Source organism: Corylus avellana, chromosome 5, assembly GCF_965113065.1.
Source record: "Corylus avellana chromosome 5, dhCorAvel1.hap1.2, whole genome shotgun sequence".
Classification (NCBI taxonomy): Eukaryota; Viridiplantae; Streptophyta; class Magnoliopsida; order Fagales; family Betulaceae; genus Corylus; species Corylus avellana.
Window position 1 is genome coordinate 9,080,878 of NC_142494.1, and position 72,089 is coordinate 9,152,966.

Below are 72,089 nucleotides of genomic sequence, written 5' to 3' on the forward strand. Positions count from 1 at the left end.
ATATATATATATATATATATTTGAAGCTTTTCCATTTTAAATGCTCTTGCTATATTAGGCAAAATTAAATTTATAGTTCATGGAATCAGCATGAAGGGTTCAGAAGTAGAAACAACGATAGATTTTGAAATCTTAAATATAAAAATAAAAAATAAAAAATAAAAAGTTATTATTTTTTTTTCAGGGAACCCCACTTCAACCCCACTTCAACCATTGTGATAACAGGCCACGTGAAATACCATTAACATTAAGACTATTATATGTGTATTATTGGGCTTTATCTTCCCCACCGTTGAATATATATATATTTCTTTTGGGACAGTACTATGGATACAGGCATGTGATGGTATCATTAAGATTATATATGTGTACCTCTCCTCGCTTTTCGTTTTTGGTACATGGTGGGCAAAACTACTCGCAAACCTATATTCAAATTTTCATATTTTAATACACAGATCAATCATTAAAAGAAATTAGCAGTAGTAGCGGACCTAATTAACTACCGGAGGGGCTCTATTCAAATTTTTATAGATCAATTGACAGAGAAATCATTCAAGGAAATTAGAGGTTATTGGAGGGCCTAACTACTGACAGGTCTTTATTCAAATTTTTATGGATTAATTGGCAAACCAATCAACTAAAAAAATTGAATGGTTACTGGAGGATCTAGTTACCGACGGCCCCAAAGAAACATCCACCAAAGAGCCTAGCTAGCAGATCTCCAAGAACATTAGGAAAGAATTCTTTCCCTTCCCAACAGTTTTGGGAAAGAATTTTCATGTCAATAACAACTTATTGGTGGGAATTCTTACAACCCTAGAAGAGTAAGGCAGAGACGATGACGGATATAAAGGAGGCAAGGGCACTCACCCAAGTGTGCAATTCTCACCCTAGCCAAACTCTGCCCAAATTCCCTTTCATCTTACTCTCACTTACTTGAGCGTCAAAGTGACTTCACCCTATTTCACCCGTGAGCCCCCTCTTACCCCCATTTTCTCTCTTGCAAATTTTCTCGGGCGGCAATATGTCATTGTGAGTCATCTCACCAACCGTCCCATTTTGAGCGGAATAGATCTACTAATTCTTTAATTCAAGTATGGAAATAAAAAGTGAAAATATGTAAATTATATGATAAGGCTGAATCTCTTAATTAATGCATACAAATATACACCAGGTGGAAATAGTGTAAAATAGAATTAATTACCTTCAATAAAATTGCATCCGCCGGAGGAACTGCCTCAAACATGTCCCCTCCAAGATATTTCAAGTTCTTTCTACCATGCAAGTCAGCAACTACATGTGGGAGATCAAGGACAGTGCAGTCTATATTAGGGAAAGCATCGCCAATGGCCTTGGCCACAGTTCCTGTGCCTCCCCCAACATCAACCAGTGACTCCAATCCCTCGAACACCCACCTGCACTTATCAATCACCACGCTCATCACTAACCGGGCATCACTAGCCATGGCATCATTGAAAAAATGGGAACTGTTCGGCTCATGCCCCCCATAATTCCAAAATGTCATTCCATGCGCCGTGTAAAACGGCGTAGGATCATCATTTTGGAACCAAGTGGTCAAATAATTCCATGGCTTTGTCAGAGTTGGAGCAAGCATGGAAAGCAAGAAAGGGGTGACACTCAAGGGGTTATCCTTCAGGAGGAGCCTGGATGCATCTGTCAGCACAAACCCTTCTTCTTCTCCGTCATTTTCACTGATTTTTTCTCGAGCAAAGAAGCCCGAGTGGACCAGAATGCGCATGAGGCGGTCGATGTTGCAAGCTTTTGTCGGGCGGGTTGGCAGTGCAGCAACTAGGTCGGAGAAAGTCATAGGTTTGCCATGGCTGTGGATGGCATCTGGTATGCCAAGTTCAATGGCACATTTTAGGGACATGGAATTTATGAAGTTAAAAACGTGGTTCCATATGTGAGCTTGAGCATGAAGGAGCTCAGTAGCTTGTGCTCCGGGAACCAATTTGAAACTAAGCTGTTTGATGAACCCACTCATTTTTTTTTTTGCTTACCAACTTTTCGTAGGATTGAGGATCTATATATAGACTTTTGGGATGAGGGAAATTGTGCATGTGTTAGAGCACTCACAATGAAATAGCTAAATGGTACTTTTATCTAAAATGGCTAATCAGATTTATAAAAAAACCCCACATTTGATTACCAAAAAAAATGCAAAACGGATATTTTATTGGATTAGCCAAAAAGAAATGCTACATGTAGCGGCACTATTGAGGGAAGCCATTTTATTTTCTCTTACTATTTCTCTCTCCACGTCTCTTTTTTCCAAAAAGTTGAAAAATAAGGTATTTAGGAAAACTACAATCCTTATAAAAAAATAAAAATAAATAAAATTTAAATGATATAAATAAAAAAATAGATAATCAGATGTATGGTGTCTTTCAAAACTCATTAGCTTAACTAGATAAAGTTGGTTTTGATTAGTCATTCTGCATAAAAATATACATAAACCACTGTGAATGCTCTTAAATGCTAGAGAATTGAGATAGCTAATGGGAGTAAAGAAAAGACAAAGGATAAAATTATTCTTTTGTGACTCAACCAAAAACAGAAATGAGAAGATAAGGATCGATCATGGGGATAAAATCATTTCACCTTAAATTATATGTCACCTTGGTTCACGTTGATAAAATGATTTTGGGAGATAACCCTTTTTTTTTTTTTTTTTTGGCACTGCACATTTTTTACATGCTAATTAAGCCTTGTCAACCAGATTTTGTAAATCTTCTTTCGTCACGAAATCAATCTGGCAGCATGCCACAAAGTCCTATTTTAAAATTTTTAAAGGTGTTCTAGTTTAGATATGTATGACTAATGATTCTTTCGCAAGAGAATATGCTGGAGGTGCAGATCGAGGATGGTTACCTGGGGAACTTTTGCGACTAAGGTGAGTGAAAATCACGTGGGAACTTTTAATTATCAAAGCTTTATAGCATGTCTACTTTTATTATCAAACGTGTATGCTTTATACTTATATGCAATATTTTGTATAATGATATGAAATCTATTTTGTGTACGTGCATGAGTGTTTGGAAAATGAATTATGCATTGTGTGAATTTTATAAATACATACATGTAAAATGAAATGATTAATTGCATTATATGACATAGTTTTCATGGAAAAAATGTGTGAAGTATCTAAAGCATGTTTGTACCAGTAGGGGGATCTTTCTGTTTGGGCTATTGCCAGGGTGTATGACCCGAATTTATACAGGGATAAAAGACTCCTTTGGGAGGAGTTGGCTGGCATTATGAGTTGGTGGGACATGCCATGTTGTATTGGGGGTGATTTTAATGTCACTCGATTCCCTAGCGAAAGATCAGGGGGCGCTCATCTAGATGCGGCTATGATGGAGCTTTTTGATTTTATCCTTGAACAAGGGCTGATGGATCTTCCCCTGGTTGGGGGCTCGTCTACTTGGTCGTTATCCAACGATCCCCCGATGTGGTCAAGGATTGATCGGTTTTTTTTTTCCCCAGCTTGGGAGGCTTGTTTTCCATGGGTTAGGCACAAGAGGCTTACTCGCCTTTGTTCCGATCATTTCCCAATCATCCTTGAGATAGGGGAAGTGCCCAAGGGGAAAAGGCCGTTTAGATTCAAAAATATGTGGCTGAAAGCGGAAGGGTTTGTAGCCCAAGTGCAACAATGGTGGGACTCTTATGTGTTCCACGGTTCGCCGAGCTTTGTTCTCGCCTGTAAGCTTAAGACCTTGAAGATGAATTTGAAGACTTGGAACGAGGAGGTGTTTGGCAACATTGAGAGGAATAAGAGGTTGCTTCTTGAGGAGCTCCAAGTGTTAGATGCAAATGAAGAAAATAGGGCCCTGGTAGAGGAGGAGGTAAGGAGGAAGACGAAGGTGGTTCGTGAGTTAGAGAATTGTTTGCTTATGGAGGAGGTGAGTTGGAGGCAGAAATCCAAGGTGATAAGTGTACTAAATTATTTCACTCCATAGCCAACTCCAATAGAAGGCACAACACTATTGATACTCTTATGATTGGATATAACCCCTATTCAAACCCAACCAAGATTAATGAGCACATATTCGAGTTCTATAAAAAAACTCTTTACGGAGCAATGCTGTTGGAGGCCTCTGGTTGATGGTATTTCTTTTGACTCCATTTCGGAGGAGGAGGTCAATTGGTTGGAAAGAGACTTTGAAGAGGAAGAGGTCAGGAAGGTAGTGTTCAAGATGAATGGCTTTAAGGCCCCGGGGCCTGACGGGTTCTCTATGGCTTTCTTCCAAACTTGTTGGGAGGTAGTGAAAGGGGATATTATGAAGGTGTTTAGAGACTTTCATGCAGGAAGTCTGTTCGAAAAGAGCCTCAATGCATCTTTTATTTCGCTTATTCCGAAGGTTCCCGACGCTATCAATCTTAAGGACTTCTGGCCGATTAGTCTTGTGGGAGGTATCTATAAAATCATTGCCAAGGTATTAGCAAATAGATTGAAGGTTGTTTTGGATAAGATTATTTCTCAGTCACAAAGTGCTTTTGTTAAGGGTAGGCAAATTCTAGATCCTATTCTGATTTCCAATGAATGCTTCGATAGTCGGTTGAGATCGAGGGAGCCAGGGATCATTTGCAAAATGGATTTGGAAAAAGCTTGTGACCACGTGAATTGGGATTTCTTGTTATATATGCTGAGGAGGAGTGGTTTGGGGGGATTTGGTGCTCTTGGATTGAACATTGCATTTCTTCGATGCGATTCTCAATCCTAGTCAATGGATCTCCTAATGGATTTTTTAGCAGTTCTAGGGGTTTGAGACAAGGGGACCCCATATCTCCTCTGTTATTTGTTTTTGTGATGGAAGCCTTGAGCAGGATGATTTCGGCGGCAGTTAATGGGGGGCTGCTAGATGGTTTCAAGGTTGGTAACACTGTGGTTTCTCACCTTCTGTTTGCTGATAATACCTTGCTTTTTTGCAATGCTATGCCCTCCCAAGTCCGTTATTTGCGGAGTCTATTTCTATTATTTGAAGCTGCTTTCGGTCTGAAGTTCAACTTGGCTAAGTCAGTGTTAATTCCAGTGGGGAATGAGGAACAAGTGGGCATGTTAGCAGGCATTCTAGGGTGTGGGATTGCAACTCTGCCTATCAAATACCTTGGTATGCTGTTGGGGGCTCCTCATAAGGCGAAGCATATTCGCGATGAAGTAATCGAAAAGATAGAACGTCGGTTGGCCGGTTGGAAAAAGTTGTACTTGTCGAAGGGTGGCAGGGTCACGCTTATCAAGAGCACTCTTGTTAACTTGCCTACTTATTATCTGTCTCTCTTCCCTATTCCGGTTAGCGTTGCCAAGCGCATAGAGAAGCTACAACGTAATTACTTATGGGGTGGGCTAGGCGAAGAGTTCAAATTCCATCTGGTGAAGTGGTCGAAGGTGTGCACTCCAATTAAGGAAAGCGGGTTGGGGATTAGAAACCTAGTGGTCTTCAATCGCTCATTGCTAGGAAAATGGTTGTGGCGTTACGGTTCGGAGATGCTTGGTGGAGGGTTGTGGTGGATGTGAAGTTTGGAAGCTTATGGGGAGGGTGGTGCTCTTTGGAGTCTGGAGGTACTTTTGGGGTAGGGTTATGGAAGAATATTAGGAAGGAATGGGATACTTTCCAAGGCTTCACGCGTTTTGAGATGGGAGAAGGGACTAGGGTTCGATTCTGGCATGATGTGTGGTGTGGAGATATGGCTCTTAAGACAGCTTTCCCAGGTCTTTTCAGTATTGCATGTGCAAATGATGCTTCAGTTGCAGCTCTTTTGGAGGTGAGGGGTGGCTATAATCAGTGGAATGTTAGTTTTTCTAGAGAGGCTCATAATTGGGAGGTAGATGTTTTTGCCTCTTTTTTCTAGTTGCTGCATTCGGCTCGAGTGAGACGAGGGTGTGAAGATAGGTTGTGGTGGATCCCTTCCAAAAGAGGCCAGTTCAAGGTCAGACTACTTTGTGCGTCCTTGGCTGGTTCTGAAAGGAGGCGTTTCCCTTGGAAGAGTGTGTGGCGTACACATGCTCCCCCGAGGGCTAGTTTCTTTGTGTGGTCGGCAGCTTTGGGTAAAATTCTGACCCTAGACAATCTAAGGAAGCAGCATGCGATTGTGATAAATAGGTGTTGGATGTGCAAGAGGGATGAGGAGACGGTGGACCACCTTCTTCATTGTGAGGTGGCCTATGCTTTGTGATGCGCTTTTTTTGGGCGGTTTGGGTTGTCTTGGGTGATGCCGAGACGGGTTTCTGATTTGCTCACCTGTTGGTGGACTTCGGGAAGGAGGGGGAGTGCTGCGGTTTAGAAGATGGTGCCTACTTGTTTCTTTTGGTGCCTTCGGAGGGAGAGAAATAATAAGTGTTTTGAGGATGTGGAAGGATCTTTCGAAGACTTATTATCTTATTGTTTCTACACTTTGTATCTTTGGACTGTAGCGTATGTCTTCCCGGTGTCAATTAGCTATGATGACTTTCTTGTTCGCTTTTTACTATCTAGTTAGGTGATCCTATTGTATACTTCCAGTGTACTTTGGGGCGCCTTTACGCTTTCAATAAAACTGGCTATTACTTATCAAAAAAAAAAAAATAAGCAAGTTCATAAATCAATTAACCATGTAGGTTTTTTTATCAAACACTTGAACAATCAAAGAAATGGAACCCAGCTTAGAAATTTAGGATTTATTTTTTTTTACCTCCTTTGCAATAGTAGACATAAACAACAAATTTTTGCTAGATCACTTAATCTCTTAATTTTTTTTTTCTTTTTTTTTTTTAAGAAAAATAAATAAATAAAGAATTCAATCATTCTTCTTGTTTTCTCTCTTTCTCCATTTCTCTCTTATTCCAGCAACTGTAACTTATAGTAGACTTAGGGCCACAATGATTCGATGTTTTATTTTGTAACGAAACGAACAAAGTCTGCCGTATGGGGGTGTAAATCAACCCCCATTGAGTCAGAAGAGGTGTTCTCCTACTTCCGATGGCAGAAGTTAAAATTCTAAGCCGAACTAACTATGGAGGTGGTTCATACTGAATTTCACTGACATTGCGAGATGTCGGTCAGTGATCAGTCAGGTTGTTGGTTGGGACTAAGAATTTTATTTTTTCTATCTAAGGTCACCAAAGGTTCACAAGCTCACCGGAGACGATGGACAAGGGGGACAAATGTGGCATCATATTGTTGTGATGTTACAAACATTGGTCATTATTTCATTTTGATAATTTTTCTCTTGACCATTTGACATCAGTATTCTTATATGAATTTTATGAAAAAATATTTCATCTTACACTTTTCTAGCCGTTGGTAATTAAGTCACCATTATGAGTTTTAATTTTCACCATTTGTCATTTATTGATGGGCTTTAAGAAAAAATTATTCTTGCATTGTATTTTTTACCGTTGGCTTTAAAAGAAAATAAAAACTCCTCTTGCATTGCTTTTTAACCGTTGGATTTAAGAGGAAAAATTCTTATTGCATTGCTTTTGACCGTTGGTTATTAATGGTATTAGTAAAAGCAAGGAGCTCAATTGTTCTTATAAATTGAGCCCACCTACTAGCTCTAGGACATACTTCTTTTGGTTCCAAAGAAAAGCATCGTACAACATCTTTCTTCTTCCAACAAATTTTATTTTCATAAGCCATTGAGCTATATTTTGGTTTTTGTTTTCTTGTGTGCGTTTGTCCCTCATCTTCTTTGATCAAAGGGTTGTTCATTTGATCTTCGTTACTTGGAAGTGCGTCCTTAACGAAGGTAGACGCTATAGTCTAATCCTGGGAGGTTGCGTGTCAAGAGATCCAATCGCACCGAGTTATACACTCCGGGAGGCACGAAATCAACCTTTAAGGACAACGCTCTTGCGTGATTCTATAGCTTTGTGAGATTTTTCCTTACTCTATTTTTATTTATTGTATTCTATTTATCTAATTGTTAATTGTTTGGATTAATATTATTTAACATCAATAAGAATTTTTGCACCATCCATTTAATTTTATAACAATCTTAAAGGTTGATTTTGGATGCACAAATTCTTGCTGCTGCTAAAGTTCTTCCCGATGCTACAAAAATTGAATCTTTTGATGGAAATAATTTTAAACGTTGGCAACAAAAGGTTCTTGCAGTTTTAGATTTTACAAAAATCTCTAGTGCTCTAACTGAGCCTAGACCGGATGAGGAATCTGAAGAACAATCCAAAGAATTAAGAGATTGGGAAATGGCTAATACATTATGTTTGAATACTATATTGAATTCTTTATCTAATGAATTGTTTGATGTTTATTGCCATTTTACTATTGCTAGAGATTTATGGGATGAATTAATTGGTAGATATGTGATTGAGGATGAGGGTATTAAGAAATTTGCTGCAAGCAATTTCTTACATTTTCAAATGACTGATGAAAAGAGTATTACTTCTCAAATTCATGAGTTTCATAACATAGTTACTGAATTAACCAAAGAGGGTAATGGTCTACCTGAAAGTTTTATGACCCAATGTCTGGTTGAAAAATTACCCGACTCTTGGAATGAGTATAAACTCCATTTCAAACAAAAGAAGACTTTCATGAGTCTTCAACAAACCATAGTACATATTAAAATAGAAGAGAGGAATAGGTCTTTGGAAAAGGTTAACAAAGCTAAAGAAATTATTTCCAAAGCTAATTTAGTAGAAGAGAGATCTAGTAGGCCTCCACAACACTACAAGAAATTTGACCTTAAGCCCAAAGGAAAACCTTGGAATAATAAGAAAAAACTCAACACATCTCATTCTCTAATACAAAAGAAAAGGGTCAATTGTTTTGTTTGTGGCAAAGCAGGTCATTATGCAGCGGCATGTAAGCAAAGGACTACCAACAACTACAGAGGATCAATATCAAAAAACAAGGCAAATGTGACGGAAGTGGAAGAGATCATTGTAGCTGTCGTATCCGAAGCTAACATGACTACAGAAGTAAAAGGATGGGTGATTGATTCCGCATCCACTAGGCACATTTGTGGAAATAAAGAAGATTTATCCTCCTACACACCAATAAAGGAGAATACTGAGCGGGTAATTGTTGGAGACAATAGATCTGTGCCTGTGGTAGGCAAAGGGAAAGCTCTCTTAAAGCTAACTTCGGGTAAAACCCTTTCACTCTCCGATGTTCTACATGTTCCTCATTTCCGACACAATCTTGTTTCAGTACACCTGCTTGGTAAGGCAGGACTTAAGGTTTTATTTGATGGTGGCATTGTTACCTTAACTAAGCATGATATGTTTGTTGGTAAAGGCTATGAAGATCAAGGTCTTTTTGTATTCAATGTTGCTAATACTATTAAAGAAAATTTATCTTCTTGTGCTTACTTGGTTGATTCTATTAATACTTGGCATGGTAGACTTGGACATGTAATTCTTGGGTACATCAAGAAAATGAAAGAAACCGGAATTATTAATTCACTAAGTGAAACCAATATGGATAAATGTGAAGTATGTGCTGAAACTAAAATCACTAAAAAACCTTGAAAATCTATTACAAGAGAAATTGAACTTCTTGGCTTAATACATAGTGATTTGGGTGATTTAAAGCACACAATGACTAGAGGTGGTAAAAAATATTATGTGACATTTATTGATGATTACTCTAGATTTACTAAACTTTACTTATTAAGATCCAAAGATGAAGCCTTAGAAATGTTCATGAAATACAAAATTGAAATTGAAAATCAAAAGAATAAAAGGATTAAAAGACTAAGGACCGATAGGGGTGGTGAATATGAGTCTAATCCTTTTAAGGAATTTTGTGAACAAAATGGCATAATACATGAAGTGACACCTCCTTATTCACCGGAATCTAATGGAGTAGCCGAAAGAAATAATAGAACTTTGAAAGAAATGATGAATGCTATGCTTGTTAGTTCTAGGCTACCTACTAACATGTGGGGGGAAGCCATTCTTTCGGCTTGTCACATTCAGAATAAAGTGCCTCATAAGAAAACCGGTAAAACTCCTTATGAACTTTGGGAAGGTCGTAAGCCTAGTCTGAAATACCTCAAAGTGTGGGGGTGTTTGGCAAAGGTTATGCTACCCGAGCCTAAAAAGAGGAAACTTGGCTCTAGAACTTGTGATTGTGTTTTTATTGGTTATGCTTGCAATAGTTCATGTTATAGATTTCTTGTTATTAAGAGTGATGTTTCAGATTACAATACTATTATTGAATCTGAAAATGCTATTTTCTTTGAGAATGTGTTTCCTTTGAAAAATAAGGAAAAATTATTGCATGAACCTTCTTTTACTTCTAATGAAATTGTTGATGATGTGCAAGAATTGAGGAGGAGCAAGCGAGCTAGAACGGAAAAGAATTTCGGTAATGATTTTATTACTTATATTGTTGATGATGATCCGATATGTTATAATGAAGCAATCAAATCTATTGATGCACCTTTTTGGTTAGAAGCTATTAATAATGAATTAGATTCAATTATGTCTAACCATACATGGAAACTTGTTGAGTTACCTCCTAAGACCAAACCAATTGGTTGTAAGTGGGTGTTCAAGAAGAAACTCAAACCGGATGGTACAATAGATAAATACAAGGCACGCTTGGTGGCTAAAGGCTACAAACAAAAGCAAAATATTGATTATTTTGACACTTATTCTCCAGTTACTAGAATTGCATCTATTAGAATATTGTTTGCTATTGCTTCTATTTATAAACTTGTGGTACATCAAATGGATGTCAAGACTGCCTTCTTAAATGGTGATTTAGAAGAAGAAATTTATATGGAGCAACCTGAGGGACTTGTAATCCCCGGTCAAGAACACAAAGTTTGTAAATGGGTGAAATCTTTGTATGGATTAAAACAAGCTCCTAAACAATGGCATGAAAAATTTGACAAAGTGATGTTGTCTAATGCTTATTCTATTAATGGTGTAGATAAATGCATTTATAGCAAGTTTAGTAATAATAAAGGTGTCATTATTTGTTTATATGTTGATGATTTGCTTATTTTTGGAACCAACATGAATGTTGTGCATGAAGCTAAAAGATTTCTTTCATCTAATTTTGATATGAAAGACATGGGTGAAGCTAATGTTATATTGGGCATTAAAGTTCTTAAAGATAATAATTGTATTACTTTATCTCAGTCACATTATGTTGAAAAGATGCTAAAAAGATTTGAGCACTTTGATTATTCACCCATGTCTACACCATATGATTCTAAAATACATTTAGTTAAGAATCACGGTGATAGTGTTTCACAAGAGAAATATGCACAAATCATAGGTAGTTTAATGTTCTTGACAAACTGTACACGCCCTGATATTGTATCTGCTGTCGGTAGATTGAGTAGATATACTCATAATCCTAGTATTGAGCATTGGGATGCAATTTCTAGATTGTTGAGATATTTAAAGGGTACAATTAATTATGGTTTGTCATATTATGGTTTTCCTGCTATATTAGAAGGATATTGTGATGCTAACTGGATTTCTGATTTAGATGAACTAAAGCCTACCAATGGCTATGTGTTCACATTAGCAGGAGGAGCTATATCTTGGAAGTCCTCCAAACAAACTTGCATAGCAAGATCCACAATGGAGGCAGAGTTAGTTGCCTTGGAGAAGGCTGGAACTGAAGCTGAATGGCTAAGGAGCCTTTTGATTGATTTGCCTTTATATGCTAACCCAGTTCCACCTGTTTGTATTCATTGTGATTGTCAGGCTGCCATAGCTCGAGCCAAGAGCAAGATCTATAATGGGAAAAGTCGACATATCCGATTAAGGCACAATATTGTGAGGCAGCTTATTGAGACCGGTGTAATATCCATGGATTTTGTGAGGTCAGAAAGGAATTTGGCAGATCCTTTGACCAAGCCACTAGCAAGAAGGCTGGTAAGTGAAACATCGAGGGGGATAGGACTGATACCCAAATGATGACACTGTGATGAATACCCAACCTCTGTGATTGGAGATCCCATGAATGAGGTTTAATGGGAAACGAAGTCACAAGTGATCATGGTGTGGTACTGTCATTCTATGTTATTTCACTATCTTGTTGATAAGATTGTTGATGAGTCCATCCCTATGGTGTAAGACAGTACAAAGATGCATGGTGATTAAGGATGAGTTTAAAACTCTTAATGGTTCCCTAGTCCCTACCTGTTGGGATGGAGTGTTTCCTGCACACACTCTTGATGGATACCACCTATGTGAGTGTGGAGGTGGTGCCGCTTCCTATGAGACTTGGGTAGGTCTCTAGAGCACTCATGAAACCCAGGGGCGCATGGCCTGTATAAGGCGCCAACCCGCAGAACAACCCAATTTTTATTTCAATTTTTTTTATTCATTATTTTTGAGAAAGTTATGTGGGTGATAAGTTTGTTCAACTTATGGATTTGGTTAAAAGAGTCTAACTCTACCACAATTCATTAAGTTTCTACTTATTTATTCTAGGTGTGGTTAAAACTTTCGGGTACCACATCGATGCATGCTTTCAATCTCCTTTTACTCTAGTGTTTGTAACATGTGGGAGATTGTTGTGATGTTACAAACATTGGTCATTATTTCATTTTGATAATTTTTCTCTTGACCATTTGACATTAGTATTCTTATATGAATTTTATGAAAAAATATTTCATCTTACACTTTTCTAGCCGTTGGTAATTAAGTCACCATCATGAGTTTTAATTTTCACCATTTGTCATTTATTGATGGGCTTTAAGAAAAAATTATTCTTGCATTGTATTTTTTACCGTTGGCTTTAAAAGAAAATAAAAACTCCTCTTGCATTGCTTTTTAACCGTTGGATTTAAGAGGAAAAATTCTTATTGCATTGCTTTTGACCGTTGGTTATTAATGGTATTAGTAAAAGCAAGGAGCTCAATTGTTCTTATAAATTGAGCCCACCTACTAGCTCTAGGACATACTTCTTTTGGTTTCAAAGAAAAGCATCGTACAACATCTTTCTTCTTCCAACAAATTTTATTTTCATAAGCCATTGAGCTATATTTTGGTTTTTGTTTTCTTGTGTGGGTTTGTCCCTCATCTTCTTTGATCAAAGGGTTGTTCATTTGATCTTCGTTAATTAGAAGTGCGTCCTTAACGAAGGTAGACGCTATAGTCTAATCCTGGGAGGTTGCGTGTCAAGAGATCCAATCGCACTGAGTTATACACTCCGGGAGGCACGAAATCAACCTTTAAGGACAACGCTCTTGCGTGATTCTATAGCTTTGTGAGATTTTTCCTTACTCTATTTTTATTTATTGTATTCTATTTATCTAATTGTTAATTGTTTAGATTAATATTATTTAGCATCAATAAGAATTTTTGCACCATCTATTTAATTTTATAACACATGGCAGAGAGGGTGGATTCATGGGAGATGCCCTCTTAGCTTTTTGTAGGAGTCTCTCTCTCTCTCTCTCTCATGGGGATGGCGGTTGGGCTTTCCTAAGAGGTGAAGAAATATTCTTGTTTCTCAGAAGCAGATGAAGTATTTTTGTTTTGGATTTTATTCTTTTATTGTAGAAATGGTGTGGGCCATGTGTTGGGGTAAAGCTTTGGACTTTAGTAGTTTCCTAGCTTTGTTCTTTTTGTGGATAAAAGAAGTAGAAGAAGAACAAAGAACAAAGCTTTGTTCTTGGTGAGCTGTGTTCTTGTTCTAAAGGTAGGCTTTTGACTGCAATGATGGCTAAAAATGTTTTGTTCGTAGAGACTAGAGAGGCTCTTGGGCTTTCTCAAGAGGCGTTAATTTTTGCTTGGACGAAGTAAACTGATGTGATGATACAAGCTGTCAAGTCGTGCTATTTGGTTTTTGTGGGCATGCTTCCGAAGGTATGATGTATTGCTGTTCACTTAACATTTTTCCGATCAGGATCCTCTCCGTTTCACTTGAAATGGAGAGGAACAATTTCATGGTACAAATTCAATTTCACAAATTTAATGGTGTATATGTTACTACATTGTGAATATGTTACCACATAGTGAATCTTAAAATTGTTCCTCTTCATTTCTCTTCAACCCCCTTCATTGGCTAAAGTGCACTGAGCCACTGCTTGTTAGTGTGTTTAAATTAAGGGGCGGTCAGATGGAAAACCAGCCCTCTTAATCTGGCCTCCAGCTCAACCCTCAGTTGGAACTGCAAATCTCCTCTAATTACCGAACCACCTTGGACCAAAACTGGCCCATTTTGGTCGGTTTCGAGGGTTTCTGTGAGGCCATTTGGGTTTTTGGCTTTTTTTGAACAACCATACCACCATGACAGAAGAAAAAAACAATTTGCTTTTTCTTTATTTTATTTTTTTGTTTTCAACATCGTAGTTTTCCTTTCTACTTAATCTGCCCGTGAATTTCTAAGATTGCAAGGAGCCTCAATTTGTTTTTGAGAAGCTATCATCATTGAACCCACAAAATTTTTCGGTGCGTGCAATTGCACTAAATTTTCAAATATCTCGAATATTTGAAATAGAGCTTAAAAATTTTACAAATTTCAGCAAGGGTAACTGCTCACACTCAGCATAGTGAGGCTCTGCCACTGCATGCAATTGCCTCGTTCCGTAGTAATGAACTTCAATGGGGTCACTAGAGGGTGTTGTTGTGGTGTCTATTGAAGGATTTATGCTGGTTCTGCTCATTTATGGCTTGTGTTCTCCTTAGAGTTTCTATGTTCAATTTTTTCCCCTTCCCTATCGTGATAATAGAACTCCTTTATTGTATGTTTATCAATTTTTGAAGGATTGTCTAGTGCCTGTTATTGCTAGGAAATGCTTATATATAGATGACCGAAGTAATGCAGTACTGGCTGGCATATAAGTCTTGAAATAAATCAATTTCAAATCAGGGAAGCCAACATGAGACACTGATTAACTATAAGTCTGATTTAATGAAATATTGCCCCTTTTTCTATCATAAAAAAAATAATAAGGCAATTCCAAAAGATGTCCGGGGCTTGTATGATTAAGCTTCCTAAGTTATATTCTAGTCAGTGAGTATATATTTGACCTGCAACAAATTCATTTTGCATGTACCGCAAAGTTTAGGTAGAATAGCCTCCAAATACACTGTGTATCTCATTCTTCTTTCATGATGCTTTAAGTTGATGTTTATGCTAGACTCACTGATGTAATCTCTATTTTCTCTATATAGGTTGCTGGAGCTGCAGTTCTTTTTGAGGTGCAAAGAAGTTCTAGATCAGAAGCAAGAAAGGAGGAACTGCGCAAGCAAGAGTTACAGGTATAATTTTCTTCTGGTAGCTAGGATACTCCATACTGGACCTAAAAAATTCTTTGTTTTATTGCTATTCATTTATCCTTCTGATGATGCTCAGTTTAGTCATTATTTCTCATTTTTTAATTCAATTATTTTCTCGGTAAGGTATTAATTTATCTTCAGAAAAATGATGGTGGTATTTTGAAGGATTAAGTTTTGAAGGCAGCACTCTGCTAGGTCTCCTTGTAACGGTTTATCTTCTGATCAATCTAGAGATCATTTCGATTCAATTAGTAATGAGGATTCGGAATATCACACATTGATCAATCAACGAGAGATTCAACAACTAAAAGAAAGATCGATTCTTTAGGATCATTCCTTTCTTCAAACGGAACGAACAGAGATAGAATCGGACTAGCACCCAATTGGTGTAAAGTATTGGGTGGCCTCAGTTCTATTTTTACGACAATTTGGACACGTATAGAATATATTCAGATGTGCAAGAATATGTGGCAGTGCAGGAACACTATTTTATGTACATATCATACCCATTCACATAAACTAATACAATTTGCTCACATGGGTTACCAGCATCGAAGTATTTAAAAGATTTTAACTTGAATCTTGCCTGACTTGTTACCAGTGGTTATATAGAGTAAGAATAATTGGCAGAACATCACAAGAGAAATTTACAAGATGCCTCCTGAAAACATTAACTTAATTCTTTGTATTGGAATCAAAGGTAGTTTAGAGACTGGAAATCTGGACTTGTAGTCACCATGTAATTTCTTTTCAATTTTACTGGTGTAAATTATGTCTTTTTGCTGGTTACTCTGTACTTATAGGTTACAAATAAATCTCATTTGATGGGTGTTTGGTGATCAAAAGTTTCTTTTTCCCTGAAGATATGAAGTCTTGGTTTTTTAATTATAGTATCAGGTTAAGGGTCATGGGTCCATGCTTGTCCTCATCAACTTGAAAAAGATGTGTCCAAGCTGCTGGTTAATTCATCCTTTGCTCATCTTTGATCCACTGTTTTAGGCAATGAAGCAAAGAGATGATGATTTGGCTAAAGAAATTGAGCTTCTTAGACACAAGATTGAAGAGGTGGAACAACTTGCCAAAGGGCGAGGACTCGCTGGTATCTTTAACTTCAAGCATGCTCACGTCATTGTAAAAAGGAAAACCAAAATGTACATGATAAATGCAAAAATCAAGTACAGAGTTGAGCATTCTCTTCTCTTGTCTTCAACCCTCTAAAGAAAAGATCAAGCTCGTCGAATCAAAGATCGGATTGTAAGCATCAACTTGCCTAAGTATGTTTCTACAGTTTGTTCATGGCTCAGGAACTTTATTATTACTGTTTTTTCTTTGATTTCTACTGGCTGCTTCAAAGAGCATGATCCTGAGCTATTGAATAAACTAATTTTTTTCTCTTCTGGTTTTTTTTTTTTTTTTTTTTTCTTCAAAACAACACTTTGTCAGAATGTTTTGAATTTTTACAGAACCCCTTCAAACTGCAAGAAAACATTTTGAATAACTAATCTTGTACTCTACTGATTTACCTGAGGTTATTACAAGAACTAGAAGGTTCTAATGTTGCATTCCTATGTAAATCATTTCTGATGGATTATATTTTCCCTTACCCTATGGAATTAGAGAATACACCCCCCCCCCCCGAGTGAGTACAAGAAGTTTGAGTTTAGTTAGGCAAGAAAAATCAGCTTTTTAGGATTGCGTTAGGAAGCTTAAAAGTACTTTTTAGTATTTAAAAAATTATACCAAACAAAAAGCTGACATGTTTGATAAAAAATATCAAAAGTAATTCTTTGAATTGTTTACTCTTAGAGCACTAGTAGTAGCTTCCCTTTGATTTTTCCTAAGTTTATGACTCAAAACTATTTTTTGTTTTTCTATGAAAATATATTTTATAATAGCTACCCTTACCTTTCCCTATATTATTTAAATATATATTTTTTTTTTACAAAATACAAGTTCTCTACCTACTCACTTTGTTTTTACAAAATCTCAACACAATCTCCAATTAAAGACAAAAAAAAATAAAAGATGAGAGAGGAAATAGAAATTTTTATATTAAAATAATGTATAAAGAATCACTTTTGGCTCCCTACACATTGGAAGACACTGTAGCAACCCTTGATGGTTGGTTAAATGTAGATTCACATTATAACAACCCCTAAGGGTTGGTTAAATATAGGGAATCTAATATGAATAAGTTTTTGTGGTTTTTTTGAAATTTTTCCTAAACATAAGGGAATGACATATAAGGCATCTGCTGTTAGTGTTCCAAAAATTGTCAAAACGCACTTCCCAACATAATCTTAAACATGTTCTAAAAATGGTCAAAATGACTTTTAAAAAAAGTTTAAAAATAAAGTTTTTATGTTTAAAGAAGTCTTTTTTACTTTAAAAACTCTATTTTTCAACGCAATCTTACACACATGCTCTAAATTGCTTTATCTTATTTCAAGATATTTAGAAAGAATCTTGAAATCTCCTAGTAAATGGTTAAAAATGAAGGGCATCATGCCCAATACTTATCATAAAATTGTGATTTGATATCAAAGAGTGGACTTATCGATCTATTAATATAGGTCTATATATAGTACAAATTGTGAATTTCGTACCTATTGTAAAATGTATGTCCAAATTTCATGGACGAAATTTTGCAACAGGATAGCCACAAGAGTCAATGGGCAAACACTTAGGGCACTATGGTTGATACAATGAAATGATGATTACTTAAGAATATGAATAGATATTATTAGCTATAAGAAGATAGAATGGAATGATTATTTTTATTCATTTGTTTGGTGACAATATAAGAATGACATTTTTCTCACTGGATTTGAATCAAATTTTCTAAAATACCCTAGCTTTAAGAATCATTTTCTTAAAAGAAACATTTTTTTTTTTTTTGTTGGGAAAATGCTATTATATTCTTGGAAAAATAGTTATTTCTTACTCATTTACAAGAATAATTATTCCTTATTTTGAGGGCATTTATGATAAATTAACCAAATAATGGAATGATTATTCCTGAGACTAGGGTTTAAACGAACTAAGCTATTCAACAGCCTGTTTGAATAAACTTGACATAACTTGGTTTGTGAAGGCACAAACTCTCTCAATTATTAAATGAGATCTATTCATATAAATTTGGCTCGACTTGATTAACATTTATGAACACCCGCTTGTATGAGCTTCACTCGACTCATTAGGTAATTCATGTATCATTGGAGAGATATGCTTGTGTATTAATGTTAGTATTAATATGCTAATAAGCTAACATATTAACAGGTTAGAAAATATATACAAAGTTACTAAGTATAGTTAACAACAACATTTTTTCATATTAAACTATTTACCATATTAACTATTATAATATGTTAATACTAGTACAATAAATACTTAATATACTCTTTACTTATTAACTAGTATAGTAATATTATTATATACTAACACAATTAGTTATCATACATATTATATTTTATAATGTAATATATTGACATTGTAATATATAAACTATAAAGTTCATATAATATATTATAAAGGGAAAAATATAAAAAAGTCCCTTAAACTATTAGTCGTTTGCAATATAGCTCCCCAATGTTCAAAAACATCTTATCTTTTATCGTCTTCCCCCCGCTTCTCCTAATCTAGCTTTCCGGGTATTAAAGTAGTCCTCCAAACTACCAAAATGTTTAAAAAGACCACTTATTTTTGTATATTCCTATAATACCCTATTCTTTCGACAAATAAAATAATAAAATAATTGTAAAAAAAACTAAACAATTTTTTAAAAATACAAAAAATCCAATGGGCAAATAAAAAAAAGACATTTTTTTGAAATAAATAAATAATTTAGGCAAACTACAGTGACTAATTCATGCCAACTACAGTGTCTATTCATGTCGTATTAAAGTAAAATCAAAGATACGGTTTTTGAGATATTCTAAAAAAAAAAAACAATTTAGTTCTTGGAGTCAAATTCTGTTAATTTTTTTTTATTCGCCTGTTGATTTTACTTTAATACGACATGAAGCAATTTGTAATTTAGACAGTGACTAATAATTTATTTATTCCAAGAAATATTTTTTATTTATTTATTCGTTCATTGGTTTTTTTGTATTTTTCACTAATTTTTTGATTTTTTTTATAATTATTTTATTATTTTATTTGTTAAAGGAATAGTGGTATTATAAGAATATAAAAAAATAAGTGACATTTTTGATACATTTTGATAATTTTGAAGCTACTTTAATACCTTTTAAACGTTATGAAACTATATTCCAAACAGGTAGAATCTCAGTCTAACCAGATAGCCCACGCCCATTTGGGCTTTGTCCGGATACTATGATTTTATCACTTCACTGTCCTAACCCACCGAAATAAAAATATTAATTAGATTGAAAAAACGACAAAAAAACAAAAACAAAAACAAAAACAAAAGCAAAAGCAAAAACAAAAAACAAAAAAACAACGGAAAGCAACAATATTAAAATCAAAATATTCAAAACGCGGAACTCGTTCTTTCCTTGGAACGCTGTCGCTCCTCAAAACCTCTTTCTGATTTTGGCTGCAAAAATTTGTGCAATACTTTGAGGTAAAAAATTAATGCTGTATTCTGTGTTTTTTTGTTGTTTTGTTGCTGAAATTTGGGCAGAGTTGCTTCTGGGTTTTAGGGTTGAGAATCGAATCCTTTATAACTAACTGTACAGAAACCATAACGAAATTTCACTGTTTTTGGATTTCTTTTTCGGCTCTTTCTTCCCCTCTATTCCTTGAAATCAATTGAAAAAAATTGTTGACTTGAGTAAATCAAATGGTTGAGTTAGGCCTTTTTTTTTTAATAAAAAAAATATGATTATTATTTTTATTGGAAGTTCGTCATTTTGCTTAGTCCCAAACGTTTGGTATTTTCTTTTCTTTTCCCGCAATTTCTCAGGAACCAAACAATGAATCTTGACTTGGTTGTATTTGCTTCGGTTTGTTGTTAATTTGGGGAAAGTGAAATCTGGTCATCTTGGGGTTTTGGGTAGGATTGGAAAAACCTAATTAGTCTTATTAGGGTCAAGTAATAGTACTATAAGTTTCAACCCTAAAATAACTTGCTTATGCTACATTGTCTCTGTGGCCAAACATAGCCTTGTTTGATATTTTTATTGGCTTGGTTTTTTTTTTTTTTTTTGGCTGCAAGTTGGGTGATTTTGATTTTGGAACATTCGCATTGAAAAAATTCATTTGCATTTGTTAGGGTTTTTTTAGGAGGGAATCAAATCAATGCCGAAGGGTTTGAAGAGCAAGTGCGGGTCTGAGTCACACCAGTACTTGAAGGAGAATGCCAAGAACCGGGTAAATGACCTTGAAGGCGCATTCAGTGACCTACAATCGGCAAGGAAGGAGAGTCGAGCTAATGACATTGCACTTTTGGAGCAGCAAGTACATCAGATGTTGCGAGAGTGGAAATCCGAGCTCAATGAATCGTCCCCAGCTTCTTCTTTAGTTGTATGTAGTTTGGTTCATTGATAGGAATGGGTTTTCTCTTTATAATATATATATATATATATATATATATATATATATATATATATATATATATTATTGGAATGAAGTAAGTTTTGATTGATCGATAAGATTTTGTTTGGGTATTGTCTAGGGTGGTAGTCTTGGATCGTTTTCAGAGGAATTAGCACGTTTTTTGCAAAACTGTGATGAAGAAGATGATGCAACTAGTCCTTTAAAGGAACTGACACCATTGAAGAGTGAAGCTGATAATCAAAACCTTCATGCCAGAAATTTAACTGCAATTCAGGAGGTTGGTCCTTATTGTTTGGTATGAATTTGGAACAGGGATAGTTAAGTGATTGTGCTATATTAGCAAATTCTTCATTTGACTCCCTTTCAATTTACAGGACAACTTGCACCCTTTTGTTGAGGAAATTGCAGAAAATAAAAGAAAGTTGCATTTTGGATATCATATTTTTGTCTTTCTGATGTTCAAAATAAGATCGCCACTTACTAAAGTTCAATTTCTTTTCATATGCATTTTTCCAACAACCTAGGGAAGCATCAATGGTTTTCTGTGTACATTTTCTTATGTATACATTGCTTCATCATGATCATTGGTCTTTGTATTTTGCCCTGCGAACTATTTGGGTTTTGTTGGGCCATAACCACGCAACTGAGACTCTTGAAGGATTCTACAGTTTACAAGTGTTTTGAAGCTAATGACTATTACAACCTCTCTGGTGCTGAGTCATATAGCTTATTCAAGCACAGCCCTTTTGGTTGGGATTCCATGAACATCAGCCCAAGCTGGATTAATGAAAGCTCTGTCAAGCCTTGTCCTTAACTTTAAGGCTATGCAAACCGCAGGTGCTGCTAAATGGTTTATATTATCAACATCCATGAATGATAAATCATAGATCAAACTGCTGAATCTGAAAAATTGGGTGCTATCACTACTCTCTTTGTTTGGAGACAACTCTTGAAGAGGTTTTCCTTACCTATGTTTAGCTTCCTTGTCTCTTAGCCAATCATGTCTTACTTTCCCAGTTCCTTTGTTTCCTGTGGTCTATCTCCACGGGTAATCCTTCAATCCCTTGAATTCCAATACCAGTCCAAGCTGTAGACGTTCAAGAATAGGTCCTCCCCCTTTACGCAGCTGCTTGCCAAATGTTGAGGAATCTGTGCTGCCCGGTCTGAATTTGCTATTCACATTAACGGCATACATACACTAATGACAAATACCATTTGCTGATAGAAAAATTTAAGGTGGCTAGGACATAAAAGAGGAAAATCTTAATCCACAATTTGAACCATAAGCAAAAGGTTTGCAATGCTTCAATTTTTTTTTATTATTTGTGTTTGAGAGCTTTTGGGTTTCCTTTTTATCTATTTCTTAGTCGTTTAGGCCCTAAATTATGATGGATGACTGATAAGCCCAACATTTGGTCTTTTCCAGGATATTTTTGTTAACAAACAGCCCCAGGAACATGGTTTTCATGGATTTGATCAATGCAGAGGCTCTGTTTCAAGTGTGCAGAACAAGGTGGTTAATAGTTCAGGTTTTACTAATTCTCATCATCTTGATATACGACAGGACGTCAAGCAGAACACAGCTGCTAACAACTCAGATTCAAGTACAAAACGGGATTTTCATCAGTTAGATTTACATGAAGACTTAGACTATGGGCTGCTCATTGGAGCTAATGGCACCAAACAGTGTGAACAGGATGCTATGCCCAACGTTCTGCCAAATATCTGCCCTCCACCTTCTGCTTTTTTGGGGCCAAAATGTGCTCTATGGGATTGTTTCAGGCCTGCTCAAGGATCTAAATGGTGCGAGGACTATTGCAGTACTGTTCATGCTGTTCTAGCATTAAATGAGGGTCTCCCTGGCATGACTCCAATTTTACGACCTGGGGGCATTAGTTTGAAGGATGGTCCATTATTTGCTGCTCTTAATGCTAAGACACAGGGAAAGGAAGTGGGCATCCCTCAAAGTGAAGGTGCTGCTAGTAGAAAATCTCCATGGAATAATCCTGGTAGGCCTACATTGTGTCCTTTTTCTTTCATTCTTTTTTTGTCTTCCTCTTCTTTTATCTTATTTGCATGTCAGATGCCCGTTATCTAGCATATCCATTTTTCAGTATGCTTGCTTAGATCTAGATATAGTAGAGATACTGTGATGTGGTTCTGATTCATTTTAGGAAGTTGGTCTTTGCGTGCGTAATTATAGATCAATTAGTGATTTAGTATCACATACTAAGTTTGAATTCTTTTGGCTTCAACTAATTTACTCTCTTCAATAATGCAGAGCTATTTGATCTTGCTTTCCTTGAGGGTGAAACAATTAGGGAGTGGCTCTTTTTTGACAAGCCTAGAAGGGCATTTGATAGTGGAAACAGAAAGCAAAGGTCATTGCCTGACTACAATGGACGTGGTTGGCATGAATCAAGGAAGCTGGTGATGAAGGAATATGGGGGGCGGAAGAGGTCCTATTACATGGACCCACAACCTCTTAAGTGTCTCGAGTGGCATTTGTATGAATATGAGATCAGCAACTGTGATGCATGCGCATTATATCGGTTGGAACTCAAGCTTGTTGATGAAAAGAAGAGTCCTAAAGGAAAATTGACAAATGATTCGCTTGCTGATTTACAGAAGAAGATGGGAAGGCTCACTGCTGAGGTTTCTGCAGATAATGGACACCTCAGTAAGGACAGGACGAGGGCTAATAAAAAGGCGGATGCTGGAAATACCAATTCTGATCAAAATCAGATCACCTCTACGTCTGAATCCCCGAGTTATGGGTTAAGTGCTCCATACGGTTATCATGCTAGTACTTGACTGAAGGAGTCTTGCCTGCATATGGAAAAGAGTACATAACATGGAAAAGGTTTACAGCAGCTTTTAACTGTAGCAACTGGTCGAGTTGCTGAAGTATGCTAACATATAATCAATATATTGTTTCTGGTCATCAAGGGCGTGAACCCCACTTTTGTGAATATATGGAGGTCTAGAGAAGGCAGGGCCGGAACCGGGGCCAGACCGGCCATATCAAAATTAGGGTTTGGCCCCTCATTCAAGCTTTGGCCCTTCCAATAAGATATCCTGGTAGCTCAAATGGTAGTTTCATCGTTTGTAGTAAGATGGAGAATGGGGTAGTGGGTTCACGCGCTACTGGGTGTGTTAATTGCCAATAATAATGAAAAAAGATACAGAAATTTTGATTCCACCGCTATCAGGGTATGCCTAAATTCCTGTTTGACAGTACATACATTACTATAGGCTTCATATACTATCTGGAGCTTTTGAACAATGAATTAGCGTGCAACACTGATTGGTAGAAGAATAATGCTATATATATATTGCATTTTTATCTTATAAATATTTCATAATACAGACATGGTAGTCTCAACTAATTGTTGGTATTGCTACGTCAGCATATTGGAACACTTGTGAGATAAAAATATAGTATCTAGCATTATTCTTAGCAGAATTGTTTCGAGCAAGGCAATTTGTTTATGTTGTTGTTTCCTCCCGGCCTCTTGCTGGTTCATTTTGTAGGTGATGGGGCACAACCTATTTAAGGTCTTGTCCGGATGATTTATTGCTGGTTGTACAGTCTGCTTAACCAGAGTTCATCTGTGTGGGGGTAATACATGTATGCCATCTTGTTGAACGATATCTTGAATCCAACATATTTGTATCCGATCTTATCTGATTGTATGTGCATCTCTTTTACATTACTGATATTGTTTTGTTAGGGTATAAATTGTATGTTTGAGTTGTGCTACACATTTCTCACTCTCTTGATTACATTAATTACTTTTAGGACATATTGAGAGTTCCACTGGTATGCCTTTGGTCCTGTTTAAATGTACTTCTAGGAGTTAGATAAGGAGAAACTTCTATAAGGATCTGACCTAATTCAAGTTTTTTGTGTCCTCTAATGAGTGAATGACAAATCAGTGTGGAACGCCAATAAAGACGAATACCCTATTTTTCACTATCTTGTCAACTCATCGACAAAATCCCTATTCTTCATTGAAGACAATCAAAAGCCATTGCCCTCTTTGTTGTCGTATGCCATTGCCCTGTTTCTCCTTTGGAAGCCATTGTGAACAACCAACCCTTTAATCTGCTGTTGCAATTTTGTCGGAAAATAGTTTTGGGATTTCTTCTTCACCCTCTTGCATTTCGAATACAAAGAGTGAGGGAGAGAAAAAACATAAAAAATGAGACGAGAGGAGTGGGGGTTGATGAGGGAAACTGAGAAGAAAAATGCGTGGGCTTGCTTGAAGAAAACTGAGAAAAGAGAAAAAGCACTCTCAACCACCCTCTTGTCTTGTCTTTTTTCGGTCCTCACATTTTGCTCTCTTTTTTTTTTTTTTTTTTTTGTTTCCTCAGAATGGAAGGAGAGGGTGAAGAAGAATTTCCAAAACTATTTTCTGGCAAAATTGCAGCAACGGAGGAAAGGGGTGGTTGTTTGCAATAGTGTTCGGCGGAGGAACGGGATTGTGGCGCATGATTTTGCGGGGATGGATAAATCCTGCAATCCATCGCCATTGAATGTTGAATAATGTTTTGTCTTTCTTTAAACAACATAATGGAAAGATGACAAATGTGAAGAAAACGTAATTTTACTACCATAATTCGTCCCTCTTAATGCAAGAACTTGAGAATAAAATACACGCATCTTCAAACAAGAATCAAATTCCATCATCCGCTCTAATACCACAATGTAAAATCCATATTTATGAACGGATTGAAGATAGCGTACTTACCTTGACAAATGGAATACAAAACTCTTAATGGAAAGAATTGCAGCAGAAAAACTTAAGCAAAGAGAAAAAGAGAATTTTTAAAGCATGAATAAGAGATGTAATCTCGTAGTATATATATATATATAATTTTTTTAGATGAGAAAACAACTAGTTAGGAGATTTGACAAGTCTTTGTGTTATTTCAGACCCTCATGAATTTTCTCCTCATATTCAAGGATCAGGATTCACGGCAGTACTGCCAAAATTGCCCATCAGTTTTTTCTCAAATCTTGGCCAACCAATGTCGTCCAACAGTCACCAATTCGCCACGTGTTCCACTAAAGATAAATAATAAAATATTATTTTTTTAAAAAATAAAATATTAAAATATTAAAATTTAAAATTTAAAAAACTGGGGTGGCGGAAGCCACCCGCAAGGGCCGGTTGGGGGTGGCCATTAATTTTTAGGGTTTTGGCCATGGGGGGTGGCCGAACCACCCCCTATGGCCACGGGGTGATTTCGGCCACCCCCAGGGGCCGTTTGGGGGTGTCGGAAGTCACCCCCCATGGCCATAGGGGGTGGTTCGGCCATCCCCAGGGCCAAAACCCGAAGCCACCCCCAACCGGTGCTTGGCGGTGGCTTTCGCCACCCCCATGGCTCAGTTGGGATGGCCAGCCACCCCAGTGTTTTTATTTTATTTTTTTTTTATTTTAAACTTTTAATTTTAATATTTTGTTTTTAAAAAATAAATAAACATATGGCGAATTGGTGGTTGTTAAATGACATTAGATGGCCAAGATTTGAGAAAAAATTGATGGGTAATTTTGATAGTATTGCCGTGGATCTGATCCCATATTCAACACTTCAAAATCAGCTCCAGATAATTATCTTATGAGAGAGCAATGAGTGTAGATTTTTTTTGTTCTTTCGGTTGATGGTTCGTGTGATCCGGTGTTTTCCTCTTAAATTGTTTTGGTGTTTCAAGCTAATGTGACTTACTACTATTGAATGAAATAAATAACTTGATTTATGTCATGTCATTATAAAAATCATTATCTTCATTAATACCATTTCAATTATCACACCCATTTAGCTAGGCCCACTTAATTTTTTACTTCAAAGATGATGACTCTTTAGCTCAAATCCAAGTGTGTTCTTGTCAAATGTGGTTCACATGTCTCGATCAAGCTTCAATAGATGACATTTTTTTTTTTTTTGTTTTCTATTCAATAGATGACATTGTTTACATTGAAATAATGGTTATGTGAAATATTGAGCGGAAGCAAGAGAGAAAATGAACACAAAGAACTTACGGATTGTTTTGGTGTTTCAAGCTAATGTGACTTACTACTATTGAATGAAATAAATAACTTGATTTATGTCATGTCATTATAAAAATCATTATCTTCATTAATACCATTTCAATTATCACACCCATTTAGCTAGGCCCACTTAATTTTTTACTTCAAAGATGATGACTCTTTAGCTCAAATCCAAGTGTGTTCTTGTCAAATGTGGTTCACATGTCTCGATCAAGCTTCAATAGATGACATTTTTTTTTTTTTTTCTCTATTCAATAGATGACATTGTTTACATTGAAATAATGGTTATGTGAAATATTGAGCGAAAGCAAGAGAGAAAATGAACACAAAGAACTTACGGATTGTTTTGGTGTTTCAAGCTAATGTGACTTACTACTATTGAATGAAATAAATAACTTGAGTTATGTCATGTCATTATAAAAATCATTATCTTCATTAATACCATTTCAATTATCACACCCATTTAGCTAGGCCCACTTAATTTTTTACTTCAAAGATGATGACTCTTTAGCTCGAATCCAAGTGTGTTCTTGTCAAATGTGGTTCACATGTCTCGATCAAGCTTCAATAGATGACATTTTTTTTTTTTTTTTTTTTTTTTTTTTTTTTTTTTTTTCTATTCAATAGATGACATTGTTTACATTGAAATAATGGTTATGTGAAATATTGAGCGGAAGCAAGAGAGAAAATGAACACAAAGAACTTACGGGTAGTTCGGTGTTAGACACTTACGTCTACTACTCGAAATACTCCTAAGGACTACATTGTGCTCATCCCCTTGATTAATTTGATTACAATTCCAATATTTAATTACAATCAATCCATAAATAACAAATATTTGATATCAGCATAATTATGAAATATATGAAAAATATAATATATTTTTCGTATATTCTAACAGTTTAGTTTGATGTGCTATCTTATCTTCTTTTGCTGTCAATTCTTAATCAGAAAAAGATGATACATTAACAAATGAGTGGTGATATATAGCATACCAGCGTGAGTGAACAGTGCTCACGCTGGTGTACTTTTTGATACTATTTGATAAAAAATAATATTAAAAAAAATAATATTATAAAGTGTACCAACGTGAACATTGTTCACTCACGCTGGGGTACTCTATATCACCACTCTTAACAAATAATTGCTAACTTTTTACCTATGCCAGCGTTCTTATGCAATCGAAATAATGTACGATTGAGGGAAATCCAGTAGTGAGAGACATTCCAAAAATAAAAACCAAAACTGCATGAGAATTTTTAAACTACAAGGATGTGGTATTTTTAAACTACAAGTATATCAATAATAAATATTATTCGCAATAGTATAAATCTTTATAGGATAGAGCTATATTAAGGGTGTCGAACCTTAAAGACTGCGTGTGAATTGTTATCAAGCTCTCAAGGCTAAAAGTAACTTAAGAAAAGAGTTATTGATTTTGTTTGTTGACTAAAGTACATAAACTAAACGTAAAAGATAATGTAAATATAAGAGAAAGAGTGTAGGATATTGACTTCATCACTATCCGCACATCAATGGTATGTCAATTATATTTTAATTAAAGAATTTCATTCTATGCATGTTATAAATAAACAAAAAAATATCGTATTAAGGAATAAGTATAATTCATCTTCAGTTGGCACGGACCATCCATCTAACTACTAAGATACAGTACGACCCGTCTTTCCCAAGTATGGATTATCTAATTTCTTAACATTTTATACTTTTTCAACGTGGACACAAACCTCATAAGTTCATGACCAACAATAATTATAACAAAAATTGTATTTTGCAGAAAATCATCTGCCATGGAGATGGAGGTAAAAAGAGGGGTGATATTTTCAGACTCTCATATAAATAGTTCAACTCAGGAAAACTTCTCTACACTTCTTCAGTTGCCTGAATCGTTCAACAAAACTTTCCTCAGTGAAAATGGGTAAATCATCGCTACATATCGCAATGTACCCTTGGTTTGCTATTGGCCACCTCACCCCATATCTCTACCTTTCCAACAAACTTGCCCAGAAAGGCCATACAATCTCCTTCATCATCCCCACCAAAACACAAGCAAAGCTGCAACATTTGAATCTCTACCCGGAACACATAACCTTTGTCCCCATCACTCTTCCTCATGTTGATGGCCTCCCTCCCGACGCTGAGACCACTTCAGATGTTCCATCCACTTTATATCCACTTCTAATCACTGGCATGGACCGGACTGAGACTCATATTGAACATCTTCTCCGAGACCTTAAACCAGACATTGTCTTCTATGATTTTGCTTCTTGGGTGCCAAAATTGACACGAAAATTAGGCATCAAGTCAATTCATTACTGCGTTATCAGTACAGCTACAGTAGGTTACATTAGGGCCCCTGCAAGGCAACGCGGTGAGGCTGACTTTTTGCACCCCCCGTCTGGTTTCCCAATACCCTCCATCGCGCTCCATGCCCACGAAGCTCGAATCTTTTCTGGAGGAGCAAAGGCGAAGTTTGGCAGGGATATCATGTTTCTTGATCAGGCTGAGGCGCTGGGATTCTGGACATGTAGAGAAACTGAGGGGCCTTGTATTGACTATATTGAGAGCCAGTTTCAGAAACCCGTGCTTGTTTCAGGCCCAATTATAGTGCACCCACCAGCAGCCTCTAGTTTAGAAGAAAAATGGGTTCAATGGCTTGGAGGTTTCAAGGCCGGCTCTGTAATTTACTGTGCATTGGGAAGTCAGATCAAGTTAAGGAAAGACCAATTTCAGGAACTGGTTTTGGGTCTTGAGCTTTGCGGTTCACCGCTTCTCGCAGCACTTAAACCACCCTTTGGGGCTGAGTCTGTTGAAGCGGCGCTCCCGGAAGGGTTCGAAGAACGGATGAAAGGAAAAGGAATGGTAGATGGTGGATGGGTTCAACAAAGATTGATTTTAGGCCACCCATCAATTGGGTGCTTTGTCACACACTGTGGCTCAGGTTCTTTGTTGGAAGCACTGAGGAGTGAGTGTCAGCTGGTAATGTTACCACAGATACCTGATCAAATTATCAATGCGAGGATGATGGCCAACAATTGGAAGGTTGGGGTAGAAATTGAGAAAGGGGAAGAAGATGGCTTGTTCACCAAGGGAAGCGTCTGCAAGGCTGTGAGGGCTGTGATGGAAGTTGATAGTGAGGTTGGGAGGCTGGTCAGAGCCAATCACTCTAAACTAAGAGATGTCTTGCTCAACGAAGATATACAATCATCATATATTGACAGTTTCAGCCAGAAGCTTCAAGATTTGGTTGGATAATTTCTCAATACGTATGTATGGCGATGTCGGGGCAAATTAACATCTCGATTTGCTGCAATAAGCCTCTTAGTTTAATGTACTACTATTGTAATTGCAATGCACCTTCAGCTTCACTCAAAGTTGAAGAGTTTAAAGTTGTTTAATGTGATTTGTTTTTTTGTGTTGTTAGTTTTTGTGGGAACTAGTCTCCTGTTCTTTTGTGGTGTTATCCAGTACAAGCTAGAGACTTTTGTAACCAGAGTTCTTTCTTGTAATACACCAAAAATGAATATCGTTAATTTAATCATATAAAAAATTTTAAACTCGGAAACCTTGTTTTACTTCATGTAGGTTTCCAATATAAAAGTGTTGTAACCCTGTAAATTAAGCTCTCAAAGACCTAATAAATTGTGTACCTTTGAAATAAAAACATTTGATTTTTGAACGTACGAACGATCAAGATCTTTCTTCCCCAAACGCTCGAGTTCTCACTCGAACAATATTCAATATCTTACGATCGAGATGTCCCTATCTTGAACATTTGAGTATCCTTCCGAACATTCAAACCAATTTGAGAGCATTTTTATTGTTTACTGATGTAGACTACAATGCCTGAGAGTATATGAGGAATACCCGAAGGGATAAATGTGTGAAGACACCCCAGAAGATGGTGACAAGATCCCAGACTCGCGCAGCAAAAGGAATATCCCCTGGAACTGCGATTGATCGCACCCTGACTGCGGTCGAGCGCAACTCCCCTGCTTTGGAGTCTGACGTTCCTGGAACTGCGACCGATGGCCCCTGTCTTGGCGATCGATCGCAGGATTGAGCGCGGGAGTCCCTAAAACTGCGACCGCACCTGTGATTGATTGCAGGATCGAGCACACAAGTCCCTGGTAGTGCGATTGATCGCCCTCTACCTGCGATCGAGTGCACTCAGGGCTTCCTATGTTATTTTTCCGCTGTTATTTGTTTTAAACCGACTTAGTTTACTTGTTTTACTAGGATTAGGGTTGTGGGAGCCCTAATTCCGTTCTTTATTAGTACTAGGGGTTTTGGGGCTATAAATACATAATTATAGCCTCTTGAAAAGACAGTTTATGTTATTTGATCAATTTTCCTTCAATAAGAATTACTCAGAAGAGTTTTCTTCATATTTTCCCTTAAACTCTAGATAGACTCTATTGTTTTGAGAAAAATTCTCAAATCCTTGATAGACTCAAGATCTAAGAATTATTTATCCTTCTTCTTGTATTGTTTTATTCACTTCCACATAGTCAGGCTGCATCAGTTGGTATCAGAGCTCAGTCACTTTCTATGGCTCCATACACAAGAGGGAGGAAGGGCAACCGCTTTGCAACCTTGCATGATGTGCATGAACGCGATGATTCAGTTCATGAAGAACATGAGGTGACATCGAGAAGGCGCGAGGAAGGGCAGATTGCTGCTATGAGGGATCAAATTGACGACCTCACCACCCAACTAGCCGACGCACGCCTACATGACTCGCGTCTACGTCGACCCCCACCACGCATGGCGGAGGAGGAAGACGAAGACGACAACGGGTATGGATCTGCAAACCCTTTTGCGGAGCGTCGAACGCAGGGCCGTCGACCCCCTGTGAAAGCTCATACTAATCGATGGGAGAGCGGGTTCAAACTTGAGATTCCAGAATTCCATGGGGGTCATGAACCCGAAGAATTTCTGGATTGGGTGGCGGTAGTTGAAGAGATTCTCGACTTCAAGGAGGTGTCGGAAGATCGGCGAGTTTCTTTGGTCGCAACCAAATTTCGGGGAAGGGCTGCGGCATGGGGGCAGCAATTGAAGCAAGCTCGGGCACGCAAGGGCAAGAGAAAGCTCGACAGTTTGGGAGCAATTATTGGAAAAGATGCGACCCACCTTTTTGCCACACAATTACCAACGAACCATGTATCAACGGTTACAAAATTGGAGTCAAGGTTCGAAGTCCGTAGATGAATACACGGAGGAGTTCTACAAATTATTGACACGAGTTGATTTGGCCGAGACGGAGGAGCAATTAGTGTCCCGGTATATTGGGGGTTTGCGGCCATAAATTCAAGACACCTTGAACCTATATGACCCCTCCAAGGTGTCGGAGGCTCATCAAAGGGCGTTGTTAATTGAGAAGGTGTCGGCACGTGGGTCATTCAACTCATTTGGACGTAGCGGTGGTGGAAACTACAACCGGTCAAAGGTTCTGTTCACAACTCAGGAGGCCCCTTCCTAAGTTACCGGCCCAAGCAAAAACCCGACACCCATGGGGCAGCCAAGCCGACCCGGGGCTGCAACCGGGCCCAAGTGTTTTCGTTGTGGAAAGATGGGCCACCGGATGGCGGATTGTCGCAAGGGTGAGAAGTATGGAAAGGCCCTACTCGTCCACTCGGGAGAAGTCTTCGATGAACAAGGTGATGGAGACGAGCAAGCAGCAAATTTTGATGATTAAGATGGGGCCGAGGAAGAATTTTCCACTAGGGATGACACTCCTTTATTGATGGTGCGAAGGATATGTTATACACCCCGGAAGGTAGAGGGAGATGACGGACAGCGCCATAATCTTTTCGTCACAATTTGCATGGTTGGAGGCAAGGAGTGCAAACTTGTTATTGATGGGGGCAGCTGTGAGAACATCGTGGCTGAGGAAGTAGTTCAGAAATTGGGCCTTGCAATGGAGAAGCACCCTACACCATACCGCTTGGAGTGGCTCAAGAAAGGAGACGAGGTAATTGTGTCTAAACGTTGCCTTGTGAGTTTTTCTATTGGGAAAAGATATAAGGATAAAGTGTGGTGTGACGTGGTGGCAATGGATGCGTGCCATATATTACTTGGAAGACCATGGCAATATGATAGGCATGCGCATCATGATGGAAGGAAGAACACATACAGCTTCTTGGTTGACAATGTGAAGCTCACTCTCCTACCCGATCCGGGTGAATGTCCCAAACCTTCAACCGGAACGGGCCAAACATTGTTGGCCAGACATGAGTTCGTTAAGGAGATGCTAGAAGCAGATTGTGGGTACTTACTAGTGTGTAAAGAAGGCAAGAAGGTAGAAGAAGTACCGGAAGAAGCCAAGGGGTTAGTCGAAGAATTTGCAGATGTATTTCCGGTTGAGTTACCCAATGAGCTACCTCCTCTTCGTGACATACAACACCAAATTGATTTGGTGCCGGGATCGAGCCTACCCAATCGACCACACTACCGCATGAGCCCCAAAGAACCTGAAGAGTTGAGGCGACAAGCGGAGGGGTTATTAGCCAAAGGACACATTTGGGAGAGCTTGAGTTCTTGTGCAGTACCGGCTTTACTCACCCCTAAGAAGGATGGTTCATGGAGGATGTGCTTGGATAGTAGGGCCATCAACAAGATCACCGTGAGATATGGGTTCCCTATTCCCCAGTTGGATGATTTGTTAGATCAATTGAGTGGGGCAAAGATATTCACCAAGCTGGACCTAAGGAGTGGATACCATCAAATTCGGGTGCGACCAAATTATGAGTGGAAAACAGCGTTTAAGACGCGGGAAGGACTCTTTGAGTGGTTGGTAATGCCATTCGGATTATCCAATGCACCTAGTACATTCATGAGGGTGATGAATCAAGCTTTTCGGCTTTTTATTGGGAGGTTTGTCATCGTATACTTTGATGACATACTCATTTACAGCCCCAATAGAGAGACACACCTTCTACATGTGAGGGAAGTACTTCAAGTGCTTCGGAAAGAGAAGTTCTACGCATCACCGGCCAAGTGCGCATTCATGATAGATTCGGTGCTTTTCCTTGGCTATGTGGTGTCTAAAGACGGGTTGGTGGTGGACGAAGCAAAAGTGGCGGCCGTTCGGGATTGGCCCATTCCTACCATATTACACGAGGTACGAAGTTTCCATGGGTTGGTGTCCTTTTATAGGCGTTTCATTCATAATTTTAGCACCATCATGGCACCTATCACGGAGTGTATGAAGGCGGGGAAATTCCCTTGGAGTGAGGCAGCTACCAAAGCATTTGAGGTAATTAAACTCAAGTTGACAACGGCTCCACTACTTGTCCTTCTGGATTTTGAATTGCCATTTGAGTTGCATTGTGACGCTTCCAAAGCCGGCATTGGAGCGGTTCTAAGTCAAGGTGGGAGACCGGTGGCGTTTTTTAGTGAAAAGTTGAGTGGTTCAAGACTCAACTATAGTACCTATGATGTGGAGTTCTACACCTTGGTGCAATCTTTGAGGCATTGGAGTTCCTACCTCGCCTACAATGATTTCATATTGTACTCGGATCATGAGGCGTTGAAGCACCTCAATAGTCAAGATAAGCTCTCCTCCCAACATGCAAAATGGGCTGCATATGTGCAACAGTTCTCTTTCACCATCACACACAAGTCGGGAGCTTTGAACAAAGTGGCCGACGCCCTTAGCCGGAAGTCGACACTCTTGACCACCATGGCGAATAAGGTAATTGGTTTTGACCTTTTAAAGGATTCTTTATCAACTGACCCTCTTTTTGGCCTAATTGTTGATGAGGTGTTGTTGGGTAATTGGAGTGATTTTGGGTTGCATAATGGGTTCCTCTTCAAGGGCACTCAGCTTTGCATCCCCGAGGGTAGTCTCTGTTTGCGGATTATTCAAGAGCGCCATAATGAAGGGCACATGGGGCGGGACAAAACGTTCTAGCTGGTGGCTGAGAAGTTTTATTGGCCAAGCTTGAGAAAGGAGGTGGAGAAGTTGGTGCGCTGCTGTCGGGTGTGCCAAGTATCAAAAGGAGCGGCTACGAATGCCGGTTTATATATGCCACTACCCATTCCGGAGGGCCCATGGACTAACGTGAGCATGGACTTTGTGTTGAGTTTACCTTGGACCCAAAAAGGTAATGATTCCATCTTTCTTGTTGTTGATCGATTCTCTAAGATGGTTCATTTTATTGCGTGTAAAAAGACTGCCGATGCCGTGAACGTGGCGCAATTATATTTTCGAGAAGTTTACCGCCTCCATGGCCTCCCAGTGTCCATAGTTTCCGACCACGACACGCGCTTCCTTAGCCACTTTTGGCAGTGCTTGTGGCAGTTATCTCACACGAGACTTGATTTCAATAGTGCTTACCATCCACAAACGGACGGGCAAACAGAAGTTGTTAATTGGTCCTTGGGAGCGTAGCTTAGAAGCTTAGTGGGTGAACACCTCAAGTCATAGGACCAGCAGTTGTACCAAGCTGAGTTTGCCTACAACCGATCCGTCAACCGAAGCACCGGCCTTAGTCCGTTCACGATTATCTATGGGAGTAATCCTAGGGCAGCATTGGATTTAGCACCTCTCCCTGATTTAAAGAAAATACACACCAAGGCGGAGGATCTTATTGCACATATACAAGAGGGCCACAAGCTAACCATCAAGAACCTCGAAGACTCTACAGCCAAGTACAAGGCAGATGCAGACAAGAAGCGGCGTGCTGTGAAATTTGAAGAAGGTGATTTTGTATGGGTGGTGCTCACCAAAGATAGATTTCATATTGGCGAGTACAATAAATTAGCGGCTCGCAAGATTGGTCCAATGGAGATTGTGAAGAAGATCAACCCCAATGCATATCAGTTGAAGTTGCCCAGTCATGTCAAGACCTCCGATGTCTTCAATGTCAAGCATCTTGTGCCCTTTATAGAAGGTTCATCGGAAGAGGATGCAAATTCGAGGGCGAATTCTGTTTAACCTGGAGAGGATGATGTAGACTACAATGCCTGGGAGTATATGAGGAAGACTTGAAGGGATAAATGTGTGAAGACGCCTCAGAAGATGGTGACAAGATCCCAGACTCACGTAGCAAAAGGAGTATCCCCTGGAACTGCGATCGATCGCACCCTGACTGCGATCGAGCGCAGCTCCCCTGCTTTGGAGACTGACGTTCCTAGAACTGCGACCTATGGCCCTTGTCTCGGCGATCGATCGCAAGATTGAGTGCGGGAGTCCCTGGAACTGCGACCGCACCTGTGATCGATCACAGGATCGAGCACACAAGTCCCTGGTAGTGCGATCGATCGCCCTCTACCTGCGATCGAGCGCACTCGGGGCTTCCTATGTTATTTTTCCATTGTTATTTGTTTTAAACCGACTTAATTTACTTGTTTTACTAGGATTAGGGTTGTGGGAGCCCTACCCTAATTCCGTTCTTTATTAGTACTAGGGGTTTTGGGGCTATAAATACATAACTATAGCCGCTTCAAAAGACAGTTTATGTTATTTGATCAATTTTCCTTCAATAAGAATTACTTAGAGGAGTTTTCTTCATATTTTCCCTTAAACTCTAGATAGACTCTATTGTTTTGAGAAGAATTCTCAGATCCTTGATAGACTCAAGATCTAAGAATTATTTATCCTTCTTCTTGTATTGTTTTATTCGCTTCCACATAATCAGGCTGCATCATTTACCCACCTCAGCCCTTTGAATGTACTTGAAACTATATAAAGCCATCCTTACGCGTAGAAACCCTAATTCCACCATTCCTTCGGTCTAGAAACCTTAGAGAGAAAGAGGTCATAGAGAGAGAAAATGTGGCTCTTGGTGAGGCTTCATCCTTAAGATATTTCACTAACAACATACCAATTCTTCTATGTTTTCAAACCCCAATTATTAATAACAAATAATTTAAAACAAAAAGTAATTATTAAATCAAAAAACACTTTTTAAACATCGTATTAAATGGTCCACCATCTCCTTTTCTAAGTGTTATTTCGAATTAAGATCTCCTCCAATTATTTAAAATTGGAGAATCCCATGTTACAAAATTGTGGCCCTTGATTTTAAATTCAATGGTCTATAAAATGCCAGCCGATTTTGTATAACCGAGGCATTAAATTTTGATTTTAAGCTGGCTTTTATTTTATCGAGATTAAATGATTTTATAGACCATTGAATTTAAAATGAAGGGCCATGATTTCGTAATATGAGAATCTCCAATTTTGACTAATTGGAAGGGATCTCAATCTGTTATTTTCATGGGTGTGTTATTTATTTTTTTGTCTACTTAATGGTATCTAGGTACATCAGATGAGTTTTTCTCCCCCATTGTTTTGGGAATAGGATTCCCTCCAGTCCAAAATGGACTAGAGAATATTCAGTTTATGACTAAGATTTCTTCTTAAAAAGCCTAAAGCCATATAGGACACCTGTCCACTAACCAAAAATATTAATAAAAATATTGTTTTAGATTAAAAAAATAAAAATAAAAATAATAAAAAAATTAGAAAATATTTAAAAAAAATTAAGGGTGGCCGGCCACCCCCTAGGGCCACCCCATTATTATTTTTTTTTAGTTTGGCCTTAGGGGGTGGCTGGACCACCCCGTTGGGCCATGGGGTGGCTTTGGCCACCCCAGACCGGCCAATTTGGGGTGGCCATGGCCCAACGGGGTGGTCCGGCCACACTCTAGGGCCAAGCGAATTTTTTTTTTTTAGTTTGGCCGTTGGGGGTGGCCGGCCACCCTTAGTTTTTTTAAAATATTTTCTAATTTTTTATTATTTTAATTTTAATTTTTTTTAAGTCTAAAATAATATTTTATTATTATTTTTGGTTAGTGGACATATGTCCTATTTATGACTTTAGGATTTCTAAGAAGAAATCCTAGCCATAAACTGGATATTCTCTAATCCAAAATAAACTGAAGAGGATCCTATTCTATTGTTTTGATGTGGCTAGGCTACATTTGGTTGATGAACAACAATAATTATAACAAAAATTGTATTTTGCAGAAAATCATCTGCCATGGAGATGGAGGTAAAAATAAGGGTATTTGCCATGGAGATGGAGGTAAAAAGAAGGGTGCCTCTTTCTAGTTGTTAATGTTGTTTCCAAGTGAGGGGTTCAGCGGTAAGAAATTTGTGTGGTGGTGGAAAATGAGGCGCCTAAATTGCGTTGAAAAGTAAAAGGAAAAGAGGTGGTGGTGGTAGGGTAAGAGAAGTAAAGCAAGAGAGACCCACACATGCAGTGGACATCACCTTTGGATTGGGATCACTCAAATTGCTACCAATGTATGAATCTAACATTTCGAAAAGAAACTGCTTTCTCAACAGTCATAAACTGCTAATCTAACATTAATAAAATGCTATTTTAACATAGATTTAATCATATATGATCGTTAGATTAAATAATAATCAACAATTATATATATATATATATATATATATATATATATATATATATATAAAAGCCAAAACCCCTCCCAGAAGTGCCTTAAAATTGCGATATGTAGCTTGAACCAATTTTTTTTAAAAGCTAAATCGTTTTTTAATGAATAATTTTATAAGTGGTTGTTTAACAGTGAACCGGTTTTTTCTTAAAAAACCAGTAATTAATTAGCATTATTAGTTGCATTAATTATATTTCAAGAGTTTTTCATATATAAATTATTCAATAAATTAAGTATTATTAATGTCATAATCAAATAATATAAATCAAATTATTACGTATTAAGACGTTTAGTCAATTTAATATGTATATTAATACATTTAGAAAACAAGACGACATATATATATAACCAGTTTTTTCATAAAAAATTGGTCATTAATTGCGTTAACTAAGTTATAATCCATGTATTCTTTTTGCTATTTTTTTCTTTATATTATTTATTTTAAATCATATATACTTATAAGAACAAAGATTTAATTTTTTTTTTTTTTTATTTAAAGATATGAGATATACTTTTATAAGTCTTTTTAACTTATAATAAAAAATGATGTATTTAAAATTTAAAATTAAATTATAATGAAAAATCCCGCGCATAGCGCAGGTTATAAGTTAGTATATATATAATAACTGAATCACTCTTTAGAGGTAGCCTAAGATTGCGACATGTGGGGTGAAACCATTTTTGTTAAGGCTAAACTAGTTTTTTAAGACATAATTTTTTAACAGATTTTTTAAGAGTTAACTGGTCATTAAATGAGGCCCTAACTTGCGTCGTTATAGCATTAAGAAATGAGGAGTGCTACACATTCTAAATTTTCCTCCCAAAAGTTAGTTCACAAATGATGTGTCACCATCTTATGAGATTTATTATTTTGGGAAGTGTGTCATCAACTCATGAGATGGTGACACATTATTTGGAAATCAACTTTTGAGAAGAAAATTTGAGAAGTGTAACATTATCCTTGAGAAATTTGTGTGGTGGTGGTAGGGTAAGAGAAGAAAAGCAAGAGAGACCCACACATGCAGTGGACGTCACCTTTGGATTGGGATCACTCAAATTGCTAGCAGTGTATGATTCTCAATAAGAGTCAATAAGAGACCAAATCTGACAAAAATAATTTTTCTTTGGGAACCCACTAAAACGTGATTGACATGGAGTTTTGGTTTTTATTTTTGAAATTTCTCTCGCTCCTACTCCTCAATCATACATCATTTGGCACAATACAGCGTTCTTATCTAATCCAAATGATGTATGATTGAGGGGTAGGAGCGAGAGAAATTTCAAAAATAAAAACCAAAACTCGATGTGAATCACGTTTTAGTGGGTTCCCAAAGACAAATTTATTTTTGTCAGATTTGGTCTCTTAATAACTCCTATACATTGCTAGCAATTTGAGTGATCCCAATCCAAAGGTGATGTCCACTGCATGTGCGGGTCTCTCTAGCTTGCTTTTCTTCTCTTACCCTACCACCACCACACAAATTTTTCAAGGATAATGTTACCCATCTCAATTTTTTTTTTTTCAAAAGTTGGTTCCCAAATGATGTGTCACCATCCCATAAATTTGTGACACACTTCCCAAAATACTAAATCTCATGAGATGATAACACATTGTTTGGGAACTAACTTTTTGGAGAAAAATTTGGGATGCTTGTGTAGCACTCCTCATTTCTTAATGCTATAACGATGTAAGTTAGGCGCCTCATTTAATGACCGGTTAACTTTTAAAAAATCGGTTAAAAAATTATGCCTTAAAAGACTAGTTTAGCATTAACAAAAAATGGGTTTACCCCACATGTCGCAATCCTAGCTAGGCTACCTTTAAACAGTGATTCGGCTATTATATATATACTTATAACCCGCGCTATGCGCGGGATTCTTCATTATAATTTAATTTTAAAATTTAAATACATCATTTTTCATTATAAGTTAAAAAGACGTATAAAAATATATCTCACATCTTTAAATAAAAAAAATTAAATCTTTGTTCCTATAAGTATATATGATTTAAAATGAATAATATAAAGAAAAAATAGCAAGAAGAATACATGGATTATAACGTAGTTAACGCAATTAATGACATGTGGATTTTATTGAAATATAATTAACGCAATTAATGACCGTTTTTTTATGAAGAAATTGGTTATATATATATGAGAATAACTTCTATAGGGTCTTGGCATAAAACAAGACCTTTGTCCCCTCCAATAAGAAGGCGACAAATCAGCGTGGAACACCATAACAAAAACATGGTGTTCCACCTAATCTTTTTTTTTTTTAGAATACCTAAAACAAAACACTTTCTTAAATAACCTTTTCATATTTTTCTCCAAAACAACCCAGCCACCAACCTACCATCAGAGACGATGCCGGCTGGTACAGAGAAAGCTGGAGATGACGGATACGACCCCTACAGAAAACATCGGGTAAGAACCAAGCTCCTCCTCCCTCTCTCCGGTGCCCCTCTCTCTCCCCGGTGGCAGTAGAGAAAAAAAATTTTCTCTATTGCCGCCGGTGAGAGATAGGAGCATCGGAGATGACGGATACGACCTCGGCAAAGAAATATATTTTTCTCTGTTGCCCGGCAGCAGGGAAACAATTTTTTCTCTACTGCTGCCAGGGAGAGAGAGGGGTACCGGAGAGAGGGAGGAGGAGTTTTGTTATTACCCGTCATTTTCTGTATGGGTCGTATCTGTCATCTTTGGCTTTCTCTATACAGGCCGGCGGCGTCTCCGGCTGCAGGTTGGTGGCTGGGGTGGTTTTTGAGAAAAATATGAAAAGATTATTCTAGAAGGTGTTTTATTTTAGGTATTCTAGAAAAAAGATTAGGTGGAACACCATATTTTTGTTAAAGTGTTCCACGTTGATGTGTCGCCTTCTTATTGGAGGGTACAAAGGCCTTGGTTTGTGCCAAGATCCTATAAAAGTTATTCTATATATATATATATATATATATATATATATATATATAACGTTTTGTTTTTTAAACGTATTAATATACATATTAAATTGACTAAACATCTTAATACATAATAGTTTGATTTATATTATTTGATTATGACATTAATAATACTTAATTTATTGAATAATTTATAAATGAAAAACTCTTGAAATTTAATTAGTGCAACTAATGATGCTAATTAATTACCGGCTTTTTAAGAAAAAACCGGTTCACTCTTAAACAACCAGTTAAAAAATTATTCCTTAAAAAACGGTTTAGCCTTTAAAAAAAATGGGTTCAAGCCACATGTCGAAATTTTAAAGCACTTTTGGGAGGGGTTTGGGCTTATATATATATGATAATTGTTGATTATTATTTAATCTAACCATCATAATTAAATCTATGTTAAAATAGCATTTTATTAATGTTAGATTAGCAGTTTATGACTGTTGAGAAAGCAGTTTATTTTCGAAATGTTAGATTCATACATTGCTAGCAATTTGAGTGATCGCAATCCAAAGGTGATGTCCACTGCATGTGTGGGTCTCTCTTGCTTTACTTCTCTTACCCTACCACCACCACCTCTTTTCCTTTTACTTTCCAACGCAAGTTAGGCGCCTCATTTTCCACCACCACACAAATTTCTTAATGCTATAAAGCCTTCTTTCTTTCTTTTTGTGGTAATTAAGTAATGCTAAAGTCTACTTAAACATGATAAAATGCGTACATTTGTTAACAGTGAGAGGGGTAGTGGGGGTTGAGTGAAGCTGAAGTTTCGTTGCATTCACAATAGCAGTGCATTAATTAAACAAGGCTAAGGATTATTGCAGAAAATAATGATGTTTAATTCTACATTTGCCATACATACTTACTGAGAAATTATCGAACCATATCTTTAAGCTTCTCGCTGAAATCGTCAATATATGATGATTGTAAATCTTCGCTGAGCAAGAGCTCTCTTAGTTTACCGTGATTGGCTCTGACTAGCCTCCCAACCTCACTATCAACCTCCATCACACTCCTCACAGCCTTGCTAACGCTTACCTTTGTGAACAAGCCGTCTTCTAATTCCCCTTTCTCGATTTCTACCCCAACCTTCCAATTGTTGGCCATCATCCTCGCACTGATAATTTGATCAGGCGTCTGCGGTAACATTACCAGCTGACACTCACTCCTTAGTGCTTCCATCAAAGAACCTGAGCCACAGTGTGTGACAAAGCACCCAATTGATGGGTGGCCTAAAATCAATCTTTGTTGAACCCATCTACCATGTACCATTCCTTTTCCTTTAATCCGTTCTAGGAACCCTTCCGGCAGCGCCGCTTCAACAGACTCAGCCTCGATGGGTGGTTTAAGTGCTGCAAGAAATGGCCAACCGCAAAGCTCAAGACCCAATACCAATTCCTGGAATTGATCTTTCTCTAACTTGCACTCACTACCCAATGCACAGTAAATTACTGAGCCCGCCGTGAAACTTCCTAGCCATTCAACCCATTTCTCTTCTAAAGTAGAGGCTGGTGGGTCTACTATAATTGGTCCTGAAACAAGCACGGGCTTCTCGAACTGGCTCACAAAGTAGTCAATACAAGGTCCATCAATTTCTCTACATGACCAGAATCCAACCGCATCAGACTGATCTAAGCTTGTGAATAGGCGATCAAGAAAAAGGACATCGCTGCCAAACTTCATGTTTGACAGTGCAGCAAAGAGCCGAGCTTCGTTGACATGGAGCTTGATGGAGGATACTGGGAAACCAGACGGGGGCTGTATAAAGTCAGCCTCGGAGTGGTAACCACTGCGTTGCCTTGCAGGGACTATGATGTAACTTACTGCTGCTGCACTGACAGCGCTGTAAGCAATCGACTTGATACCTAAGTTTCGTGCCAATTTTGGAACCCAATAAGCAAAATCAAACAAGACAATGTCTGGTTTAAGGTCATGGAGGAGAAGATCAATATGAGTCTCAGTCCGGTCCATGGCAGTCATAAGGTGTGGGTATAAAGTGAATGGCACATCTGAAGTGGTCTCAGCGTCAGAAGGGAGGCCATCAACATGAGGAAGAGTGATGGGGACAAAGGTTATATGATCTGGATAGAGATTGAAAGGTTCCAGCTTTGGTTGTGTGTTGGTGGGGATGAAGAAGGAGATTGTATGGCCTTTTTGGGCAAGTTTGTTGGAAAGGTGGAGAAATGGGGAAAGGTGGCCAAAAGCAAACCAGGGGTACATGGCGAGGTGTAGCGATGTTGAAGCCATATTCGGTGAGGAAAGTTATTATCGAAGGATCCAGGCGGAAGGTGAAGCCGCCAACAACTGAAAAACTGTAAAGAATTTTTGCCTATTCTTAATGAATCACCGGATTTGAAATAACTCGATGTTTCATCACTCGGAACAACCCAAGCAGCTCCTTCTGTGATACTCTAGATTCTTTTCGTGGGGCATGGCATCTGCTTTTCTTTTTTAGGAGCTGAATTGTTGGGAGACTGACTTGTATATCTTCGTATGTGAGAATGACTATTTGTAGAAAAACAAAGTGGACGGAGGACCGCTTCCATTTTGGGGGGCCACTTTTGTTAAGGAAAAAAACACTTGCCATGGGGATGGAATCCGGATAGAAAAGTGGGATGTAATATATATATATATATATATTTTAGAGATAAAATCACACTTTTCTTAAAATTATTAACAAAAAATTCTGTTAAATATATTGTTGAATATGTTGGATCGGAAGCATGAGAGAGAGCAGAGAAAAAAAGTGGAAGGAAATAATGGACTAACATTGTATTGATAATGATTGATAATGATATATTATAGAGGCCTCTATATATAGAGAGGTTATGAGTGATAAGCAAGAAACCCTAAGTAAGGAATAAACCCTAATAGGAAAGAAAATAATATAAAATATTCTAACATCCTCCTTCAAACCCAAGGTGCAAGCTCGAGTTTGGGAAAAAGAAAGGGAAATTATGATTTTTTTTGTCGCCGGAAAAGTCGTCGGAGTAGTGGCTGAAGTTGGGCGGCTGGAGGTGCTGGACTGCGAGAGGCGGCGGCAAATGGCGGCTGATGGTGGCAGCCGGACCGAAAAAGTTGGGTTGAGACTTGAATCCATTGGAATGGATTGGACCCAACATTTTGGGCTTAAGAGCTTGAAGTAAACTTGAATCCATTTGGGCCGGTTTGAATGGGCCAAAGTTGGACAAAACCCATGGACCATTTCGTATGGTCTGACCCGAAATGATATGAACTGGGTCTAGCTGGTTGAATCGGATTGACTAATTTGGACCGGTTGGATATATTGACCCAGTTGGACCGGTTTAGCAAGTGGGCCGGTTACATGGGCCAAAATGGCCGAAACCCGTTGACCATTGAATGGGTCGGTCTGGCCCGAAAGAGACGATCGGGTTCTCACCCGTTGGATCGGGTCGAAAATATTGTATTCAGATGAGTTTGAATCATTTTTTTTTTTTTTTTTATAGATTTGACACGTGGTAGAGGGCTAGGGCTGATGTGGCACGCTTTGTGACGGACATGTGGCAGAGAGAAGAGAAAGGAGTGTCTGGCGCATATGGTGCACATGCCAGGGGCTGCGGCTGTGTGAGGTGCGTGCACCGCACGCACCAAACCCTAATTATGGTTTCGATGTGTGTGAGGCACGTGGATCACACGAGCTATAAGGTGGCCGGCGCGTGGACGCGCGTGGGAGGTGTGCCGATGCTGCTGTGGCGGGGCGTGGAGGCGATTGTCGGTGTGTGGAACCCCTGGAGGCACGTGGTGGTGCGTTGACTGGTGGACACACCCTTCTAAAGGCACATGTGAGTGCATTGAAGCTTGGACGCCCCAGATCTCTTATGATTTGTATTTGGCGGCGTCTGATTTGTCGATGGGGGTGGAGAGTGTAGCTCCGGCAAGGTGATGGCAGCGCATGGGAGCGCGAGCAGAAACTGCTGGAGGCGCATGGTGGCACGTCGGAGGGCCGATGGCGACAGATCTTCCACAAATGTATAGATCTGTGCCTCGCAAGCATGAATTTGGGATAAATTTTCCCAGATGAGGCTGCGTTGAAGGCATGGAAGAGATTTTGAGCGGAAAACCACTTGGCGGCACGCGGACGACCGGAAAAGGGATGTCACCGGAGGGATCGCCGTAAAACGTCAAAGTCGTTTCTTGGAGGCTACAAGAAAGTGGCTCTGATACCATGTTAAATATATTGGAGCAGAAGCATGAGAGAAAGAAGAGTGAAAGGGCGAAAGGAAACAATGGACTACATTATATTGATAATGATATAGTATAGATGTCTCTATATATAGAGAGACTATGAGTGATAAGCAATAAACCCTAGGTATGGAATAAACCCTAATAGGAAAGACAATAATATAAAATATTCTAACAAATTCAAAACATAAAATACTTTACAAAACATAACACACTTTCTAAAAAAAATTGCACACAATTTTATACGAATATTTTTTTTAAAAAATAGGCACTTAAGCTTTAAAGGTGTGGGGCTAACTTATTTGTTAGGTTTTAGAAATTCGCCTTATTCGGTAATCAAAACTTGGGTTTTAAAACTTTTCATCACCTAAGTTTTGGTGTAAAAAGTTAAATCTTTGTTTGTAATTTGTAAATATGTTACCTACTCGTCACTATGTTGTGCTTATAGATTTCAAGATAAAGACTTTGAAGAATAACCCGAGAGCACCATCAACAATGGCGTCATTAGGTCGTGTTGATGCTAGTGTTTCAGCAGACTCTAGAGAAATCTGTTTGTGGCAACTCAGCTAAATACATGATTTTTTTTTTTTTTTTTTTGAATCAAGACGTCACAATGACATGACTGCATATACATGGCTCCTGATAGACAATACAAATGTATCTCACAATATGATATTCTTGAAGTAGTTTCCGGCCTGGTGAATTCAAGGGAATCCAAGTCTTCGGAGTTACGCCACTCGTGGTCTGCCTTTCTGTCAGTCTTTTAGTAAATCTGTAAAACCAAAGCACACGTTAAGAGGATATGCCGGGTGTTGGCCGGTGGTTCCTCCTCCGATGCTTAAGTTAGTATGTGTATTAGCTTAGTATGGGAATTCATGGTCCTTCATACCTTCAGAATGAGGCATTTTATAGTTGAGCATGTAGAGGTGGTTATGATGGCCGGGTGGAGGATTTGGGATTTAGGCGTAACGGCCGGAAGGCTTAATATTTGTGTTCCCTTTCTTTATGACTGGTAGGAGGCCGTTACATACGTTGATCCGAGGATGGCCTGTACCTGCAAGTCGTCTTTAAGAGTAAGATCGTAACCATCCCGGTGATCTTGCTAGGGGCGGGCTGGCTGAGCCTTGTAGGTGTATCCGGTCGTTAAGTGCGGGAGGTTCACTGTGATCCCCTACCTGGGCTTGGGTTGTCCAAGAGCGCAGGGGACAACATCATATTCATTGCTTTGTATTGGGCGCTGTTGTTCAACTATCTACCTAAATTAATAGGCAAATAATTGTACGTTTTACCCGCAAGTGCACAAGGTCAACATAGTAGTATATGATGCAAGTACGGGGTCATTCCCACGAGGATTGCTAAATTTTGCTTAAAATAAATTCTAAAAGTAAAATAAAACAAAGATTGATTTTGAGTTGATAATAATAAAAAGGTAGGGCTTTGATATCCACAACTAATTATATTTAGATAATATAATAATATGCCAATGTTTTGATCATGTTATGTATATCTAATGTTTGTCAACCTATGGGCATTGGTGTATACCCCTTAAGTTATAGATTTTCCTAAGCAACGAGTTAGGCATGTGTGTATACTCTAACTCTTTTCTTTCTTAAAAGATTTAGTATAGTGTATACTAAGTTGTTCTTTAAGAAAGCATAATTCTGTGGAAATCGACAAACACATGAGGCCTAAGGAATAAGTGTATACTCCCGATTCCCTATGTTGATTAACCCAAGAACTCGGTGTGGATTTCTTTTGTTACTTTTATTAAACCCAGGACTCGGTCATCAAAATTGATTTAACTAACTAGTCCATACCACAAGCATATGTTGATCAGGCACACACATATGAAGAATTCATGAAAGCAGAAATTAATCAAGTTAAATATCACAACATGATCATCACAAAGGCGCCAATATTGAATATTAACTAAACATAACTAGGGTTTCAATCTAGCCCTACTAAATAAATTAGTTAACATAAGTTTGATGTTAAACATCTTCATAAAATAAAAAGAAAGAAAAAGAATAATCCCGAAACTTGAACTTGAAGAGCTCCAATTCTTCTCCTTAGAAATTGTGTGTCTATTCTAGAGGTTTAAGGGTCTATTTATAAGCCTTAGAAATACTCTAGAAACCCTAAAAATCATAGGGTTTGAGCCCTAGTTCGCACAAAGTTACAAAACCCTAAAAATCACACTTTCCATATCAAGGCTGGCGACTGACTTGCTCATCACACACGGGTGCGCTCGATCGCAGCCCGTGTGTGATTGATCGTAGGACTGCAATCGATCTTCTTGTACTGGGTGCTCGATTGCGGGTGCCTTGCGCTCGTGGTCTTCGCCTGTAGTGCACTCGATCGCAGCTCCCCTGCGATCGATCGCACTACCAGAGCCTCCAAGTTTCTTCAAAATCGCTCTTTAAGCCCGAAACTTCTAAGATTGCTTCCATTTCTTCCAAAGACCTACAAAAACAAGGAAAACACATAAAAGAACTAAAATGGCATAAATTAACCAAAACTAAAGAATTAACACATGTAAGTTAAGGGCTGAATATTTTTGCACTTAACACACCCCCAAACTTTCATATTGCTAGTCCCTTAGCAATACAAAACTAAAGACTAACTGGAAAAACAGGAAACAGAAAGATAAATCCATCTTTTGTGGGATGTACAATTGCATTTAGCATATGCAACAAGCCTTTTAAGCCTTTTGCGGCCACCCACAGGTGGTTTGGGGTGGCCCGCAGGCCACCCCAAGCCACCCCTTTCCACCTATGGGGTGGCCGCGAGCCACCCCATGGGTGGTTAGGGGTGGCCTGCTGGCCACCCCAAAACCCCAAGGGGGTGGCCGTGAGCCACCCCAAACCACCTAGGGGTGGCTGCGAACCACCCCTTGGGTGGTTTGGGGTGGCTCGCAGCCACCCCATTGGGGTTTTGGGGTGGCCAGCAGGCCACCCCTAACCACCCATGGGGTGGCTCTCGGCCACCCCATAGGTGGACGTGAGCCACCCAAAACCACCCAAGGGGTGGCTTGGGGTGGCCCGCAGGCCACCCCAAACCACGTGGGGGTGGCCGCAAGCCACCCTAGAGGTGGGCAAACCACTCACATAAACTATGGTTCTTATTCTTGAGCAAACTTAAAAATACAAACTCTATCATCACAGTCAAAAGGAAATCCAGAATCAAATCACTCATAAATTGACAATTGAGACCTCATATGTTTTGAAAAGTGTAAAGTATAATTAACATACAATCATGAAGCTTTCAGTTTAAACTCAAAACAAGTTCCACAAAATTTGGAAGAATCCCTAACAGATGAAACAACCAAGGCAAGATATGCATTTTTCTTTTTCTTTTTCTTTTTTTAATTTTTATATATATAGGCTATGCAATGTCTAACTCCCTTAAGCTTTCTAATTGACACATGTTACAAGTGTTAGGCCAATGACTCCCAAGCTAGGTGGCTTTGGGGCACTAGATGTAGAACATCCCTAAGGGCTTATTAACTTAAGTCAAAAAAGCTACAAGGCTAGACTAGCCATATCTTAAATCAACACTAAACTTCACACATTTCAACCGGAACACTCAATGCTTAATGATGCAAGAGGTTCGGTTACTCAGTAGAAAACTCAACATGATCTTTCTTTTCTTTTAATTTTTTTTTTTCAAATTTGTTTTTTTAGCTCACAAAGACAAATAAAAATAAACAAATAAGAATAAGAATAAACAGACAAAGTGTTTTTCCATACCCCTAAACTTGAATTACACATTGCCCTCAATGTGTAGTATAGAAATACATTTCTGGAAGTAAGGAAATCTGAGTGTGAACAAGGCCAGGGCCTCTCCCAAACTTAAACAGCAAAATACTTGTCAACAAAAACTAACCGCAATTTTTCCATAGGAACAAACATTAAAAGATTAATTGTTGTTAGAAACAAAAACAAATAAAAAAAATGTAATGAAAAATGAAAGAAAGAACTTGTGGAGTGAAGTGCAGAAAATAAACTGGAGGAGAAAACTTTACAGCGCTTCCCCCTTTCTTGTGGATGTCCACCTAATTCCTCCCACCCTTTCTTCTTCAAAACTTCATAACCTTCTAGAAGGATTTTTTGCCATCTTATGTAGAATTGCTTGCTTCGAAGGATCTTCTTATGAAAGTGGTTCCTAGATTTGAGTGCTTGTATGCACAAATCCTTGAGTATCTTGACATAAGATGGCTCTTTGAGAAATTCAGGCGATGAAGCTTTGGGCTCTTGATGTGTCTCAATAGGGATAATGATGCAGGCATGAGCTTCAGTACTCATTTGCATGTCACTGGGCAGATTAGGATCCGTTGGGGGCTCACTGTTCTCATGGTGCTCAACTTGCTCAGGGTGCTCAACTTCTTCTTTTTCTTCCTCCTCAATGTTATCCACAATTTCCTCACTCTCAAGTGTGGTGGTGACTTGGGATTGCTCAACTTTCTCCTCTTCATTATCCATAATTTTATCCTCATCAACCATGTAGTGTAAAATGAATAGACATTCGGTTTGGTGGTGAGTAGGATTATAACAATATTCATAAAACAAACATGGTTCAAATTTATTCATAACTCTGACACAGTTAGCCCTTGCTGTCATGAGTTGTTTTCTTCTTCTTTTTAAATCATCAATGTGAGCATTTGGACAAAGTTGCCATACCTCATCTTTAGGAAGATAATTTCTTGTAGCACTTTCCTCTCTTTCAAGGTTAGTGGTGGCTTGGACATGCTCATGATAAGAATTTTCGGACTCATCCTCATCAATTATGTAGTGCCCTCTAACCATCAGCTTACTTTGACATTCTTCTTCCTCTATTCTGTTGAATTCAACAACTAGATGACCAATTTGTCCTTCCATCTTGGTAATAGCATGATGAGTGCAATGGTTTGAGTCCCTGATCTCATTCCTAAGTTCTTGTATGTCTCTGCTATTGGCCATGGTGGTGTTCCTCAGCTCTTGTATAGTTTGGGAGTTGAGAGCGTTGGTATTCTTCATATCTTGCTTCATCACTTGCATGTTCTTATTAATTGATTGCATGAATGTTGTCATCATGTCTTCTAGTGATGATTGTAGTGCAGGCTGTGGCACTTGCGTAGTAGATTGATACGTAGGTGGCTGAGCTTGGTGATTGAACTGCAGATATTCTGAATGGTGCAATTCATCAAATTGGTGAGCATAATTTCCTGTTGCCTGAGCTGACCATGAGAAATCAGATTGATTATTCCATCCCGGGGTGTAAAAATTGGAATTTGATTCAAACCCCGGGATGGAGACATTAGTGTTCATTTGCTCATATGAAAAATTAAAAAATTGTCTCCAGTGTGGACAGTTACTAGAACTATGATAAGGATTAGAGCAGTATGAACATGGTTCATATGGGTAAAAATTTTGAGGGTAGTTGGTAGGAGCTGGTGTTCTACAACTAAGAGAAGTATGTTATACAGAAAAAATATTAAAATTATTAAACGGAAAATCCATACTTCAGCCTCACTCTTTAGCATGCAAATTTCCCACATAACACATTAACCATTTTTTTTTTCTTTTTTTTCTTTTTTATATTTTTAAATAACATAAACTAATAAAAAAAAAAAAAAAAAAAACGACTAACACAATAAAAAATAAATAATAAAAAACTTACAAAAAGGACCAAAACTAAATTTTTGGCAAAAATTTTCAGCTACTGCCCGTATGTTGGTGCTGCCTCTAGAGGTGCGCTCGAGTGCTGGTTAGGTGCGATCGAGCGCAATAGCGCTGATCTGTAGGTGTGTAACCATGAGTGCGCTCAGGCCTTCAGAGGTGATTGTCAAGCGCAGGTGCACTTGACTTGCTGTCATGGCCTCGTGTGCGCTCGATTGTAGCAGGTTTACGATCGATAGCACTAGCAGGGACGTGCAGAAGGTGCTGTGGCAAAACTGTAAAACAAGCAAAAAAAAAAAAAAATCTTTTTTTATTTCTTTTTATTAGTAACAGGAATAAAACAAAACAAATTGCAGAAAAATAAAATCCTAATTATAACTAGTAGAAGAATAAAACTAAGCTAGAAATAAATTGGTTTAAAAAATTAAACAATTCCCCGGCAACGGTGCCAAAAACCTGTTGTGCAAATTTTAATATACTCGCAAGTGCACGAATCGTTTACAATATAATGTTTTGCAAGTACGAGGTCGATCCCACAAAGAATTGTGTTTTTGAAAAGTAAATTTATATCTAAGCTAATTTTATCCTGACCTAGTTCCAAAAAAGGTTTTGAAAACTAAAAGATAAACATAAACTAAATAAAGTAAAACAAAAGATAAAGACTAAGGTTTGGGAATCCACACTCACCGAATCATAACAACATACTCTATGTTCATCAATATTTATCCGAAGTTCTCACAATTAAAATCTTAGATATGTTTTACTATACTTCAAACAATTAATCAAAATCACCTTATGTATCAATTCATTGCACAAATCACAAAAGGAATCCAATATCAATTAAATCATCAGATGTATCTATAAATCAGAAAAGATATCCAATTTTAATTGAAACACCTAATGTATCCATAAATCAAATCACAAGGGATATCCAATTTTTAGGCAAATAAAATCAAGCAATCAATTGTACTGAAATATCTCAAATCATCAAGTGTATCCTCGAATCACAAAAGATATCCAATAATCATTCAATCTAATTGAGAAGAAGTAAAACAATTGAAATATAAAACTCAATAAAATCAGATAAATAAGGACGCACATAAAATTGATGTCATTCTTCATCGGAAAGGATTCATCCCCAACCTTAGTTGGGAAATTAGCTCCACATAAAAATAAAATCTAAACCTAAACCTAAACCTAAAGAAAAACTAAACTAAAGAGGGAAAAGCTGTGAAATTTTATTCTCCTAACTTCTGTATCTTTCTTGAATGCAAAGAGCTCTATTTATAGGCTTAGGAAAGTCCTAGAAGCCCTAGTAAACCTAAATAATTTGGAGGTCTGTCTCCTAGTCTAAATAGAGGTCTAAAATCGGAGTAGGATTCGTCCAGATTTGTGTCTTTTTATTGCGGGGCAATTTTGGTATAGTAACCATCCGGATTAGGAAACTCCTATTTCATAACGAATTGTAGTACGTTGAGCTATCTTTCCAATGCCACTAGAATCATCTCAATCCAATATTTGAGCAAAAGGTTATGGTCAAAATATTGAGACGTGTACAGAATCTAATTTTGAATTCAATCGGATTTTGACTCCGACTAAAGAAATTTCGATTTAATCATCTCCTTAATTCGATTAGACTTAACTACATCATTTAGGTCTTTTCGAAGTCTGATTTCTTCCAAACTCTCCATTTTTTCCTTTAAAGCTGCAGTTTTTCTTCAATAGCCTACAAAACACTAAAAACACAAAACATTAAATAACGACACAGCTAAAGGATAAACTAATGTAAATAAAGGGGTCAAAATATGCAATATTTGGCACTTATCAGTACATCGGTGTTGTACCAAATACTACCTAAATTAGTAGCTAATAATTTGTATGCTTTAACCCGCAAATGTACAAAATCAAAACAGTAGTATAGTGTAGTAAGTACGAGATCGTTCCCAAGAGGGTTGTTGATTTTTATTTAGAATTGATTAAAATATCAAAGTTGTCACTAAATTGATATTGATATATTACAAAAAAAATAAAGATAAATAAAAAGTAAGGCTTTGATATCCACCACTAATCATGCTCAATAATATAACAATATGCAAATGTTCCAATCATATTATGAATTCCTAAAGTTTGCCAACCTAAGGGTATGGGTGTCTACTCCTTAAGCTATTGATCTCTCTAAGCAACGAATTAGGCATGGGTGTCTACTCTAATTCTTTTCTTTCTTAAAGGATTTAGCATGGATGTCTACTAAGTTGTTCTTTAAGAAAGCATAAATCTATGAAAATCGACAAACACATGGGGCCTAGGGCATGGGTGTCTACTCTTGGTTCCCCATGTTGATTAACCTAAGAACCCGTGAGAAAATTCTTTTGTCACTCTATTAAGCCCAAGACTCGATCATTCAAATTGACGTAAATAATTAATCTATACAACATGCATATAATGACCAATCACACACATATGAGGAATTCAATAAAACATGAATTAATCAAGTTAAGCATCACAATATGATTATCACAAAGGCACCAATATTGAAATATTAAATAAACATAATTAGGGCTTCAATCTAGCCCTACTAAAGTAATTAGTTACATATAATTAAAATAAAACTAAAAAGAAAATGAAAAGAAGAAACCAAAAATGATTCCTTGAAGTAACCTCCAATTCCTCTCCCCAAAGAGTTGTGTGTTTAATTGTGAGGCTTAGAGGTCTATTTATAGGCTTAGGAATACTCTAGAAATCCTAAAAACCCTAGTAAACTCGTAGGGTTTAGTCATATTATAAGGAATTAACAAATATAAATTAAGGGTTAAAATATGAATATTTTGGCATTTATCACACCCCCAAACTTACATATTGCTAGTCCCTTTAGCAATACGAAACTAAAAACAAAATGAAAAATAGAAAACAAAAAGGTAAATCCATCTTTCGTGGGATGTACGATTGCATTTAGCACATAGAACAAGCTTTTTAAACCTCTAGGCATTCCCTAGAGAACGAGTGAAGTCCAGTGAGGGTTTTCTAGGAATGTTACCCACAAACATTATGCAAAAATTCATGTTATCTAAAACTCAAGTGTCATCCAAAACCATGATTTTCATTCATTGGCAAGTTTAAAATGACAAACTCCATCTTCACAATGAATTAGAATTTTAAAATCTGATTACTTGTAAATGACATGCTAAGGTATGACAAGTTTGAAATAGTGTGAAGTTAACTAGCATATAAATATGAAGCTTCCAATTAATTTCAATGTGCAAAGTCTTATTATCTCAAAGTTCACTGAAATTTCCATAAGAATGAATAACTATGGCATAACTTTCTTTTTCTTCTTTTTCTTTTTGGTTAAGCTATGCAATGTTTGATTCCCTTAAGCTTTCTAATTGACCCATGTAGGGAGTTTAAGTCAATGACTCTCAAATCAGGTGGTTTTAAGGCATTGGGTGTAAAAACACCCCTAAGGAGTTACTAACTTGAGTCAAAAAAGCTACAAAACGAAACTAACAATGACATTAACCAATTTAAAATTTTTCACCTTTTGACGTGAACACTCAATGCTTGATAAGGCAAGAGGTCTAGTTATTCAGTGAAAAGCTTATCAATTATCAATTTTTTTTTTTTTTTTTGTAATATATCTATGCCAAAGCATTCATCTAATAATTCATCCAGTTTCACCCAAGACATAAAAACACACACATCAGACTTTCATGTCATACCCCATAAATTATGTGCTAATATGCTTGTGTAAGATCATATCAAATATGTGAATTCTAAACTGCCTAAAGCAATTAACCAAATAGAAAAGCCCTATCATCCGATCATGTGTTCAAAATTTTAAGCGCACCAATAAAATCAAATCACAATTCATTCAGATCAACCAAAATTTTAAGACAAACATGAACATGCATATATATTTTTTTCTTTTTCAAAAATGGGACAAAGTGTGTCTAAAGTGTCTCCCATACCCCCGAACTTAAATTACACGTTGTCCCCAATGTGTGTATAACATGGAAAGATCTTACCCGGGAGATGGATGAATTATCTAGAATAGCATGGCTCATAGCACACCCCCAAACTTGAATTGAAGCATTCTTGTTCCCGCAAAACAAAACACTGCAAAGGAAAACAACAAAATAACAATAAAAATAAAATGAAAATGAAATAAAAACAAACAAAGAAATAAAAAGGATATGCTATGGGTTGCCTCCCAAAAGCGCTAAGTTTAACATCTTCAGCCAGACTGTTGTCCTCCTCTTAAACATGAAACACCAGTCTTTTCTTCTCTTGCACCAAAGAGAATGAATTTTTCCTATTGCAAGGTGATTCCAAATGTCTGTAGATTGGGTTGGACCGCTCTGAGTCTTCTCAAACAGTTTCTCATCCGGAAGGGAATCATGAATTGAATAAAATAAAAGGAATACTCAGTGAGCTTTTCTATCTTGATGTCCTCAATTTGCTCATTTGCTAGCTCTAATAGACTTCTCTCCTGGACTCTTGATACTTTGGGAACAAGAGCTGATGTTAAAGAATTCTCAATGCTCTCTTCTTTTTCCCGATGTGGTTCTTGTGGAACCAAATTTGCTCCTCCATCCTCTCTTCCTCTTTACTTTCAACCACCTCTTTTCTCTTGAATGTGACAGTTTGCTCATGATAGTAGATACACTCATCCTCCTTGTAGTGCCCTTTAAGATTGGCCTCCAACTGACTTGGGCACTCTTCTTCTTGGTATTGTTGAGGCCAATCGATTGGAGATGGCTCCTCTATATAATAATGTTGAGACCAATTTATGGGAGATGGTTCCTCTTCATGAGCTACTATCTTGAAAATGGATTGTTGTAGACTGGGACTACGACAGGAATATGATTGACTATAGAACTGTCATTGTGCAAATATCTACCTAAATTAATAGGCAAATAACTGTATGTTTTACTCGCAAGTGCACAAGATCAAACGATAGTATAGTGTAACAAGAACGAGATCGATCCCACGAGGATTGTTGATTTTGTTTTAGAATTGATAAAAATATCAAATTGTCACTAAATTGATATTGTGAAAAAGAAATAAAAATATATAAAGATAAATGGAAAGGTAAAGGCAGGGCTTTAATATCCACCACTAATTATACTTAGATAATATAACAATATGCCAATGATCCAATCATATTATGAATACTTAATGTTTGCCAATCTAAGGGTATGAGTGTCTACTCCTTAAGAATAGATTTCCCTAAGCAACGAATTAGGCATGGGTGTCTACTCTAATTTTTTTCTTTCTTAAGGGATTTAGCATGGGTGTCTACTAAGTTGTTATTTAAGAAAGCATAAATTTATGGAAATCGACAAACACATGAGACCTAGGGCATGAGTGTCTACTCCCGGTTCCCCATGTTGATTAACCCAAGAACCCAATGTGGATTTCTTTTGTTACTCTTATTAAACCCAAGACTCGATCATCCAAACTGATTTAATTAACTAGTCCATACCACATGCATATAATGGCCAATCACATATAGATGAGGAATTCAAGAAAACAGGAATTAATCAAGTTAAGCAACACAATATGATTATCACAAAGGAGCCAATATTGAATTATTAAATAAACATAATTAGGGCTTCAATCTAGCCCTCCTTAAGAGTTAGTTACATATAATTAAAATAAAACTAAAAAGAAAAGGTAAAGAAAGAACTGAAAACCGCTCCTAGAAGTAGCCTCCAATTCCTCTCCCCAAAGTTGTCTCCTTTCAATTCTGTATTGAATTGTGAGGCTTAGATGTCTATTTATAGGGCTTAGGAGAGTCCTAGAAGCCCTAGCAATCCTAGAAAATTCGGAGATTTAAGTCCTAGTCCAATTAGGATAAAGAAAACCTAAGTCCAAATAGGAATAGGATTCGTCCAAAATTGTGTTCCTATCTTACAGGGTGATTTTGGCATAGCGACGCTCTGAATTAGGAAAATACTATTTCACAATGATTTGTATCATTTTGAGCTAGCTTTCCAATCCCACTTGAATAACCTCAATCGGATATTTGAACTGAAAGTTATGGTCAAAATACCGAGACATGTGCAAAATCCAAATTTGAATCCAATTCGATTTTGACTCCAATTTTGAGAAATTTCGATTTAATCCTTTTCTTTATTTGATTAAACTTAACCATGATTGGTTAAGCTTAATCATATGTTCTAGGTCTTCCCAATTTGCCCTTTAAGCTTGGAACTTTTCCGGAAACGCTTTATTTTCTTCCAAAAACCTATAAAACAAAGAAAATACAAAAATAAAATAAAATAGCATAGACAAACAAAACTAAGAAATTAACAAATATAAGTTAAGGGCTAAAATATGAATATTTTGGCACTTATCAACTGTGGAAATGGCTCCTCCTCATGATAGCAAATACTCTCTTCCTCCATATAATGTCCATGAAGAGTGGTCACCGATGGACTTTGGCACTCTTCTTCTTCTTCTTTAAGTATATTTGCTTCTTGTTTGGGGTGGGCTTTCGTCATCTCAACTAAATGTTGTGTACTTTTGGTCAATACATTCATCACATCTAACAACTCTTTAGAAACCTCGGGAGGAGGTGATTCAATCGGATATTGTTGTTGTGGAGCTGATGGAGAGGAATATGAATGACCATAAAACTGCGGATATGATTGATGGTGCAGTTCATGAAGTTGTGGAACATGATTTCTAGGAGCTTGAGCTTGCCACGAGAAATTAGGCTTTGGCTCTATGCTGGGTTACAGGAATCAGAATAGCTGTCACTCCCCTTTCTTGAGAATGATGTGTTCATATGCCTATAGGAATAGTTAGAAAATTATCTTGTTGAGGGACAATTTCTAACATGGTGATAAGGGTTATGGCAAAATGAGCATGGTCCATGAGGTGTCGGAATGTTTCCCCACATGAGAACAAAAATATAATAACAAAAAGAAGTTAAAATTAAAAGGGAAATAAAAAAAATTAAAAATAAAGACTTACGAAAATGCAAACTCGAATGACCATGCATGAAACGAAAAGAAAAAATCAGATATGTACTTAAAACAATTTTTGTGCTACTGTCCGGATGTGCGATCGATCGCACTTGCTAGTGCGCTCGATTGCACTGGTGCACTCGATCGCCCTAGAATCGGTGCTCGAGCGCACCTCTGGAGGCAGAACAGGAACAGTGAAAAAAAACTCGTGCCAAATATTACCTAAATTAAAAGATAATAATTGGTATGCTTTAAATCGCAAGAGCACAAAATCAAAACAATAGTATAGTGCAGCAAGTACAAGATCGTTCCCACGAGAATTGTTGATTTTTGTTTAGAATTGATTAGAATATCAAAGTTGTCACTAAATTGATATTGATATATTAAAAAGAAATAAAGATAAATAAAATGTAGGACTTTGATATCGACCACTATTCATGCTCAATAATATAACAATATGCCAATGTTCCAATCATATTATAAATACCTAAAGTTTGCCAACCTAAGGGTGTGGGTGTCTACTCCTTAAACTATTGATCTCCCTTAGCAACTAATTAGGCATGAGTGTCTACTCTAATTCTTTTCTTTCTTAAAGGATTTAGCAAGAGTGTCTACTAAGTTGTTCTTTAAGAAAGCATAAATCTGTGGAAATCGACAAACACATGAGGCCTAGGGCATAGGTGTCTACTCCCGGTTCTCCATGTTGATTAACCCAAGAACCCATGAAGAAATTCTTTTGTCACTCTATTAAGCCCAGGACTCGATTATCCAAATTGACTTAAATAACTAATCCATAACACATGCATATAAGGGTCAATCACACACATATGATGAATTCAATAAAATAGGAATTAATCCAGTTAAGCATCACAATATGATTATTACAAAGGCGCCAGTATCGAAATATTAAAGAAACATAATTAAGGCTTCAATCTAGCCCTACTAAAGTAATTAGTTACACATAATTAAAATTAAACTAAAGAGAAAAGGAAAAGAAGAAACTGAAAATGACTCCTTGAAGTAGCCTCCAATTCCTCTCCCCAAAGAGTTATGTCTTTAATTGTAAGGCTTAGAGGTCTATTTATAGGCTTAGGAATACTCTAGAAATCTTAGAAACCCTAGTAAACTCTTACGGTTTAGTCCAATTACAAGTGGGACATGGAAAACCCTAATATGGAAGGAAAGGGAATTCTAGCCGCAGTTGTCTTTTCACCAGCGCACGGATGCGCTTGATCGCATCCCATGTGCACTCGATTTCACGACTTCAATCGATTCTCTTCTTGGGCACACGAGCGCAAGCCTACACTCGCTTCTTGATATTCTTTGGTAGTGCGCTCGAGCGCAGATCCCCTGTGATCGATCGTACTGTCAGAACCTCTAGTTTTTCCCAATTTTGCTCTTTAAGCTCGATACTTCCGGGAATGCTTTATTTTCTTCCAAAAACCTATAAAACAAATAAAATAAAAAAAGGAAATAAAATTGCACAAACTAAAAAAACTAAGGAATTAACAAATATAAATTAAGGGCTAAAATATGAATATTTTAGCACTTATCACACCCCCGAACTTACATATTGCTAGTCCTTTAGCAATACGAAACTAAAAACAAAATAAAAAATAGAAAACAAAATGGTAAATTCATATTTCGCGGGATGTACGATTGCATATAACGCATGCAACAAGCCTTTTAAACCTCTAGGCATTCCCTAGAGGACGAGTGAAGTCTCGTAAGGGTTTTCCAGGAATGTTACTCACAAAACATTATGCAAAAATTCATGTTATCTAAAACTCAAGTGTCATCCAAAACCATGATTTTCATTCATTGGCAAGTTTAAAAAGACAAACTCCATCTTTACAATGAATTAGAATTTTAAAATCTAATTACTTATAAAGACAGGCTAAGGCATTACAAGTTCGAAACAGTGTAAAGTGAACTAGCACATAAATATGAAGCTTCCAATTAATTTCAATGTTCAAAGTCTTATCATCTCAAAGTTCACTAAAATTTCCATCAGAATGAATGACTATGGCATAACTTTCTTTTTCTTCTTTTTTCTTTTTGGTCAGGCTGTGCAATGTTTGGTTCCCTTAAGCTTTCTAATTGACCCATGTAGGGAGTATTAAGTCAATGACTCCCAAACCGGGTGGTTTTAGAGCATTAAGTGTAAAAACACCCCTAAGAACTTACTAACTCGAGTAAAAAAGGCTAAGCAACCAAACTAACTGTCACATTAACCAATTCAAAATTCTTCACCTTTTAACGTGAACACTCAATGCTTAATGTGACAAGAGATCCAGTTACTTAATGAAAAGCTTATCAATGATAAATTTTTTTTTTTTGTTTTTAATATATCTATGCCGAAGTATTCATCTAATAAATCATCCAATTTCACCCAAGACATAGAAACACACATATCAGACTTTCATGCCATACCCCACAAATTATGTGTTAATGTGCTTGCATAAGATCAGATCAAACATGTGAATTCTCAACTGCTTAAAGCAAGTAACCGAACAGAAAAACTCTATCATTAGATCATGTGTTCAAAATTTTAAGCTCACCAATGAAATCAAATCACAATTCTTTCAGATCAACCAAAATTTTAAGACAAACATGAACATGGATATATTTTTTTTCTTTTTCAAAAATGGGACAAAGTGTGTGTAAAGTGTCTCTCATACCCCCGAACTTAAATTATACATTGTCCCCAATGTGTGTATAACATGGAAAGATCTTACCCGGGAGATGGATGAATTGTCTAAAATAGCATGGCTTATAGCACACTTCCATACTTGAACTGAAGCACACTTGTTCCTGCAAAACAAAACTCTATAAAGGAAAACAACAACAACAAAATAACAGTAAAAATAAAATAAAAATGAAATAAAAACAAACAAAGAAATAAAAAGGATATGCTATGGGTTGCCTCCCATAAACGCCAAGTTTAACGTCTTCAGCCAGACTGTTGTCCTCCTCTTAAATTTGAAACACCAGTCATTTCTTCTCTTGCACCAAAAAGAATGAATTTTTCCTATTACAGGGTGATTCCAAATGTTTGTAGATTAGGGTGGACCACTCTGAGTCTTCTCAAATAGTTTCTCATCCGGAAGGGAATTATGAACTAGAATAAAATAAAAAGAATACTCATGGAGCTTTTCTATCTTGATGTCCTCAATTTGCTCATTTGGTAGCTCTAACAGACTTCTCTCCTGGACTCTTGTTACTTTGGAAATAAGAGCTGATGTTGAAGAATTCTCAGTGCTATCTTCTTTTTCTCGATGTGGTTCTTGTGGAACCAAATTTGCTCCTCCTTCCTCTTCCTCTTTACTTTCAACCACTTCTTTTCTCCTCAATGTGACAGCTTGCTCATGATAGTAGATACACTCATCCTCCATGTAGTGCCCTTTAGGATTGGCCACCAACTCACTTGGGCATTCTTCTTCTTGGTATTGTTGAAGCCAATCAATTGGAGATGGCTCTTCTTTATGATAATGTTAAGACCAATTGATGGGAGATGGTTCCTCTTCATGAGCTACTATCTTGAAAATGGATTACCGTAGACTGGGACTAAGACGGGAATATGATTGACCATAGAACTATGGAAATGGCTCCTCCTCATGATAGCAAATACTCTCTTCCTCCATATAATGTCCATGAAGAGTGGTCACTGACTGACTTTGGCACTCTTCTTTTTCTTCTTTAAGTATATCTGCTCCTTGTTTAGGGTGGGCTTTCATCATCTCAACTAAATGTTGTGTACATTTGGTCCATACATTCATCACATCCAACAACTCTTTAGAAACCTCGGGAGGAGGTGGTTCAACCGAATATTGCTGTTGTGGAGCTGATGGAGAGGAACATGAATGACCATAAAACTGCGTATATGATTGATGGTGCAGTTCCTAAAGTTATGGAGCATGATTTCTAGGAGCTTGAGCTTGCCAAGAGAAATTGGGTTGTTGGCTCCAAGCTGGGTTACTGGAATTAGAATAGCTATCATTCACTATTAAGTGCCAAAATATTCCTATTTTAACCCTTAAACTTATATGTGTTAATTCCTTAAGTGTTGTTAATTTATGCTATTTTAGTTATTTTATATGTTTTCTATGCTTTTGTAGGCTTTTGGAAGAGAATGAAGTAAATCTGGAAGATTTGGGCTCAAAGAGAGAATTTGGGAAAAGTTGGAGTTCCTGGCAGTACGATCGAGCGCAGGGAACCTGTGATCAAGCGCATTACCAGAGAAGACAAGCAGTGAGTGCAGCCATGTATGATCATGCTCACAACAGAAGAGTCTCGATCGCAGATGTGCGATTGAGCGCACACGGGTTGCGATCGAACGCACCCGTGCGCTGGAGACACATCAGAGGCGGCCAGACTCCCTTTCATTCCATATTAGGGTTTTTCAAATCCCACTTATAATAGGAATAAAACCCTAAGAATTTTCTAGGTTAACTAGTGTGGCAAGGACTTCTAAAAGCCTATAAATAGACCACTTAGCTTCTAGGAATAGGTGTGGAGAAAGAGGCACAAGCTCTAGAAAGAAACTAAATGTGACGACCTGCTTGATAAAAATATGATTAAAATTTGTTTCTCTTTTAAAAACCAATAACCCACAACAAAGCGGATTGTCACAATGGTATGGCGATACCGCAGTATGCCACGAACCCATGCATTAATCTGATTGACAATATCATAAGTCTCACATAGCTATATGCATCATCCATGATTAATCAGAGTTTATATCCTTGCAGCGAAATATAAATAACATAGACATAACTTAACACATTTGAGCTGACCATACATCTGTGTGAATAATGTTTTACATACAAAGAATGGCTAAACAAAGTCTCATGAGACACGAGCCATATACAAAATACCAATATCTAAGCATATACGTAAATGCTTTAACAAAGAGGACTAATAACTAGTCCAACAAAATCAACCCCTGACGCATCTAGGCCTCAAACATCGTGCCCAAATACATGGCAACAGGATCCTCATCTGCCATCTCTGTACCTGCATCCACAACATCGTCTGCACTATGGGAATCACCCCACCCATGATGCAGGCGGATTTCATGAGCCCGCCATCTCCATAAAATAGAGACGCTCAGCAATATGGAACTCACTAGGCTTTCAAAAAGAATCATCATTTGAAAACATACTAGATTAGTTGTGAAAGTATACGTAAGCCCGATCTTCCGCTCTCGGAACATGCACATACTAGCCCATCTAACTTTATACATACTTACATATTTTATAGCTTAACAATAAAACATATGGAAAGTCACCATGCATCGTCTATCCATAACGATATACATACGCACGGTTCCATCTCCCTTCTCGTATGCATTCCGATACATCTAGCATAAAAATCATCATTTACAACAATGCAAGCATCATATATCATCATCATCATCATCATAACATTCATATGCCATGCAAACTCATGTTCATCATTGTCATTCTTGTTTCTCTGTGGACCATTTGTCCATGTCCTTACTCTACTTGCCTCTACTTGTGCCATCTACAGAGTAAGATCAATCCTTGTTTTGTTTGCCCCTACTTGTGCCATCTACAAAACAAGGACCGTTCTTACTTTGGTTGCCGCTACTTGTGCCATCTACAAAGTAAGACCAGTTACCTTTCCTTTAACATTGTTTGTCATTGTCCTTACTCTACTTGCCCCTACTTGTGTGCCATCTACAGAGTAAGGCCAATCCTTGTTTTGCTTGCCCCTACTTGTGCCATGTACAAAACAAGGACCGTTCTTACTTTGCTTGCCGCTACTTGGGCCATCTACAAAGTAAGACCAAATACCTTTCCTTTATCATCTTTTATCCCTAACCTTACTTTGCTTGCCGCTACTTGTGCCATCTACAAAGTAAGGCCAGGTTACCATGCCTTTATCATCATTTTCATGCAATCATATGCTATGCATGCTTATGCTTATGCTCATCATCTTGTGCCATTTTCATCATGAGGCAAACCCTGCGGTAGGAGACTTGTCATCGCTACCGGGGGCCATCTTGTTGTTTTTCATTATACATGAGGCCAGCTTTACGGTAGTGAGACGATACTCAATCACCACCGGAGTTGAACCCCGTTTCCGTTATGCATGGGCCAACTCTACGGTAGTGAGACCATACTTAATCACTACCAGAGTTGAACCCCGTTTCCGTTTCATTACTCGTGCCATGTTCATGCTTATGTCAATAAATCCTTGAACTCATATGCTATCATAACTCATATCATAAAATCATAGAATCATGTCATAAACCATGTAAACCAACCAATGCACATAACAACATAATCATCTCATTATCTTGCAAACCCATAAAGCTCATAGAAACATTTCATCAAACATTCAACCAACACATCCCATAGAACATCACCAATAGTCATAGTATCTCAAAACATCATTCATCATTCGTTCAACCAAAACATCTTTTATGCTTTAAAAATAGTACCCTTTTTGCCCAGTAAGTAAAATACTTACCTTGATCCGCTTGGGTTCTCTTAGCAACCTTGACCCACTTGCGATTACCTATATATTTACATGGTAAACACATAGTTAAACTCTATTATAGGCTCTAACAACACAAACTTCACCAAGATACTTGCATCCCACAAGCATCTCTCACTACATCGCTTACTCTCCTAGACATTAACTAAGCACCAAAGACCCTCCAAATAAGCCAACACAACTAAGGCCTTATTCTAATTAATTGATTTACGCTAAGACACCCAAGGTTACCATATTCTTACACCATATATTAACTTGATTACCAAATACACACTTGTAAAGCCCCGATATTTGAACTAGCAAATATCGAAGTCGTGACGCTGCAACTTTAGAAAATACAATCTTACAGCGGAGTATGTATATTTTTTTTCTTTTTCTATGACCTAGGAATAACTTACACAACACAGTTGAGCTGACTGAAATACCTCGAGGTGATATATTATTAAATAAAATAGAAACATGGTTTTCATTACAACATATGTATACACTAGGTGTACCAAATATATGCCACAGACGGCACCTAAATTAACATAGTAATATCTATTAAGTTTACACACATCACCATACATAATAAAAGCGATTAACATAAATGAGACTTGCTCCATAGAGTAAGCATAAATCCTGCAGCAGATGGTCTATCAACCATCAAAACCAGTAAAAGGACCATCGTCCTCACTTTCTATCCCTGCATCAAGATCTATGTAAAGATGACGTTATCATATTTACATAGGCAAACAAGTGAGTAATCTATTTTCCTAGATATAAAGACTAAAAAGACTAGTTTGAACAAATAAGATTAAAGACTAAAATATATAATAATGAATGAGTTGTGAATGCAGCGTAATGACAGATTAGTTTGTGTTTTATGATAATCTTTCTTCAGACCTCTTCTCATGAGCTCTCAGCCCGCTTACGTCCGTTATGTCCCTCACACTTTAGAGGTTTACTTGTTTGGTGCTGGTAACTACACCGCCCCAGCTTAGTTATATATTAGGCCTTTTGGACGGTTATATACCCCCATCCACTGAGATACCGACAGTTCCTCGCGGCAATCCACCCAGCTTGTTCTTAAGGTGGCTATCTTATCAGCCCATTTTATTAGACACATTATGCAGCAGTTGTATTGCAAAATTATATCAATAAGACAAAATAAGAATTTCTATAACAATAAAACAAAGCTAGTACTCAGTAAGTATATCCATACTTACACTCCTTAGTGTAGTATTCTGCTCCACTTCTGCATATAATACATACATACAAACAATACTTAGTTCATTCTCCAATAATATCATTGTTTAAAGACACTCATCTTTTTATATTTATTTATTATCCGTCACTTCATCTTTACTTACTCATTTTATTATATTAATATAAAATAGTCATATATAACTAGTTAAATGACTGAATGTAAATGTTAAATGCATATTTCGGGGATGACCTCAAATAGTCTTTACCGCCAGAAATATGAACAGAAATTTAAATGACATAAAAGAAATGACTGAATGTAAATGTTAAATGCATATTTCGGGGATGACCTCAAATAGTCTTTACCGCCAGAAATATGAACAGAAATTTAAATGACATAAAAGAAATGACTGAATGTAAATGTTAAATGCATATTTCGGGGATGACCTCAAATAGTCTTTACCGCCAGAAATATGAACAGAAATTTAAATGACATAAAAGAAATGACTGAATGTAAATACTGTAAAGTAAATAATATATAGATAATATTATAAGTCCTTAATTGATTTTGTCCACTAACTCTTTATTATTAATTCACTTGTTCCATTACTTTATTTTACATTATACGTTTTATTGGGTCTTTAAACAATTAAATGAGGACAAGTAATAAAAGCAATAAATCATGATATTTATACATGAAACACTTACCCAATAATCCTTTAGAAGTAAAACTCCACCAAATCTTCTCTAGGTAGCTAGTTTTAGAAAAACGCTTGAACACTACAAGAAAGATCTAGGCTATATGGTATTTGAGTAGAACTAAGAAATAAAATGAAAGGAGGAGCAAACAATTTTACTTGTTCTAAGATTGTAAAAACTCAAGTGAAAGTGAATTTAGCTATAGGCTCTATTTATAAGAGAATGGATGGTTAGGATTTATTTTTACACATTTGATCTAAGGGTTGAGATGGATTTAACCAAAAGAATGAACCTAGTCCATATTTCATGCTCTATACCAATTGATATTTTCGTCCAAAATGAGGGCAGTGTATTCCGATCCATTTTTCAATGTCCAAACGTACTCCGATTGACATGAAATTTTGAGAGTAGATAGAGGACTCCGAGACAAACATTTTATATTTTTGGTTCGACTTCATCCGAGTTCGTTTGAGTCTATTTTTGGCCTGTACAAAGTTTCCTATTCAACTTGGGCTTTAATCTATTTGCATTGGCCACTTGCCTTATTAAATAATTATAATCATGATATTTACTATAATCATCATTACTAGAAGACTTTAAGCTTTCAACAAAGGTGGCTAGCCTTGATATCTTTCTTTAGCAGTTTTAATCCCATTTAGACAGTATGAAAATTAAGACACTGCTTTTTAGGCCAAAAACTACAAAGCTTCAAATTAATTTATGACTTCACTAAACACCAATACAAATAATTTATTTACTAGATTGTGTTTAATTATGCTCATAAACATATTAGTGAAGCTAAATTTTAGAATTGAATGGATATACAAAAGATGTCAGAAATCAATGTAATATACTTGTAACACTAAATAGTTATTCAATATCATTAATCCATATATCATTGATCTAATTTATTCATTTATTCTTTTAATCTATTTAATATTGTTTATATGAGAGTTTTTAAAATCGAGGTCGTTACAACACTTAATGAATTCCATCTTTACATTAGCAATTTATTACTTTATTAATTCATGATAGGAAAGTATATTTGGTACTTATATAATTTAAACGCATATTAAGTTAATCAAATTTCAATAACGCGTTTACGTCACTATTATTTTACATAGATAACCACATTAATTATTTAATAGCAATACTAAGTGAATCCAAAGTCTAGTTATGCATTTTTACAACATAACCAATTTATACATATAATACTCTAATGCCTTAAGGTTATAGTTGGGCAACCAATAATATACAATCATCTCATCTTAAATCATTTTATTACATAACCTTATCATACTCTATGTTTATCAACATGTTTACCATTATACCCATCTACTTATCTATTTACTACTCATTACATTAAATACTCATTTACTCCCTTATCATACGTAACATGTATATATCCATTCTCATTGTCGTTTACCCCAGTTTATAATACTCATAAACACTTACGATAATTACCATGATTCTAATATGACATTAGAACCTAAACCCATATTCATCAATTTATATTAAACTCATGAAAGCCTAGGGTTAATTAACACTTTAAATGTAATTAACCCATTCAAACAACATTCCTAGTGTTCACATACCAAAAGCCCCAATTTAATTCTTACTATATAAAATTAGGGTTTATGTTCAAACTTTACCAATAGGTAAAATTAAAGTTTAACCCATTAATTCCATAACCCGGAACTTGTATAATGCATAGCAATCTATAACACATAAAAAGCCCCAAGCTAATTTTAGGAATTAAGCTTCTAATTAAAATTCGCCAATTTTCGGACCTAATTAGAAGTTTCCCAAATTATTATGATTTCAAGCTTGGAATGCAATAGGTAGGATAAAACCTTAAAAAGAAACTAGAGATTCAACCATATAACAAAATCCCCAAAACCCCTTTCAAGAACCCTAATTTTCGGACCCAAATCAAAGCCCAACAAATCCACACAATTTCTAGCTTCTAATCCCATGGGTAACAAGAAAATCATAAGAGAAAGCTTAGAGATTTACCCATCAACAATCCATGGTCGAAAATCCCATTTTCGTTCCTCACTTTCTTCTTCTTCTTCTTTTTTCTCTTTCTTCTTCTTTCTTCTTCTTCGGACAGCGGCAGCTCTCTCTCCCATTCGGTCTCATTCTCTCTCTCATTCGGTCTGCATCTCTTCCTCTCTCAATCTCATAAATAAATAAAAAAGAAATAAAATTGCACAAACTTAAAAAACTAAGGAATTAACAAATATAAATGAAAGGCTAAAATATGAATATTTTGACACTTGTCAACCAGTATGTTCAAGATAATGGCCATGGGCTTACTATATATGTTAACTCTATGTTCAAATGTGTGCGGATGTGTTATATGGGCCTTGGATCCAATAGTTATTTTGTGACCGGCGCAACCATGTTTGATTGGCGGGTCACTACATAACGTACATCATTAGTAGTGTGGGCCACCCGAGGTCGGGCTGCTAGTGTTATGAAAGGTAGGGTACAATAGTTGAGTCACTGGCATTGAATTAAAGGTCCTTTGGGACTACTCCAACCCTTTTGAGAAGATGTATTATTTTGGCGACCAGTCTTTGACCGATACATGCATTTGGAGATCCAGTTAGGTTATGATGCTTTGGGTTTACTCGGGTTATTGTTTCTCTTAGAATAAGGCTGAGAGGCGAACCATGGCATTACATGCTCAGTCAACTAACATATCACAGGTTTTTAAGGAAAGCAGTTGTAAGTATTTACTTACTTCGTACGCTTGCTCAAGTCTTCCGACATACTAAATCCTTGCAATAATGAAACATGATTATCATTATACGCAGTACTAGAGTATTTACTTGACACATAAGGTGCTAATTGAATACGTCTAGCTAAAAGATCACAAATCCCTACTTTTACACATTTTGGGCTCTAGTAGAACGTTCTGTCTAAGGAGCAAACGTTCGATCAGAGGCCGAAATGCATGCTTGGGCTTCTATCCTCAAGTCACCATGTTACAAACTACATCATAGTCTCTAGACAAGTACATGCAAACATAGTAAAACATGATATCATGAAAACTAAGGAAAGAAATGAGTGTTTCTAAGACATTTGAAAACCCACTTTTCATTCTAAGGAGAAATAATACACAAGCCTAACATGGTATCTTTAAAATTTACAAGAAAGATAAAAACAATAAAAATAACATGAAAGTTGGGTGAACAAACAAGAGTTTACCTTGAAGATGGCAAACCACCCCAAAACCCTTTCCTTCTCTCTCAAAAAAACTCTTTTCTCACTCTAGGGTTAGTGTTTCTAGAGTAAGGGTAGGTTTAGGGACAAAGGGGAGGTATTTATAGGGGTGGGAGGCGTGTTATCTATTGCAAAGGTGGATAATAGATTAAAATTGCTTTTCAGATTGTCACCGAACATTTAGTGCTATTAAGTGAACGTTTGGTATACTATTACGCAATGGTTCTAGGGTTGTAGGTGGAACGTTTGGTTAATACCCAGTGGGTCAAAATCTTGTCTGTGTTATCTACTCAACGAATATTTAGTGTGGTCTCCTACCAAACGTTCGCACTAGGGACTTGGTCGAATGTTTGGTGGTTCCCTACTGAACGTTTAGCCAGAGAGTCGTGGTTGGGTTTTTTAGGGCTAATTTCTAATGAGGGCTTGATCAGGGTATAAGACACTTCTTTGAAGGCTATAGGTTTTATAAGCTCAAGTGAATAATTGCTTTCCAATAAATTATACTTTGGTAATTTGTCATCCAACTCTTGTCCATAGCGTGACTACATTACAAATGTAGAAGATGTTTGTTATATCCCGTATCATATATAACTAGCTAACAAATAGGTAGCTACTAAATGTAGAAGATGTAATAATTATTACATTTTAATCATGTAATTAGCACATATAGGTAGCTACTAAATGATAATCAATTCATTGACCAACCCAAACATTATATAAATTAACCAGCAATCTCACGACGTTACAATATTCTTAAGTATAATTAAGAGTGTTTTTATAATTACAGAACTAAGTACAAGTTCAAAACAATAAAAAAACTCAATATGCATGCATACATTCATATAAAGCAATTTTCCACCTACGTACTCATTTTGTCTACATTTAAACCTAGACATTTTCACTAAAGTTAAAACATATATAGAAATTGCATCTAAATTTAAACATACACATTTCGTAAAATGAAGTGGCTTGTTTCCCATTTTCTATAACACAAATAGAGGATCTAAAATTGTACCCTAATTAGGGGATCTAAAATTGTACCCTAATTAATTAGGGGATCTAACATAAGATATAATTAGGGGATCTAACATAAAATATAATTTCTTGAACATTTAATAGTAAAGTTTTATTTAATTTCAATAATAATGCAATGGGAAAATTAATATTTATATTTATATATATATTTTTTCTTCTAATTTTCTATTTATATTATAATTACTTGTTGATGGTATTTATTTTAGTGAGTCAACGTGTAAAGTGAGTGGTTTTCCTATCCTCTATCTAATCAAAGGAATTCAATTTAGACATGTGCATAAGATTTCTTAAGTATTTTACCCAATATCTTAATCCGGATGTGTAAAATGACAAAAAAAAAAAATCATAACGAACACATAATTTAGAATTAGAAAGTATCATGTCATGTTGTGTCCTGTTTAAACGTGTTAATACTTAATTAATTGTTCCTAATTTTTTTGTCCGCAACAAGGAACTCAAACTTGGACGGTTGGCCAAAAGGAGGAAAAAAAAAAATTGAAAAATTGACAATTCGGCCATACAAGGCATGAACATCCCACCTTTTGGCCATCAAAACACTCCAGATTTTACACCCATAATAAGCCATGGCAGAGGACATCTAAACCGAAACGATCAGAGAGAATCAAATCCAAAAACTCAACACTAAAATTAACCTCAAGACCCATTCGGTTAGGATTAAGAAATTAACATAAAAAAACCCCAACAACCAAAGTACCTAACCCCCAATCGGGTAGATCTAAACACCAAAATGAAAAAATCATTCTAACGTACCTATATATTAAATATTACCAATTTAAATATGAATTTTAAATAAACAATAATATATATGCATGCAAAAAAAAAAAAAAATCTAATAACATATATTGCATGCTAGCATTCCATGTTCATGAACTCTAAAATCTAAGAATACTATTATTCTTATTATTCTTAGATTTTGAATTAATTCAAAAAAAAAAAAAACAAAAAACAAAGAAATATATGTAAATAAATAAAATTAATTAAAATTAAATTCTTACCTACGTACGTGCAGGTGTATGTTAGCGGAGGAACAAGCTAATCTCGGCCTGCTGGAGAGAGGAGTGACGTCGGAGATGAGAAGAAGGAGAGAAGAAGAAGAGAAGGAGAAATTAGAAGGAAAGAAAGAATTTGAAGGAGAGAATGAAGAAGAAGCAGCTGGCGGGGGCACGCATGCCCATGCACGCGCCTTCCCATGCACGGAGGAGGCGACGTGTGGGATGGTTCACACATCACCTCCAGGGGTGACGTGTAAACACGCGTCGCCCCTAGGTGCGGACAACGTGTTTACACGTCACCCCTGGAGGTGACGTGTGACCCATGCCGCACGTTGCCCTTAGGAGTGATGTGTGATCCATTTTCCACACATCGCCCTCTAGGGGTGACGTG

The 72,089-nt window shown here is 37.1% G+C and overlaps 3 protein-coding genes, 2 long non-coding RNA genes and 1 pseudogene across 7 annotated transcripts in view; 3 read left to right on the forward strand and 3 right to left on the reverse strand.

The window, feature by feature from the left end:
• Positions 1-2,005, reverse strand: part of LOC132182272 (trans-resveratrol di-O-methyltransferase) — a 3,225-nt gene extending 1,220 nt beyond the window's left edge. Inside the window, exon 1 of the mRNA XM_059595460.2 lies at positions 1,205-2,005. Coding sequence (XP_059451443.2) covers positions 1,205-2,005 — 801 coding nt within the window. The remainder of the gene's footprint in view (positions 1-1,204) is intronic.
• An 11,397-nt stretch (positions 2,006-13,402) lies between these two features.
• LOC132180485 (uncharacterized) lies at positions 13,403-16,209 on the forward strand. The gene is made up of 3 exons (XR_015912193.1): positions 13,403-13,430; positions 15,119-15,205; positions 16,121-16,209. It is a non-coding gene; the product is annotated as an uncharacterized LOC132180485 (long non-coding RNA).
• Positions 16,210-19,698: 3,489 nt separating this feature from the next.
• LOC132180483 (transcription factor VOZ1) lies at positions 19,699-23,945 on the forward strand. 3 transcript variants are annotated; one of them, XM_059593322.2, is made up of 5 exons: positions 19,699-19,808; positions 20,460-20,710; positions 20,862-21,020; positions 22,170-22,752; positions 23,025-23,945. In XM_059593322.2, the coding sequence occupies exons 2-5, from the start codon at positions 20,486-20,488 to the stop codon at positions 23,555-23,557; spliced, it is 1,500 nt and encodes a 499-aa protein (XP_059449305.2). In that variant the 5' UTR covers positions 19,699-19,808; positions 20,460-20,485; the 3' UTR covers positions 23,558-23,945. The 3 variants fall into 3 exon arrangements, with proteins under 3 accessions (XP_059449305.2, XP_059449307.2, XP_059449306.2); XM_059593324.2 differs by having other exon boundaries at positions 22,308-22,752; XM_059593323.2 differs by having other exon boundaries at positions 20,471-20,710.
• Positions 23,946-28,601: 4,656 nt separating this feature from the next.
• On the forward strand, positions 28,602-30,246 carry LOC132180484 (cyanidin 3-O-galactoside 2''-O-xylosyltransferase FGGT1 pseudogene; annotated as a pseudogene).
• Positions 30,247-41,946: 11,700 nt separating this feature from the next.
• On the reverse strand, positions 41,947-43,740 carry LOC132181553 (cyanidin 3-O-galactoside 2''-O-xylosyltransferase FGGT1). Its single transcript, XM_059594806.2, has one exon. The coding sequence runs from the start codon at positions 43,424-43,426 to the stop codon at positions 42,053-42,055; it is 1,374 nt and encodes a 457-aa protein (XP_059450789.2). The 5' UTR covers positions 43,427-43,740; the 3' UTR covers positions 41,947-42,052.
• Positions 43,741-64,948: 21,208 nt separating this feature from the next.
• LOC148585356 (uncharacterized) lies at positions 64,949-66,622 on the reverse strand. Its single transcript, XR_015912207.1, has 2 exons — positions 66,429-66,622; positions 64,949-65,232 (listed from the first exon to the last, which is right to left on the reverse strand). It is a non-coding gene; the product is annotated as an uncharacterized LOC148585356 (long non-coding RNA).
• Between the last annotated feature and the right edge of the window lie 5,467 nt (positions 66,623-72,089).

Excerpts from the sequence above, each read along its gene's own strand:
- LOC132181553 (XM_059594806.2), bottom strand. The coding sequence starts at position 43,426 with ATGGCTTCAACATCGCTACACCTCGCCATGTACCCCTGGTTTGCTTTT.
- LOC132180483 (XM_059593322.2), top strand. The coding sequence starts at position 20,486 with ATGCCGAAGGGTTTGAAGAGCAAGTGCGGGTCTGAGTCACACCAGTAC. Across the intron at positions 21,021-22,169 it reads ATTTAACTGCAATTCAGGAG|GATATTTTTGTTAACAAACA; the intron begins GTTGGTCCTTAT and ends GGTCTTTTCCAG. Across the intron at positions 22,753-23,024 it reads ATCTCCATGGAATAATCCTG|AGCTATTTGATCTTGCTTTC; the intron begins GTAGGCCTACAT and ends TCAATAATGCAG.